Here is a 70709-nt window from a genome sequence, read left to right on the forward strand (position 1 = left end):
GGTTATTCAGACTCTGTCCACCACCCCTCGGCCCTCGAGCTGGTGCTTGCGTCCGGAACCAACTCGTACCAGCGAGGTGCTTCCTGCTAGCATGGGCGGCGGCCGCGCGAGGGTCTCGCGGCTAGAGGGCAAGCGCGCGGTCCCCCGCCCGCCCCGCCCCCACATTCAGGCCCCGCCCCGCAACGCGCTCCCCAGCCTGTCGGCCCCGCCTTACTCCGCCCTCTTGCCTCAGGCCACGCCCTTCTCTCCTCCCCGTCAGGCCTCAGGTCCAGTCTCCGCCGAAATGCTTCTTAGGCTCGCGGCTACGCCCTTATTCCTCAGACTCCGCCCTTATCCCCCCAATCGGACCTCAGGCTGGGTCCCTGCCGGTGTGCTCCTCCGGCTCGCGGCGGCGCCCTTAGCATCAGGCCCCGCCCCCAGTCCCGCCCCCACTTAGGCCCCGCCCTTCTCCGGTCCCCGTCAGACCAGCCTCAGGCCGGGTTCCCCCATCTACTCAGACTGCGGGCCTTGCCCCCGCCCACCCCCGGCCTCAGACTCCGCCCCTCCCACTAGGCCCCGCCCCTCCTGCCCCGCCCCCGCCCCCGCCGCTGCGCTCCTCTGGCCGCCGGCCCCCCTCCCGCCTCATGTGGCCCGGCCCGCGGCGGCCGGCGGCTGAAAGCGGCGAGGCGGCGGCGCGCGAAGCCCGGAAGGCGGCGGCCGAGGCCCAGGCGGCGGACCGGAGCGGCGGGAGCGGGGCCCGGGCCGGCCCTCGAGCGGCCGCCGGCTCAGCATGCGCGCCCGCCGGGGGCTGCTGCGGCTGCCGCGCCGCTCGCTGCTCGCCGCGCTCTTCTTCTTCTCGCTGTCGTCTTCGCTGCTCTACTTCGTCTATGTGGCGCCCGGCATAGGTAGGAAGGAGACCCCGCGGCCACCCCACGCCCCTTCCCGCCGCGGCCCGCGCCGCCGCCCCGGCCGGCCCCGCGCTCCGTGACTCGCCGTTTCCTGCCGCGCCGCCCCGCAGCTCGCCCGCACGCGCGGCCTCCTCCCTGACGCAGCCGCCCGCGCCCCCCGCGGCCGCGCGTTGCCGCTGCCCAGACCCGGCGGGGCTGCGGGCTGCGCGCCCCTTTCCCCTCCCCCCCCCTCCTTCCCCCTAGCCCGCTGTTCGCCCGCGGCTCCTCGTAGCGGACCGGACCTGCTCTGGGAACCGATGGGAAGTTTGAATTGGCCCTGGAGGAGGTGCTGTGACAGGGGCCTTGGTGAAACGGTGCCAGGTGGAAGGGAGGGGGCGCTCAGAGAAGAGACGGAATGGGTAGCGATTCTCCTCCAAGGCCCGCCCTTTAGAGGGGGAGACGGCCGGGGGAGCAAACGAGCCTTTCCCGGAACAGAAGGGAGGCTGATGAGAAGGCAAAGGCTGCGTGAGGGTTAAGGGCAGAGGACACTGAGGTCAGATGTCCTGTATGACCTTGGGCCCTCAGCTTCTCTCCTCTGTAAATTGGGGACGCGAATCCCAGCCTCATCGGGTTCTAAGAAATGGAGAGCCATAAGTGCCCCTTTAAAGCTTTTTATCTCCACAGCGGGCGCCCAGAGTCTTTGAAATAAATAAATAAAATCTGTTACAGGTAGTTTGGGGGACAGAAGGAAAAAGATTTAAGGGAAGCGACTTGTCTGCCTTAGCGTGGTCTTGGAGTTCTAGAGAAAACTTCACCCCACGGTGAAAAATAAGAAGATGCTGTTGGGGGTGGGGCCGATTCTGGATGGTTGGGTTGGGTGCCGCTGTGGGGAAGTGCCTTTGCGATAGGAGTAGTAAATGCTGCTGTGCCCTGTTGACCTGGCAACTCTGAACTGGCAGAGAAATTTCCAGAGAGACAGTGGAAGGTTCTCCCCTGATTAGTTTTTAAAGCTGGGTTCACTTGGCGTTTAGATGTTGGTGTTTTTTACTGTCAGCCTCATCTGGGAAGATGGAAGAGCCAACATGAGATTGCCCTGACTGACTTGGTGAGCGGCAGCCCACTAGGGATGTCTAATTTTTGTGGCTTGTTAGGCTTACTAAGTAAAAGGACAGGAATTCTGGCTGAACAAGAATAGATAACTAATTAGTGGAATTAATTGAGAAGAGAGCTCATTAGCGAATAGGATATTAGATTCTCGGAAAATGGGTGTGAATTGATGGGTTTAAACCTAGAGGCATCATCCAGTCAAATCCTCTTTTTTTGTCCTTTTGCGAAAGTGTCTATATAGTCTGTGTCTATATATGGTCTGTGTCTATATAGCCCCTGTATCTCCAAGGTGATCACTCTTTTGATAAGAAAGAATAGAAGCCAGACTCTCCAACAGAAATTCAACTTACTGACTTCAGATTCCTCAATGGTCGATTTCAGGTCAGTAGACCCCCTGTGCCACTGCCACCACACTTAGAATTCCAAATCCTATGTCACTGCAAGAGGAAACTTTTGGTATTTCATTAGTAGCTTCTTCGAAGTATGCGAGAGAGCAGATCTATTGTGGATTCAAGTGTGTTGGTACAGAATAGGAATAGCAGGGCTGGGGTGTGGTTGGGTGGTAGAGTGGCACCTTGCATTGTGCAAGGTCCCCATTTGATGCCTAGCACTGGAGACGGGAGGAAGGGGTGGAGAGAATCAGTAAAAAGGAGGAGTCTTAGGATCCGTATAACCACAGTTATTAGCTATTTGGCTGTTTTATTTATCTTGCCTTTTAGAAAAAGATTTTTATTTTGTATGTTTGGATGTCTTGCCTGCATGTATGCCTGTGTACCACATGAATGCAATGCTTATGAAGAACAGAAGAGGGCATTGGATCTCCTGGAACTGGAGTTACAGATTGTTATGAGTCCCCATGTTGACGCTAGGAACCAAGCCTAGTTCTCCCCCCAAAGCAGCAAGTGTTGTTCTTTGCTGAGCCATCTCACCAGCCCCTTCCACCCCTTCCCTATTAATGAACTTAGTTTTCCAAATGTCTAGTTTTCAACTGTGCTATGGTAAAGCTTTCTCAAAGGTTGAGGCAGTCTAGAGAATGTAAGGGTTTATATGTCTTCAGATATAAAAACCGTATTTGAGATGGTTATAAAAATGAGCTTAAGATGTGTATTGTGGTACATGCCTTTAATCCCAGCACTTAGGGGGCTGAAACAAGAGGATCTCAGTGAGTTTGAGCTCAGTCTGGTCTATATAGTGAGACAATGGTGAGTTCCAGGACAGCCAGGACTACATAGACCCTGTCTCAAAAACTTAAAAAGAGCTTAGAGGGTTGGAGAGATAGCTTAGTGGTTAAGAGCACTGGTTGCTCCAGAGGCCTTGTGTTCAATTTCCAGCAGGTACATGGTAGCTCACAACCATCTGTAACTGGTTCTACATCCATCGCCCTCTTCTGATTGCTGAATGTACCAGGTATGCACGTGCATGGCCCACAGACATGCACATAGACAAAGCACCTATACATATACAAAAATTTTTATTTTTTTCTTATTTTGAGACTGGGTTTTTATGTAGGCCAGGCTGTCCCAGAACTCACAGAGATCTGAAGGTGAGTGTCACTATATCAATCCACATAAAGAACATAAAGTTGAACCAAATGAAATTGTATCTTGTAGGGGCTGGAGAGATGGCTCAGTGGTTAGGAGCATTGACTATTCTTCAGAGGACTGGGATTCAATTCCCAGCACCCATATGACAGCTCACAACTGCCTGTAATTCCAGTTCTGAGGGATCTAGCACTCAAGGCGTCAATGCAAATAAAAATAAATAAATTTAAATAATTGTATCTTGTAGGCTGTGTATCAACCGTAGTTCAGTCTAGTATATTTCCAAATGGTGACTGGTCTCTTTTTCTGGTACAGTGGAAAGTGGCAGACCTGACCTTTCTCCCAGAAACCCCTCTCCCCCTGCACCTTCTTAGTCCTTGCTTTTGACTCCATTTGTAGCCCTTATGACCATGTGCCCTAGGACTAAGAGACATCATCCCTCCCAGAGTATATCACAACTTAGTGAGACCCTGTGTCCCAAAACAAACTTGAAACTGGAGAGATGGCTCAGCAGTTAGAACATTTGCTGTTCTTCCAGAGGACCTGATTTTGACTCCTAGCACCCACCTACATGGGGAGGCTCACAACTGCCTCTAACACTCTTTAAGGGATCTCAAGTCCTCTTCTGGACTTCTTAGGTACCTTCACACCTATAGCACATGCACACACACACACACACACACACACACACACACTCACAAATACACATTCTACACATAAATAAAAAGAATAAACTTTTTTAAAAAAACATGGGGCTATAATTCAGCGTTAGAGTTCTCATCCAGTATGTGTGAGGCCCTGGTTTCAATCCTTACTTTTAGGGGCTAAGAATTGAAAAAAAAGAGGAAGGGGAGAAGGTATTTGGAACATGATGTATCCTTCCTTGAAGCCCTTCTCCACAGCCTGAGGAATGTTTCTTATCACTTTTACCTGCAGTGTTGACATACCCTCTCTTCTGGAGAAAACTTTGATCTTATTTATGACCCTCTGACTAGAGGAATTTCAGAGCTTAGAGGACTTCCAGGCTGACCAGGTCCATTAAAGGAAAATGGGCTTGAGCTGCTCACAGATGCAGGTATAAAGTACCATCTGATGGTCCCTTCGTTTGGCAAGATGTGCAAGGCTGCTGACCTCCACCAGTTGTTACAACAGGAACCCTTGGAGAGTGGCGCTGCACACAGGCGGTCAGGGCTAACAGCACGCTACTGATATTTTACTATTTGAAGTTCTGTTTTGCCATTTCAACCAATTTTTCTCTGCTTATTTGACAGTTGAAGAAAGGAAGTGGGGAATGGTTTTCCTGTTTTGGTCTGCTTACTCCCAAGGAAAGTTTGGTTTGTGGCCAGTGTTTGGAAGACAAGAAAGAACCAGTTGTTCAGACCCCTCCTGATTTGACCAAATAATTTTGTGGAAGTATTTGGATTTCCTCATTTTTGTGTGTGTGTGTGTGTGTGTGTGTGAGAGAGAGAGAGAGAGAGAGAGAGAGAGAGAGAGAGAGAGAGAGAGAGAGAGAGAGAGAGAGAGACAGAGACAGAGAGACAGAGACAGAGAGAAAATTGAGGGCTCAGTGAGTAAAACTCATGACCTGAGTTTGATTCTATGTGGAGGAAGGAGCTCTGACTTTTATAATCTCCCTATGGCATACCATAAATAAACAAATAAATAAATGTAATAAAAAGTAGGGAGATCGAGACAGGTCAGGGTTTTACTCACTCTAGCTTGGAGGCAAATCTTGAACTTTCAGTTCTCTTGCCTATACTCTTTCAGTATCTGGGATTGCAGGCCTTTCTTTGTGTTAAAAAAAGATGTACCTTGCTAGGTAGTGGTGGCACATGCTTTTAGTCCCAGCACTCAGGAGTCAGAGGCAGGCAGATCTCTGTGAATTTGAGTCCAGCCTGGTCTACAAATCGAATTCTAGAACAGCCAGGACTACACAGAAAAACCCTGTCTCCCAAAACAAAATAAACAAAAGAAATTATACCTCAGTCAGGCTAATGAATGATTTAGTATATGGAATGCTGCTAGTTTGTTGACATTCTAAAAAAAAGAAATGAAGATTATACAGAAAGCACATGTTTTACGTATTCAAATAGATGTTTTTTCCCCTAATAAACATTGGAAATAAATGTTCAGATCTCTTACAATCTGTTATGGCAGGAAAAGCCTTTTGTTGTTACTGTCTTCAAAATGCCTTCTGAATGTCTCCATTACTTAACCCATGGGATTTTCTGGAGGAAACACAGTGAGGTATATGGATTATTCTGCTCTAGAAGGTTAAATACCTTCTGTTAAGACATCCCCCCCCCGCCCCCAGTGTTCCTTTCCCAACTCAGGTTCACAGATTGTGTTCTGTTGGGACATGGTCTCATGTAGCCTAGGCTGGTCTCAGACTTGATCTGTGTGGCTAAGGATGAACTGAACTTCTAATCTTTCTTCCTCCAGCTCCCAAATTCTGGACAGATGTCTTTGCATACAGCCCCCTGCCTCCCTTCTTTGGAGGGATCTGTATTTGGAGGTAGGCTGGATTATAGAAGGAATAGTTCACCTGCTGTCAGGGTGTGGGCCATGTCTTTGGTTCTCCCTGCAGAGTTCTTGCTTTCTATAAAGAAGGTGTTAGATTTGGAGTGAGCTGGTCTTTGGTTGTTTGAAAAGTGGGTCTGCTTCTGTCTGACTGGTCAGGATCATGACAGCCAGGAGTGGGAGGGGCTCTCTTGCCATGTCTTTCTAGAGTTCTTTAGGAGAGTGACAATCGAAAACCACAATGGCCAAGATGCTGCTGACTCACCTGGACCCCTTGATTTGGCTTTTGAGACTGTTAAAGGGGAGGGACATGTCACCATTCAAAGGAAACCAGTAAGGCTTGGAAAGCTGCTGAGGTCTGTCAGGAACAGCAGAAAAGGTGAGGCTAAGTAGATAAGGGCTAATCAGAAGCCAGCAGAGTAGGCGCGGGCAGAGAGGCCTCCAGTCAGTCAAGAGCTATCAGGGAAGTCACAATCATTCCTCAGGTCCCAGGACCTGCCTTTGATGTTTTGTTTTTTTGTAGATCATTGAGACAAAAAGAATTAAGAAAATGGCTCAGTAAGTTGGCGTATGCATGCCTGTCTTGTTCCCAGATGTGGTCAGTTCTGACTGCAGCTTCATTTCAAAGATGGCGAATCGGCCAGACTGAGCCATTCCTTTGCCCACAGTTAAGAATTATAATGCCTCAGGGACACACATATCATACAGATGATGGCAAGATCAGTTGCAAGAAACACATAGAAGCCGGGTGGTGGTGGTGCATGCCTTAAGTCACAGTACTCTGGAGGTAGAGGCAGGCCTATGAGTTTGAGGCCATCCAGAGCTAGTTCCAGCACAGCTAGGGCTGTTACGTAGAGAAACCCTGTCTCAAAAACCAAAAAAAGAAACACATAGAAATGGAAGACAGTATGTCCTGAAGGGCCAAGTCAGTCAGTCATCAGCAGACCTAGGTACAGAGACCTAGGTAGGTAGAGAGGCTTCATTCATTTAGTCAACAGGTCATTTTGTAGCATCCCTCTTGTGCACTTTCATTGTGGGATAGCTTAGAAGTGGGGAGGGCAGAGTATTTCTACCCCTGTGCTCCCTTCTAGGGGAAGGTTTTGTGTTTTATTCTGATGGAGATAGATTCATGCAAGAGAATTTCAAGATCTTGGGGTCAACCAGAGAGCCTGGTTGAAAGCTGAATGTGATACTGTCAGTTATCAGTCTGTGGGTGGCGGCTGTGGTGCTGGAGGACCAGGACATGTAGGGGCCCTGGAGCAGGAAATAGTAAGGGACTAGCAGGAGATGAGTGGGACCTGCATGCTCAGCTTTGGAGGACTGGGCCGTAGTTGAGGTGGCAGCTATACCTCTGTTCCAGTCAGCCCTGACTTCGAGAGCACTTCGTTCTCCCTTCCCCTACCTGTCTACGGAGGAGACTGCTTCTCTATGTGCTTGTCATAATTAAATTGGGATGTGGGCATAAAATGGCTTGGCATAGAGCTGGGCCCAAAGCCTCTTACATTTGTTGCTGTTCCTGACTCAGATGGCCAAATGCTCTAAACTGCACTGGGACTGAACACCATTCACACTTAGATGAAAACTTGCTGAGTCTTTTCCCCTGTGAACTGAAGAAACTGTACTGTAGAATAGAGTCACTTTCTGACCTCAGGTTGCATGAACTAGACCCTTTTGCCCTTTTCTGTGGTGCTGCGGAGATATAGCCTAGGCAAGCTCTCTACAAGAGAGCTCCACCCTAGCCCCAAGAACTAGCAGAGCCTGGGAAAGCTCTGCTGCTGTAAGTTTGGGGAAGGATTTGTATGTGGTTCCCTGCCTTTTGAGGTGCTGCTGCTTGAGGACATTGGCCTGGCATCCAAGACTTGGAATCTACACTGATGTCTGTCTTGTAAAAGAAAAGAATGCCAAGGATGGTCTGGGTGTCCCTGGGATGTTATCTATCTTGGTTTCATCCTTTGCCCTGGGGTCATCTTTAAATTTTAATATGCAAAGAGAAGTCTTGCTTTTTTCCAGTTCCAGCCCCTCACCTCATCCTACTTTTCAGCAGCAAACAGGGACCATTGCACTTTCCCTCCGGTCCCAGCTTAGTGGATATGAAGTGAAAAGAACAGTGCCTTGTGACTCACGGCTTTGTATATGGTGCCTTTGTGTGAGGAGCATTCAAATGGGATCCTCCCACGAATTCAGTTTCCCCCAGCATGGGTGGCACCTTAAATAATTTAGAGAGTTGGCCCTTCTCAGATTTCCCACTTTCCCCCTTCTCTTTGTTAGGTTGGGTAAGCAGTTGGTTGCCCTAGGGCATTGTTCCTCTTCGGTGACACTGACACTGTCTATGGAAGGAGCCTGGATGCTGTTCCCAGGTGCATCAGTTAGCAATGACTCTTTGAGGTAGGGAGTGGCCTAATTATGGAGATGAGCTGTGCAGTGGAGTAGCCACTGTGGAGTGGTCAGAAAGCGAACACAGAATTGGGCTGTAAATTAATCTCTGTATGCTAGTGGGCACAATTCTTTTCTTATTTTCAATAAAAAGTCAAAACCATTGTAATAAATACCAAGTGTTCTGAACACCGTAATTTATAGGCGTTTAAACCTATTGCTTAATTCTGAGTCTAGTAAAGTGGGGACTTGGAAAGATGAGAAAAGAGAAAATGTGTTTTCATCTCATAGAACTGCTGATTGTGAAGGTTCTGTTTTTCATTTTTTATATTTTTGAGAAAGTGCTATGTAGACCAGGATGGCCTAGAGCTGAGAGGTCCACTTGGCATCTGCCTCCTGAATGCTGGGATTAATGATGGTGTCACTCTGCTGAGCCTAGAAGATATGCTGAAAAAACTTTTTTTTTTTTTTTTGACAATTTCATGTGGCTCAAGTTGGCCTCAAGTTTGTTGTATTGGGAGAGTATAACCTTGGCCTCCCATCCTCCTGCCTGTTCCTCCTCAGCAGGCCTGTGCCACCATGGCCGGCCCAGAACTTTGTATGTGCTACACAAGCACTGCACCAATGAGCGACAGTAACCACTCGCATTTGTCTGCTTTTTAGATGTGGTCTCTCTGTGTTGATCAGGCCAGCCTTGAACCCAAGATCCTGTCTCTGCAGGGATTTCAGCTATGAGCCAATGTATCCAGCTTCATGCAGGAGCTGATTCTCTTAGGCCTCTGTGGATCATGAACTAGTCATGGAGCACTGGGGACCCTCCCTTGAATGGGCATTACTCAGGACCTGTGACCTCGTTCCTGTTTCTGCACCTGATATTCTGCTCAAAAATGACCAGTATCAGTAAAGATGACTTCAGTCTCCCACTGATTACCACCATAAAAACTGTAAAAGCCCACTGGGCAGGGCAGCCGGACAGTATTCCTCCTTCAGAGCCCTTCCCATGCTTGGGAATTCTTTCTCACGTTTCCTTAATAAAACTGCCATTCATTCTGCTCGCTCCATGTTGCAGTTTCCTTATTCTTGGACATGAGACAACAAACTTGGAAACTATATCCTAGCTCCCCAAGTTAAGCCCACCAAGAGAAAGACTCCATTTTATGAAAACAGCTGGATCAAGCTGAGGAGTTCTACTTTTATGCTTTTATATACAAAGCCTAAAGTGTTCATGCTCAGTTTATCTTTTGGACCAGTGGACCATTTGTGATGCTCAGAAAATAATATTTTTCTACATAACACTGCTGTCGTATTTGTGTTAGCCAAACCTTTATTGTCATTCAGAAGAATGACAAAATTGTTGATTGTAGGGAGACTGACTTGTTTTGCAATCCTGGGAGGGTCCCTAATTTTGCACATGTGTAGGGTTCTGCCATCCCATTATATGGAAAATTCTGAAATAAAGTATTTGGATGGAAGAAATTTTTTTTGGAATTTTTTTTTTTTTTTTGGTTTTTCGAGACAGGGTTTCCCTGTAGTTTCTAGAGCCTGTCCTGGAACTAGCTCTTGTAGACCAGGCTGGCCTCGAACTCAGAGATCCGCCTGCCTCTGCCTCCCGAGTGCTGGGATTAAAGGCGTGCGCCACCACCGCCCGGCTTTTTTTTTTTTTTTTTTTTTAGATAGCGTTTCTCTGTAACTTTGGAGCCTGTCCTGGAACTAGCTCTTGTAGACCAGGCTGGCCTCGAACTCATAGGGATCCGCCTGCCTCTGCTTCCCTAGTGCTGGGATTAAAGGTGCGCTCCACTACCACCTGGCTGGATGGAAGAATTTTTAAGGTATTTATTTGTATGTATGTATGTATGTATGTATGTATGTATGTATGTATGTTGTGTGTGAGAGAGTGTCCAGGCAGGTCAAGTCAGGCATTCATGAGTCACCTGGTGTGGCTGCTGGGAACCCAACTCCAGTCCTCTCATAGGGCAGCAAGTGCTCTTAACTACTGAGCAATCTCTTCAGTTCCTGGATCAGGATTTTGCTTTTATGTTTTACCTAGAGGAGTTCTGCGTCTTTAAGAAAAAGAAAACTTGATTTACTAAAAGTTACTATTTGAGGAAGTCAAATCAGACAGACCAGAAAGGACAGGCTTAACACCCTAACACCCCCCACCCCCCCAGGGTCTCACCAGGCAGCATACTCCTTTAATCCCAGCACTTAGGAGGCAGAGGCAGGCGGATCTCAGTGAGTTTGAGGCCAACCAGGTCGACAAAACAAGTTCCAGGACAGCCAGGGCTACATAGAGAAATCCTGTCTGAGGGGAAAAAAATCCAGGGCCTCGGTGGTTAGCCCAGTGCTGAGCCACACTGCTCATAGCCACAGAATCACTGAACAAGTCACAGTGTGCTGCTTATATATTTGTTTCTTTTTGACTCAAGACTGGCCTCCAAGTTTTGATGGAGGCTAGCCTTGAACTCCTTATCCTATTGCTTCTACCTCTTGAGTGTGGGGAGGAGCCACCACATCTGTGCTGTGTGAATTGTATGTAAAAGCATTTGGTCTCTAAAATAAACATTCATTTTTCTCTGTATCCTCACAGTAGTGATAGGGGCATTTTCATCTGGATGGGCAGCAAACACTGTGTACGCTTCTCTGATTAATGAGGGAAGAAGAAACACATTAAGTGCCTGTGTGATAGTGTATGCCTGCAATTCAAGCACTCGCTACACAAGAGGCAGGTGGATCTCTGTGAGATTGGTCTACAGAGTGAGTTCTAAGTCAGCTGGGTTTGTCAGTGAGGCCCCAGGTAGCTAATGGTGATCCTTTTTTTTTCTTTTGCCCTTTCCTCCCAGGTGAGGTATGATAGACTTGGGTTACCATGTCTGGTTTCAAGCAGTGCTGAGGATTGAACCCAGAACTTTATGCATGGTGGACAAATACTTACCAAGTGGCTACATCCCCAGCACCAGGTTTTTTTGTTTTGTTTGTTTGTTGTTGTTTTCATAGGCAGGGTCTTTCTATGTATCCCTGGCTGGCCTGGAACTCGATTTGTAGACCAAGGTGACCTGGAATTCACAGATCTGCCTGCTTCTGCCTCCTGTGTTCTGTAATTAAAACTGTTTGCTGTTGGGTAGTGGTGATGCACACCTTTAATTCTAGCACTCAGGAGGCAGAGGCAGGCGAATCTCCGTGAATTTGAAGCCAGCCTGGTCTACAGAGTGAGTTCCAGCAGGGATAGCCAAGGCTACATAGAGAAATGTTGCCTTGAAAATGAACAGGGGGGAGGGGGAGGGAAGGAGAGGGAGAGAGGGAGAGAGAATTGTTAGGTGTGGTGGGACACTGGGAAGGCAGAAGCATCAGAAGTTCAAGGCCAAGGGCACACAGTAGGTGTAGAGCCAGCCTGGACTATAAGAAACCTGTCTTCGAAGAAAAGGCATGTGGTAGGAGTGAAATGGTATCTCATTCTGGTTTCAGTCTTCATTTCCTTGTTGGTACTTAACATTTTCTGTGTTGGTTGGCTACTGTGTAATACTTGGAATAATATTAAACCTTTATCAGATGTAATATGTATTTATGTATTAATATATTTACTTTTACTCTGTGGCTTGTCATTGTTATTTTCCTAATAGTGTGTTTTGAGGCACAAAAGATAAAATAACTTAGTTTTATTTTCAGTGCTAGGGCTTAAGTCTAGAGCCTACCTGTAAATGGTGGCTAACAGCGGTTGATCTCAGCACCCAAGGATGAGGCACAATTGCTTTAGTTCAAGACCAGAGTGGAAAAAAAACAAAAAAACAAAAAAAAACTGGGCTACAGAGTAAGATCCTTTTTCAAAAAAAAAAAAAAAGCTGTCTGAGTGAAACCCCCAAGTGCTTTCAGTGCTGACACCTCTGCCTTTTGCCTGAGGTCTGAGATTGCTAATGGGTTTTTGAAAGGATGGAGTGAAAGTTTCTTTCTCATGATCTATGTATACTTTTTTTTTTTTTTAAATTGAGACACTTCTCTGTGTAGCCCTGACTGTCCTGGAACTCTATAGACCAGACTGGCCTCGACCTCACAGAGATCCACCTGCCTCTCCCTCCCAAGTGCTGGGATTAAAGGCGTGTGCCACCACCCACCACCTGGCATATTCTTAGTTGTTTTAAGACCTGGTTTTATGTAGCCCATGCTTGCCTCAAACTGGTAGCAGTTCTCCTGCCTCAGTCTCTCTCAGTGCTGGGACTGCAGGCGTGCCCTCAGTGATTGCTGATTTCAGATTATTTTTAAGAGGTTCATCTGTTTGTCAAACCTGAAATATTCCATTCAATATTTTAAGTGTTGGAAGTATCCTGTGACCACTTCCGATGAACAGGTCCAAGCCATATTGTCCATGTTTCCCTTTTACTGATTATTTTGTTAAGAAGGGCTAAAATATAACTCAACATATTAACATTTTCTGCTTCTAAATGCTGGTCTCTAGTAATTCATGCAAGACAAGGCTACTACATTTTTATGTGAGACAATACAGTTTCAGGGTTAAACAAACAGTGAGATTTGGAAAATGCAGCTCCATTATCTGTTTCCATCTGTATTTTCCAAACAAGAAGTTCTTTAACCCTCTGCCACCTCTCTATCCTTAAGATTTATTTATTTTTTTTTTTTTGTTTATGTGTATGTGTGTCTGAGTGTGTAAGTAGAGGTCAGAAGAGGAAGTCAGATTCCCCTGGAGCTGGAGCTACCAGCAGTTGTGAAGGCACCCCATATGGATGTTGGGAACTGAACTTGGGTCCTCTGGAGAAGCAGTGCACACTCGTACCATTGAGTCATCTTCCAGTTACTGAAGCATGTAAAGAGGGTCATGGCAGCGCACCCCTATAATCTCAGTATGTGGGAGGCAGAGACAGGAGGACTGAGGGTTCAAGGTCTTTCTAGAGCTACATAGTAAGACCATATCAGTGTGACACTTAGTAGGTGCTCAGAAAGCATTTGTCTTGCATCATGAACCTGCTTCCTGTCCCTCCAGCACTTCTCCAGCAGACTGGCTAATGACTGTTTTCACGCAGCAGCTCTGTGCTGCTGGCCCCAGGCCTCTCATTCAACAAGTTCATGGGCCTTGGTGCTCTTGGTCACCGCTGTAACCCTGGTTCTCATACTATCAGATGCTCAGGAAGGACTTGTTGATAAGTGTTGGGCAGTGAAGGTGGACAGATTTGAGATTCTGAGTGATCCCTGTTGCTGGAGCATGTTGACACTCTCACTACTAATAAACCTTCAAGACAAGGAACTCAGCTACGAACATTTTGGATTTGTAAAAATGCTGATTACGATCTAAAGTATGAATCAGTACAGTTTCAGAGTCACCATGCCCATTGAAGTCGGATGCTTGATGGCTATATGAGGGACAGGTCTGTTGTAGGGCCATATTTTCTACATGGTATGACAGCCAAGTTCTCGGGCCATGGTTAGTTTTCAAGGCAGTTACTATCCTGCCAGACCGCCTGTGGCTACCTAACAAAAAGCTCAGGGTGGACTACTCCTTCTCTTTTGTTATTATGTAGATCGCCTGGGAAGAGGTGTGGATTCCAAGCTGGTGACCGAGTTGCAGGTGTGACTGTACTCCCATATCCTGGAAAGAGAATATTAATGAGCTTCCACCTTGGTTTACCTGGGGGGGGGGGGGAATAAAGGTGTTTGAAGATCACGCGGGTGATCTTCAGACTCCCTTCCTATATTGCTGTATGAACTGTGTCTCATTTTTTTTTCCCCCGCGCCTCCGCACCGGTCCAGTTAGAGAAAAGTAGTTTTATGTTGGGGCATTGGACCCCGACAGTCTGTGAGCTGTTGACAAGTGGGAGGTTCTCCCCCGACCCCCAATTTAGGACTCAAGATAGGTTTTAACCATGCTTTCAAGTCACAGTAAATCTCAGAGTATATACAGTGTGGTGCTGTACACCAGAGGTGTGTATATGGTGTGTGAAGGCTGTGGTGCTGGACACCAGAGGTGTATATATGGTGTGTGAAGGCTGTGTGTGGTGCTGGACACCACAAGTGAGTGCAGCATTGCTTTTTTTAATCCTTAGCCTGGAGTCTTTAAGGTAAAATAATCAATAAACATAAGGACACAGTCCGCCCTGACTTAGAATATAAGCTGCTGTGATGTTGTGGGTGTTGTTTCTAGTTTTAATTAGAGGAATAATAAGCTCCATGGTTCCCATGGTTCCATGTTTTCATGCTTTGTCTTTGGGATTCACACTTGCTGCCTGCCATCCTTCTGACTTTTTTTAGTCAAGGTTCACTATGGTTTAAACTGGCCTGGAACTCATGGTAGTCCTCCTGCCTTAGCTTCTGGAGTGTTGTGATTACAGATGTACTCACCCCTGCCCAGCCCAAAGTTTGCTTTAAGAGGCATTTTTTTGCTTAGGATCTGGAAATGTTGGTTCTTTGAAGGAGAGTGAAGAACCAAGCTGTTTATGAAATTGCCACCCATGTGAGAAGCCTGTTCCTCATGGGAGCTACTCTCCCATGCTCTGTATGAGCACAAGGTAGGAAGAGCTCCTTCCCATTGCAGCAAGGCCAGGGCACATCCTGGAGTCATCTGCAGGGCTGTTGGATTCCCCACTGTAAGGTTCTGGGCTGCCAGTCTGAGCCAGTGAGAAGCTGGAAGGGGGAAGAAGTCAGAAGTTGGTTTGGCACTCTTGATTTTGTTTTGCTGTTGACTTGGGAGGCTGGCTTCTTTTCACTCTGGTTTAAAGTATTAAGAATCTTAAGATTTGTAGGAATTAGAATGTTTAGATTTGTTCAGATTTCACTTGGCAGGCACTAGGGAAGATTAACTTGAATTTTAAGAGCTACTTTGGGTTGGCTTTAGGCTCATGCTAATTTGCTTCCTTAGTAATGACTTTATTTTAGAAAACCTAAGAGCTACAATAAAATGAATAGTATAGTGGACCTCCATAATGTGACTAGGGACTTACCATGAAACAAAGTGGAAGGGCCGGCTGGAAGAGCCTCTTCCTGCCCCAGCATAAAACAGAATGTAAGCCAGAGGTCTGCTAGTCTGTAACCTGGACCTTTGAAGGTTTGAGTGACTGGACTTCATTCCTTCAGAGGCCTGTGATCTCAGGTGCCATCCTGTGAAAAATGATGACAGACAGTGGGTAAGCCTGCAGGGACAGCAGGAGGATTGAAAGATCATATGCAGATGCTTGAAGTCCAGTACCAGTTCAGACAAATATCTCCTTACTGTCCCTGTGCCTTCACTACCGTGCTGGGTAGGTGAGTGGGAAGCTTCCTGTCTATAGATTAGAATCTATAGTGAATGGTAAATGCAAGGCCTGAAGCTCTTGGTCTCAGTGAAATTCCCAACCTTCACTCTTGAAATTCAGAACTTCTGCAGGGACCATGTCTTCCCAGGCTGTGGTAAACCTGGAGGGTGAAGGGGCCTATGTCCCAGAGGCTCTGCTTTCGAGTATAGCACCTGTGTGTTGCCATGCCCTTGGCCCTTCCTCTGAGAAGCTGTTGCTAATTTCTACTGTGCCTAATTTATACTAGCCCTGGGCAGAGCCAAGTCTGTACTTGCAAGGGAAAAGCCCTGCAGAAGCACCTGCCAGCCCGTCTCTGACTCTTGTGGTTTGTGTTCAAGATCATTGCCCAATAACTACCAGTTAAACACTACAGATCTAATTTTAGTGTTATTAGCCCTTCTAACTTATTAGTGCTAATTAAAACAGTAAAACAGATGGCACATTCAGAGCTGATGCTTCAGGTATATGTTATGTGTTGGAAAGCAGACTCTTCATTGGATTGTGCCGCTTGCCAGAAGACTGTTGTGAGCTATGTCATCAGACATGTACCTTCTGAGGTAAATCATGTTTGACTAGGTTTTTGGGGAGGGAGGGGTCGAGACAGGGTTTCTCTGCAACTTTGGAGCCTGTCCTAGAACTCGCTCTGTAGACCAGGCTGGCCTTGAACTCAAGAGATCCACCTGCCTCTGCCTTCCGAGTACTGGGATAAAAGGTGTGCACCACTGTCCCAGCCTTGACTAGGTTTTAACACATGTTGCCATTCTTGTTCTGTTGGAACAATATTTTTAAACCATTAAGTCAAGTTTAAGAGTGATAAAGGGAAACAACACTAATTTACTCCTGCACACTTCTGTCACCATGTTAATTTCTGTTTTCTTCAATGAACACAGACTCTTGAGGAGGCTGAGGTGAAGAACGTAATGGTTGAGTCAGGGCCGGACTTCTATAGAGTACTCTTTTAGCTCACTCTCTTTTCTTTCTGTCACCTTTTCTCTTTCCTTCTTTTATTTTGAGATGGTTTGAACTCTGGATTTCCAGGTTCTGCTCTCCAAATGGCCTCTGCTAGTTGTAGTCTTTTCAAGGATAGTTGTTTCTCTGTTGTAACTATAAATACAGTGTCTGGATATAAGATTATTTCTGGTAGGGGTTTTTGATATGGAAACCATAAAGAATGTTGTCTTTGGTATATAAAATATTTGATCCTTTGGTCTCAAATCTACTTAATTTCATTCCTAAATACTATTGAAAAAGTTAAGGAGAATCTCATATTCCAGCAAATGGTGTGACACTCCGTTAATTGAATGTGGAAGTTTAACGGTTTAATGGTTGGTTCAGTAAAGCAGAGAACCTGGCGATTGCTGTTATCATCTTTGGTTGATCTGAGCAGGGGCCCTTTTAGGGATTAGGAAGCTGTCTGGGGTTGAGTCACGCTGCTGCTTGGCTTGGTGTCTGTTGTTTTCAGCTGGAACCAAAGGGCCAGTGCTCTGTGCTGCCTGTGTTTCCTCTCTGGTCCTGCACTGCTGTGGGCCCGGTGGCCTGGCTTGTTCTGGTTCTTTGGCGGCAGGAGTAGAGCTTAGTTGGTATAGGCCTTCAAGGGTGGTGCCTTTCCCATTCTTTCAGTCACTCAGGATATCCCCATGCTTCTGAGTTATTGGAGATGACTGGCTTGAGGTTAGACAAGATGGTTTCTTTTTCTACCCTTTTAAAGAATATCTGTGTGTACCATGAGAATGCCATTGGTGGAGTGCACTTACTTGTCTATAAAGGTGATTATATTAATTTATTGTGTAGTTAATTTTGCCACAGCATGATGTAAATAGTCTTAGAATTCATGATACCATGTAAAGTTGTTTAATAAAAAATTGTAGCATTTACAAGGGGCAGAGTAGGCACAAGTTTCACTAATGACATATGTTAAGAGACTCCTAGTGCTAGTAAGGTGACTGACTTATGGGATAAAAATACCTGCCATCACGCCTGGTGGCTGCAGTTTAGTCACCAGGACTCAACACTAACCTAAAGAAGTTTGAAACGTGAAATGGTTAGGAAACACCATGAATGTATTTTCTGTAAACACCTTCAAGTTTACTCATGGAAATGGCATGCAAAGGGAGCTGTGCCTGGTTCTCCTGTGGCCAGAGTTTTCTGAAGCAGCAGGTGGGTACGCTTGGACTGGCATCCCTGCTGTGTGAGTGTGCATGTCGATGAGTCTGTTCAGCTGTTCCCTAGGGATGAAATTGCATTGGGGTACATGGAGTTCTGCTCATTGTTCCCAGAGATTTCAGTTATTTTAGAACAAACTTGCATTTTCAAAACAAACATTTTAGATGGATTGTAAGACAAAATGTGATATATTTGAGTAGTATGTGAAAATAATTTAAAATATTTATCTTATATGTATGTATATGTGCCTGCTTGAATTTATGTGCACCACATGCATGCAAAGACCGGAAGAGGGTGTCAGATCCCTGGAACTAGAGTTGCAGATGGTTGTGGGCTGCTCCATGTGGATTAATAAGTAAGTGCTCCTAACCACTGAGGCACCCCTGCAGCACCCAGCAGTTCTGTTATTGACACAAGGTTCTCTCTTCCTGCAGATTCTTCCAGAGTGTGTTTTTCAAACAAACAAATAAACAAGCAGATATGCAAAAGGAGACGTAACCATAATGATTAAGAAGTTAACAGGAATCTTGATTGACATCTAATCCTGAGATCCTTAAGGGGATAGGGGAGAGTTCTCAGGATCAAACCCAGTGCTTCCTGCTTGCTAGGCAAATGCTCTACCACTGACCTGTACCACCAGACCACTCTACCTCAACAGTGTCCCTTTGCTGTCACAGGATCTGAGTCATAGTCATTGTGTTTATTGTCCTGTTTCTTTGGCCCCCTGGAAAAGTTCCTCAGTTCTCAATTTTCAGGACTGTGACACTTTTGATCTTGGATGGCAGGCCATCTGCCTCTCACACCGAGTTTGTCTGATATTCCTCATAGTAGATTCGATCTGTGTCTTTGGCAGCAAGATTTCATGTGTGATGGCCTGTCTTGATACACCCTGTGTGATGATGTAGAACTCTAGTCTGTCCCTTTGTTAAGGAGGTTCATGTGGGCACAGTCTGCTGCGTGACCCTTTCCCTGTTTCAGTTTAGTCAAGACTCTGTGGTGCTCTCTGTCATGTTTACCTTACTACCAGTGTGAACTTAGGGTTCTATTTTATGTCTGTCTGCCTGTTTATCCAAGGGGCAGCGGATGGAACCCAGGGCCTTGTGCCTGCTAGGGCAAGTGGCCTACCACTGAGCTGTATCCCCAGCCTTTGTTATTATTTTTTATATTACATTTATTTATTGCGTGTGGGCTTGCATGTAGCAGTCAGAAGACAGCTTGTGGGAGTCATTTCTTTCTACCATGTGAGTTTCAGGAATCAGGCGTGAGCTGCTGAGCCATCTTGGTGAATGTAATGTGTATGTGCATGCATATGTATATACACACATGTATATATTGTGCATGTGTGCATGCACGTATATATATGTATATACATATGCACATGTGTGCATGTGCATGTGCACACACAGACACACACACACATGACCCTGCCAATTTTAATCTGTTATTTAGTTATTTGCATGCTCCACTGTGTTGATTGGGCTAATGACACCATTTTCACCTTGACATCCATCTGTCCCCATTCTTCCTGAACACTTTTCTTTCTGAATGACAAAGTGTTCCATAAACATTTTGTGTTTCCTGCCCAGATGGGAACCAGCTATTTCTCCACAAAACTTAATCTTCCTAGTTGGGCATGGGTTTGGGGAAGGAATTTCTTGTTGCTGGTGTGTACCTTGCTCTGGGGGAGCTGGTTCCTAGGTTTTGTCATTTAGCCCTTGTCATTTCATTGAGTTTCCTGTGGTGTGAGATGCCCATCTTGTTTGTCCACAGGCAGCATTGTGGCCTCTCTCTATGTTTCCTGGTCAGTCTCCCTCCCATGTCTGCTTGGCAGATGCAGGTATCTTAAACCTAGTAGCCCAGACTCCCAGAGCTTAAGAGAATTTTCCTCATCAGAATCACCTGGTTTGTTTTGGGTATAACTGCCACAGAACCCCATAGGTCTGTCCCCAGCAGAAATCTGAGGTCTCCATCGATGAGACTGAATCGGATGTTAACCCAGTATAGTACTTTCGTCACTGGGTTGAGCCTTTTGATTTAGAAAGTTGTAGTGGAAAAATAAAAGCAGATGCTGCAGTGTGTGGGAGCTTTGGCACTGGCTTGCTGTGCCCTCTAATAAGCCCTGGCTGCACTAGGGGCCCCTCTAGGCCCAGTGCTACCCATCCAAGCCTATTTCCTGTGCAGAGAAAGGGGCTTTGAAGTAAGGAGCAGAACTTCCTAACTTCTCTGGAAACAGCTGAAAGTGAGTCTTAAGCACACTCCCCTGGCTTACTGTATAAGAGCCCTGATAGCTGGAGGGCCCACATGGTGTCTCCAGCTCCATTGTCATTGCCTTATAACCACCATGTGGTTGTGAGGTATTTTCCAGGGGAAGGGTTGATTACTTTTGTGCCCTCTTCCCTTTCAGGAATTCCCCTTTTGGCAGTCCATGGTGAGGTGGCTGTCTAGGGGTTGAGGCTCTTCCTATGCAGATAGAGTGGTGTCTTCATGCAAAGCTGCTGCCTGAGCTGCCTCATCCTGACCTTGCTAACTGTTCGCAATACCCTCTAACTGTAAGTGCCTACCTCATGCCACAGGAGCTTAGTTTAGGTGCGGTACCACCAGCCACCCAGGCATTTGCGTATGTGTGTGCTAGGCCTGGCAAGCACTAAGCAGCTCCCCTCAGAGCTGTACCTCAAGCCAGGCTTTTTTTTTTTTTAAGTTTTGTGAGAGGGTTTTTCTGTGTAGCCCTGGCTATCCTGAAACTCGCTCTGTAGACCAGATTAGCCTTGAATTTAGAGATCAACCTGCCTCTGCCTCTGAAGTACTGGGACTAAAGATGTGCACCCCCATCACCAGGCTTCAGAGCCAGGCTTTCAGGTGAGAAAAGGAAGCCAGTCATTTAACAATGTCTAATCCAATCATGAGAATAATAAGGTCATTCTCAGACTCTAATGGCTGAGGTATAAAAAGTGGTCTAGCCCCACAGTTTACAGGCTGTAGGACACTTAGCAAGACAAAGAGAAACCCACACATCCCTGCCCTGACCTGCGAATCAGCCACCCTTTATGTTCCTGTTGTAGCTTGCATTTGACTGGCTTTGTGGCTTTGGGCAACTTTGAATCTCTGCTGTTGTCTCATGAGGAGAGGTAATAGTTTCTACCAACAGTGAAATGTTTAGTGAGGTCCTCAATGGTGGGTGTTTCTAGTAAATGCCACTGCCACTTAGATTCTGCCTAGTGGGCAGTTATGTTTTTAGACACAATTTCTGGTGGATTCATATACAGAGAGTAAGCCAGTGGATCTGAAGTCATGATGATCTGAAGTGGATAGCTCATTCAAGAGTACTGGGCCCACCTTGTATATTTTTGGGAAAACAGGGAAGTGGAATGTTGGAGATATTCATAGATTTACCCATCTTCCCAATCAGTGCTCCATAGAAAGCTTAGAGTGCTTTCTATAACAGTATAGTCATAGAATAGAAACAGCACAATGGACATAGCTGTTAATTACAGAATTCGGGCTTCAGTGAATAAGTATAAGAAAGCTTGGCAGGTGAGAATACTGAGGACAGAAAGTAAAACTGTAGGGTACAGCTTTAAGCAGACTAGCCACTGTCCAGCTCGTCAACAGGTGCAGTGCCTAGGAGTTTGTGTTGGGAGAGCCTGGTTGTACAAAGGTAAATTGGGGAGGAAGGACATGAACATACCTGTAAGGTGATGGTACTAAAATCATTCACATAGGGGTCATTTCAGGTCAACTAGTGACTGCAGCTTCTCCCTCCCTTCAGTAGCCATTAGTTATTTTGAATTAAAAAACAATATATTCGGGGCCAGCATGATGACTTAAAGATACTTGCCAACAATCCTGACAGTCTGAGTTTGGTCCTGGGACCCAACCATATTAATACATAGAAAATGACTCCCAAAAGTTGTCTTTTGATCTTCACACACTCACCGTGGTATGCATGTGCTCCCAACACGTATGACAAATAAAGATCATTTTTAAAATAAAAACCAGTGTATTTGCTGAAAAATTTTGGTGACAAAGCAAAGTTTAAACAAAACCCAGCCTGAATTCTGACCCTGAGTTAACATACATTAGCATTTTGGTGCTCTTTTTGGCCTTTTATTTTGGTATGCAATTTTTTTAATTAATTTATTTATTTATTGTGTATACAGTATTCTGTCTGTGTGTATGCCTGCAAGCCAGAAGAGGGCAGCAGACCCCATTACAGATAGCTGTGAGCCACCATGTGGTTGCCGGGAATTGAACTCAGGACCTTTGGAAGAGCAGGCAATGCTCTTAACCGCTGAGCCATCTCTCCAGCCCCTTGGTATGCAATTTTTAAAGAAGATTTATTTTTACTTAAAATTGTGTGTTGGAGGAAGGTTGTACATGTGTGTGGTACCTAAGGAGGCCAGAGAGAGGGCATCAGGTCTCCTGGAGCACTTGCAGGTGTTTGTGAGCTGCTTGTGGGTGCTCCAGTCCTCTGCAAGAGCAGTACTTGCTCTTAACCATCTCTTCAGCCTGTTATGCATAGTTCTTCCAAACCTTAGTTGTTACATTATATACACAGTTCTGTGTATGCAGTGGAAGTGCCGAAGTGTAGCTGGGGGCAGAGATTGCCAGACTGGTAGTGCTCTAAGCAAATGGGGTGATGCCATGAAGAGCAGCTCTGGTACGCGTATGCTTGTGAAGGGTTGTGGCGTGGAATAGAATATTTGTTTAACTGTGCAAATATGTGTTGCATTTGTTTGTGGTTACAGAATAATTGTTTAACTATGTAAAGATGTGTTGCTGTTTTACTTTGCCTTCCTAAGGCACCTGACTGGTCTAATAAAAAGCTGAACTGCTGAACTGGGTGGTGGTGGTGCACACCTTTAATCCCAACACTTGGGAGGCAGAGGGAGGCGGATCTCTGTGAGTTCTAGGCCAGCCTGGTCTACAAGAGTTAGTTCCAGGACAGGCTCCAAAAGCTACAGAGAAACCCTGTCTTGAAAATTCAAAAAAAAAAAAAAAAAAAAAAAAAAGGCTGAACTGCTAGTAGCTAGATAGAGGAGAGGAGGGATAGGTGGGACTGGCTGGCAGAGAGAAAAGAGGAGCCAGCCAGCCAGTGGGGGGTGGGGGGGCACCCAGCAGCCAGTGAACAACCAGGGTCTAGTTAGGTAGCAGTCAGCCTGCCAACCAGACATGAAGAAAGCAGGAAAATAGGATGGACAGTATGTAGATCAGGTAAATGAGCCTCAGGACAGCACATAGATGTATAGAAATGGGTTGATGTTAAGTTAAAAAAAAAAGCTAGCTAGAAACAAGCCTAAGCTAAGGCCAAGCATTCACAATTAATAATGTCTCCATTGTTATGATTGGGTGCTGGCTGTCCAAGAAAGCATACTACAAGAATAACAGCATTTCTTTTTAGGTTTTTTTGTTTTATTTTATAATAGGGTTCCACTTTTAGCTTAGACTGGCCTAGAATTCATTATGCAGCCCAGGTTGGCCACAAACTAATGATCTCCTGTCTGCTCTTCAGTTGATGGGATTAAGATGTGCATCACAAGCCTGGTTCCAGTATGACTGGCATATAATTGGCCTACCTGTTGCCTCCATCAGCTATTAATTTATGTTGGAAACATTAAAAATTATCTGTATTCTGAGATAGTTAACTGTTGTCTGCCATTATTACACCCATGGTTACAACACCATGTATGTGTGTACTTTTCCAGAGCTGTAATTAAACTTTTGTCCCATGTTGGCTGTGCTGCTACCAAGTTATTTTTCTCTCCGGCTTGTCAGCCATCCTGTCCAGCTCTCCATTTTGCATCTGGAGACCAGGAACCCATAGAGGTCAACTTCAGCTTCTCCATGTGACAGCATGGTAATGTCTCCTTTCTGTGACCATTGTTTTTATCGGAATGATTTGTGTTTCCTATCTATAGATTGTCTCAGGAGTGAAACGCATAATAAATTACCCAGTATTCAAGGAATTCCTGCCAGATAGCAAATCCTATAGATCCTTTCCAGCTTACATCTGCCATATATTATGTAAGAGTCCAAGTGCACAGACCCAATCTGCAGATTTATGTTAAATGAACTGATTGCAGTGACCGTCACAGCAGAGACAGTATTCCATTCTTTCCATCCAAGGATTCCATTTGGTGATTTAGAGAAAACTAGAGTCTTTCAACCTTGCTGCTTTGTTCCAGTGTTAGCAGTTAGTGCCTTCAAGATTGTAGGCTTGCAAGTGGGGTAAAGGCCATGGCCATGTTAGCTTCAGGGCTTTGAGGGTCCAGAGTGGGAACAGAGTAAGGAATTCCATTTGTCTCACAAACCGTGTCACAAGGGTTATTTCCCTGATGTCATACTGATGACCAAGGATCACAAATCCTCCAGACTGTAAAGCATTCATGGTCATCTCTGTGTGTAGCAAGAGAGGAGGAAAAGCTGTTTACTAAGACACTGGCTTGCCAAAGTCAGCCTTCTGTTTTTCTCCAAACTTCAGTCTGCATATTTGTCTTCTGGTTCAATAATTCATTCTTTTTCCCTATATAATCCAATATTAAGGTAAATCCTTCTAATTTCAGTTTGAAGTCTAGATTATTTTTAATTTTTTTGTGTGTGTATGTGACAGGATCTCATATATTCCAGACTGACCTCAATCTCACTATGTAGCCTTGAATAGCCTTTTATTTTATTATATATGTGTATCAAAGTGAATGTCATGTGTGCATGGGTACCCACAGAGGCCAGAAGAGGGTGTTCATTGGAGCTGAAGTTACAGGTGGTTTTGAGCCTCCTCATGTAGGTGCTGGAAACAAATACAGGTCCTCATAAGAGCAGCAATTACTCCTAAGTCCTGAGCCGTTACTTCAGCCAAGAGAATGACCTCTAAATCCTAGTCCTCCTGCTTCTACCTCCCTTTTGCTCCCACCAAGCCCAGTTTATTCAGTCCTGTAGATGAGAAGCCAGAGCCTCATAAGGATGCTAGTCAGGCACTCTGCCCACTAAGGTATATCCCTAGTGTCATGCTCCTTTAACTTTAATTTTTAATTAGTTTGTATGTACAGGCACAGACATGCCATGCCACAGTGCAGAGAACAGAGGACATTTGCTGGAGTGGGTTCTTTCCTACTATTGTATGCGTTCGGGGATTGGATTCAGGTTATTATGATGCCTTGGTAGCAAGGGTCTTTTCGTTACCAGCTGATTCATCTTACTGGCATTGTTTGTTGGTTTGTTTGAGGCAGTGACTTGGTACATAGACTGGTCTACAACATTCAACTTTCCTGCCTTAACTTCTTTTACAGATTAACCACTTTTTCTTTTTTATCACCCAATCATCTAAAGTACTTTGTTATAAGAATGGAAAGCTGAGAAGCTGAAGAGAAGGCTCAGTGGTTAAGAGCACTGACTGCTCTTCCAAAGGACCTGGGTTCAGTTCCCAGCACCCACATAGCAGCTCACAACTGCCTGTAACTCCAGTTCGAGGATATCTGACACCTTCACACTTATGCACATAAAATAAAGCTAAATAAATTAAAAAAAAGAGAGAGAGAGAGAGAGTGAAAAGCTGACTGACAGCAACTGAGCTGACCCCAGGGTGAGGTTAGTCAGGTTTCTTCTGTGCTGGTTTCCGGCACCCTTCTAGGTGATCCTCCAAGTACCAGCAGAGGACCTGTGTGGTTTCTTGGCCCTTTGCCTGGTACTCAGGTCATGCTCCTTAAGGGCTTCTGCTGAGCCTCCTGTCCTCTTGTCTCTTTGTTTCTTAGGACCTGAGATGTCATCACCAGGTCTCTGTTGTCATTAGTGGTTCCGGTTCTATGCCAGGCAGTGTGGCACTTCTTTAACCTTCTTACTGGCACCTGGAATTGGGCAAAGCCCCAAGGGGCAGAGCAGCTGCAGTGTGATGTATCACCTCTGGGATTCTCCTTAAGAATTTCATCTCCTGGAGTCCTGTTCACCTTGGCAGCTCTCCAAAGTCTGCAGGGTTTTTTTTTCCCCCTGGTTTTTCTTGCTTTCTGAGGATTTCTGGTCTTAGGTTCTCAGCCATCCCTGAAGCAGCAGCTGCTTTCAGCAAGTCTTTAGACTCTGAGGACCACCTGGAGCAAGCCTCCACAAGAGAAACAGCTCAGAGCCACAGCAGGAACTGCTTGAACCACTTGAGTAGAAAGGAAGCTGCTAGGTAGTCACTCTGTTTAAAGAAAAAAAAAAATCTTTTTTTTTTTTTTTTTTTTTTTTTTGGTTTTTCAAGACAGGGTTTCTCTATGTAGCCCTGACTGTTCTGAAACTCACTCTGTAGTCCATGCTGACCTCAAACTCAGAGATCCACCTGCTTCTGCCTCCCGAGTGCTGGGATTAAAGGCCTGTGCCACCACATTCAGCTAAATCAGTTTTAAAGTGGGTGCTGGAATCTAAACTTGGGTCCTCATGCTTGTGCAGCAAGCAGTCTTACCCACTGAGCCATCTTTCTAGCTCTAGTTTTTATTCACATATAAACTTAATTCATTGAATTTTTAATGAGAGAAGTGTGTCCTTATCCTCATTTTATGATTGAGGAAACATTCAGAATGGTTACTTTGCTCAGAGTCACTTGGCAACTTAGTACTTAACAGGGTTCTCTTCCAGAATTGACAATTTGAACCACTGGGACATTTACCTCGCAGTTTAAAGAGAATAATGTTAATTATTAATTCATTTTAAAAAGATAACGAAACCCAGAGACTGCTGGTAGACCAGATACAACAATGGTGTACAATTTGAAGCTTCTGAGCTGAACATGGGCTTAAGTACTTATGAAATTTTATGTTGGGGTCTAGTTTGACATTATGCCCATTTTGCCCAACTGCTTACCCTAGCACTAATGCCAAGTCTTTGTAGGGTAAACAAAACCATGATAGCCAGCCCAAGCCCAGTGTGATGGCTTGTAACTGTAGTCCTAGTACTTACTCAAGCAGATGGATTGCTGTGCAGATTTTTGGGAATTAAACTCAGGTCCTTTGGAAGAGCAGTGATCCTAATCACTGAGCCATCTCTCCAGTCCCAAGGTTTATTTATTTAGTTCACAGGGTTTTTTTTTTTTTTTTTTTTTTTTTTTTTTTTTTTTTTTTTTTTTTGGGGTTTTGGTGATGGTGCTTGGGTTTGAACCCAGGGCCTCTGCTATGGTAAGCACTCTGCTATGATCTCCTCAGCCTGACTGAGTGCTCTGCCACATCTCCTCAGTCTCCTGTTTGCTGTCTCTGGCAGCAGCATTATGCCTATGATATGAGCCATGGGAAACCTGACTCTGGGACTCAGGAGCCCAGTCTACCAAAGAAATGCTTGGTTGACCAGAAACAAGGGTACTATTTAGCCAACATTCAGCTTGTCATCAAGACCTGGAGGTATTAGACTAGCAGGACAGATGAAGGTTAATATTTAGTTTTATATGAGGACTAGCAGTTTCAAAAAAGGTCTGTTTAGTTTTTTAAAATGTGGAAAAGAAAGTTAGAGGTAGGAGAGTATTTTTTAAATTAATATTTATTTATTTATTCATTCATTCATTTATTTATTTATGCATATCAATTCCAGTTCCCCTTTCCTCCTCCTGCTTCCCCACATCACCCCCCATCAGCTTCTCAGAGGTAAGGCCTCCCATGGGAAGTCAACTAAGACTGCCTTGTTGAGGCAGAACCAAGGCTCTCCCCACCCTGTGTGCCCCTACCCCATGCCTAGACTGAGCAAGGTATCTCTCCATAGAGAAGGGGTTCTACAAAGTCAGTTCATACAGTAGCATTTAGATTTGGTCCCACTGCCAGTAGCCCAATATACTGTCCAAACCACACCATTATCACCAGCGTTTTGCGGGGTCAGTCCTATGCCGGTTCCCCGGTTGTCAGTCAAGAGTCAGTGATCTCCCACTAGCTTGGGTCAGCTGATTTCTGTGGGTTTCCCCATCATGGTCTTTACCCCTTTGTTCATATTATTGCTTCTCACTCACTTTGATTGTACTCCAGGAGCTTGGTCTAGTGGTTAGTTGTGGATTGAAAGAGAGTATTTTTAAAAATGAAGCTGGGTTAAGCCATACATCTTTAATTCCAGCACTGCAGAGGCAGGCAGTTCTCTAAATTTGAGGCTAGCCTGGTCTACATAGTTCTAGGATAGCTGAGACTGCATAGTGAGACCCTGTCTCCCCCCCCCATACATACAAATGGAGCTGAACTTAGGGTACTGTCCAAGAGACCATTCTGGTCATTTCCCATAATCCACTTAATTATCCCAGCAGTCCTGAACAGGCAGCTATAGAAAGGGACAAGGAAGATGAGGTATCCTTTGTTCTATTGTTGTCACTACCTTTACCTTGTTTTTTGTGCGGGAGGCATGAAATGAGATTAGTCTGTCCAGAAGGCTGTAGGGACTCTGTTTTGGGCTTCCAGAACTCTTTTTGCAACCAGCGTCACAGCACTGACAGTGCTCACAGTGAAGTGGACAGGTAGGTAGGTGGTCAGGGCTCTCCAAGTCTTAGCAGGCTCTTGGCCAGATAAAGCTGGCTCTTGACCTGTTTCTGTAAAATAGGGATTATTATAGTAAAGCCTCTTTTAGCAAAGATTCTGAAGTTTTAAGTTTCTTCTTTAATAAGGTGTGTGTAGAGCCCTGCTGCACCCCAAGCTGGCTCCTGGGCTTGGTGATGCTGTGTGTCATTGAGCATGGGCCAGTTGGCTTCTTAAATCTCTTAGCTTGTTATAAGGCTTGGTCTTCAGACAGCTCCCATGCTTTAGGGTATACCCACTTAAGCTGTGGTGAGTACTTGTTTTATAGCCACAGTTGGATAGTTACTGTGCACTTGGGATAGTAGAGGAACACAGGGATGGGCCTCCACTTTTTGCCAGCTGGACTGTTTTATGTCCTCTGGTCTGTGACATTGCTTCTCTGTTCTGAGCTATGGCTTGTTTTTTCTGCTTTCTTGCTTAACCTATGCTGGCTCTGGGGGCAGTCATTACTAAGCTGACCTCCATCTCTTCCTTTTTGTGGTTTTGGAATTGAACCCAGAGCTTTATACATAAGAAATAGGTACTTTGCCACTGAGCTACACTCCCAGTTCTGGCTTTTATCTTTAAGTTAGTCCATGATCCTGGGTGTGTTAGAAAAGGTGAAATAGATTGACAAGACTATCTGGAGCTGAACCATTTGCCCTCTGTTTTGGGGCAAGGTTAGCACAGTCCTCAGTCAATAGCCTGACTTTATCTCCACTTATATTGCTGCTCCCAGCATCAGTTATTAGGCCAAAATGCAGGCACATTTTCATCCCTACACAGAGCATTGGTGTCCTGCTGGGAACATCATTTTCTTGAGTGTGTTTGTTCTAACTGCAAATTAACAAGACACTTCCGGAGAGCCTGTTTAGAGGGGTAGGATGTTGTAATTGAAACACAAGCACAAATTACTGTTTTTGTTGAGACAGAGTTCTACTGTATAACCCAGGCTGGTCTTTAGCTTTCAGTTCTCCTGCATCAGCCCTTGAATGCTGGGATTAAGACGTGCTGTCACATCGGATTCTATATACTCTCTAAGGCCTTGTCTTGCTCTTCAGTAGACAGAGCCATTCTATGGGAGGACTCCAGAAGCTACAGCATAGTAAACATTGACTCTTAAAGATTCTATCAGGGCTTGTATGCTTTTGAATTCAGGAATGATTTTTGGGGTAGCCCCAGGATACAACCCCCTACTCTAAAAAATAAGGTTACCCAATCTTTAGTGATCTTCCATACCATAGAGTGAAGCCCACAGCTGCAAACTCCTGACCATAAGCTAAGATGCTCAGCTGGTCCTGGCGATTCTGAATGTTGGGGTTCAGCTGGCCTTCTTGCCTGTCTGCCTGCCTCCTTCCTTCTGTGTGGGTATTTTGTGTGCATGTATGTCTGTACATGTGTGTATATGATACCCAAAGATCAGAAGAGGTTGTTGGATCCCTTTTAGCTGGAGTTACAGATGGTTGTTAGCCTCCTTGTGGGTGCTGGCAACCAACCCCAGACCTCTGGAATAGTAGCAAATATTCTGAACTGCTGACACATCTCTCCAGACCTGACCCACTTTGACTAACTTTAAAGATGAGTCAGGAGGGAAAGACAAGGCAAGAGAAGAAACTAAACATTAAGTAACCTGTGTGTATGCATGCATGTATGTATATGTGCTTGAATATGTATCAAGGTCAAAGGTCAGCTTCGGTTCCTCAGTCACCATCCACCTTGTTTTATTTATTTATTATTTTTATTTTTGGTTTTTCAAGACAAGGTTTCTCTGTAGCTTTGGAGCCTGTCCTGGAACTAGCTCTTGGGGTCTCTCCCTGGCCTGGAGCTTCCCAAGTAGGCTCAGTTGACTGCCTGTTGAGCCAGGGGTCTGCTGTCTCTGCCTCCCCAGCTCTAGATTATAGGTGCACACAGCTTTTTAATGTGGGTACTGGGCACTGAAGTCATAGTTTTCATGCTTCCCTAACCTCTTAGCCCTTTGTCTTCTATTATCTTAATTTCTGGAGAGTTTTTACAGTACTTAGTAATTTATTTATACGAGTATGTGTGGTGTGTGTATGTGTGTGTGTGCCATGATGTACTTGTGGAAGTCAGAGGACAACTTGCAGAAATTGATTCTCTCCTACTGTATGGATTCTGGGACTCAAACTCAGGTTCTTAGACTTGGTGGCGAGTTCCTTTACCTACTGAGTCGTCTTGCCGGCCTCTTTGGTGTTTTGATACAGAGTTTCATGTAGCCCAGGCTGGCCTTGAGGCTCACCACTAACTCCTGATCTTCCTGTGTCAGCCTGCCATGTAATGAGATTATCAGCATGAACTACCACACTTAGTTTACCATTTGGGGTTTTAATCTTCAGACAGCAAAAGAAACTAAACAAAGCAAGATAGGTTTGCTTGGTTAGCTTGCATGCTTAGCCCTGGTGCACTGATCCACAGAGGCTTCTGACAAAGACTGAGCTGCAAATCCAGAATCCCAAGAGGCCCTGAGCACCCAGAGAGATTGTTGTCAGGCAAGATGGGGATGCTAATTGGCCTCCTAGAGAGCAGGGCTGCTTCTGAGCTCCATCCCTTGGTAAACGTACTCCCTCTGGCAGTCTTGTTAATATTTAAAAATAAAGTGCCAAATCTATTACAGCCACTGTAATTTAATTTTTGCTGCAGTTCAGAGCTATATGGTTACCAGCATGGCATCAGTGTGGGCTGAGTTTTAACTGCTAACCTATTTACTTATATGTTTATTTTTAATAGTTATATGGGATGCCTTGGATAAGAGCAACAGTAATATTAACTTGAGAATAAGTAATTTGTGTTTAGGTATACCTCCAAATGTGACTTTGGTTTTCTTTCCTCCCAGTCCCTGTCTTTTTTCCCCAGAGTGCATGCTCTGCTGTGGTGAACTGTTGTTTTCTGAAATTTTTGTTTGGGGTCTTTCAGTCCAAGATACATAGAAGGGGCATTGTGTGGGGTCATGGTTGGCCCTACAGAACTGCTCAAAAGACTGTTTTGACAGGTATTAGAGTGGCAAGAATGAAAATGTCCAAGTCACACCCCTGCCCCCACACCTCTACCCCTGCCAGGTCTGTGTGTGGTATGTGTATTGTGAGACAAGGTCTCAAGGGCTGGGCTTAAAAATCTTGCTGCAAGCCGGGCGGTGGTGGCACATGCCTTTAATCCCAGCACTCGGGAGGCAGAGGCAGGCGAATCTCTGAGTTCGAGGCCAGCCTGGTCTACAAGAGCTAGTTCCAGGACAGACTCTAGAAACTACAGGGAAACCCTGTCTCGAAAAAACCAAACCAAAAAAAAAAAAAACAAAAAAACAAAACAAAAACAATCTTGCTGCAAAGCTAAGGATGGTCTTGAGCCCTCAGTCTTCCTGCCTTCACTTGCTGAATTCCAAACTTGCAGGTGTGCACCACGGTACCTACAGGCTTTGTGCTTTCTTTTCTAACTCATGCCAAATACTAAAAATTTGGTCCTAGGATTAATTTTACTTTTAATCGTGTATATATGTGTATGTATGCCACGCGTGTGTGGGTGCCCTTGAAGGCCAGAGGTGTCAGATTCTCTGGAGCTAGAGTTATAGTTATTTGAAAGTCACCTGAAGTGCTTGCTGGGAATTGAGCTCATGTCCTTCTGGAAGACTAATACATACTCTGAACCCCTGAACCATCTCTCTAGCCCAATAAATGATATTCTTGATCCTGTAAACCAACTAATGGCTTGGGGGGACTCCAGATCGCTACCAGGTGCTTTAACTTCATACATAGTATCCTTGAATTATGATCCTTGATTCATTTATAGGATTCTTAGTTTTAATATATTTTGACTTAGGTTTAGTTGGCAATTTAGATATATCCAAAACCAAACTTGACACAGACTTTTACTATGCAGCCCTGGCTGGCCTAGAATTCACAGAGATCCACATGGCTCTGCCTCCCAAGTGCTGGGATTAAAAGCACCACTATACCCAGCTACTCTCAGCTTTGTTAGTCATTCATTCTTCTGTGAGAGACCAATTGGCTCCTGCTTTTGTGGACTTGGTTCATCAGAACTGGCTCTACTAACCATACATCACAAGGCCAAAGGGGAAAGTTAATGGCGGAACATTCTGGGTCAAGTATAGAACAACAACACAGCAGAGGGAGAAGAGGATGAGCCATCTTCTTGTCTGCATTCACTACAGGCAGGGTGTAGCTGCAGCCTGGTGCCTGGACTGGCCTGAGGCCTCCACCCTTAGGCTGCTCTGGAAAACCTTGCTTTACTTGCTGTATATGCCTCGGGGTGGGCAGTTTCTAGTGCTTTCTCTAGATCTTTGACTATTTTGATGAAAGATTGGCTATTACCGCAAATGTTTGGCAAGTTGGGTGTTAATGTGAACTAGAATGATGCCTTTGTAGAAACTGAAAATCACAAAGAATGGAAACCCTATTAATCTGCTAGGATCCTCCAGGCTAACAGTAATGTGAGTACAGTTTCACCCTCACTAGACACAAAGAGAGATGGCCTTCCAAAAGAGACTGCATCTAAGATGTTTGGAATCTTGGTGGGAGGCTGAGGTGGAAGGATGCAAGTTCAAGGCCGGCCTGAGTTTCTGTGTAATGTATTATCTAAGAAAAAGAAGACCTTTGATTTGGACTGTATGCCAGAAAGCAGAAAATTGGTGAAGTTTGACACAGCACCCCTTTATCATACAGCAACTTTCTCATAGGGTTGGGGGAAATGGTTTATTGCAACAAAGAAAATAAAGTTTTGTTTTGTCTTTTGAGACAGGATCTCATGTAGTCCAGGCTAGCCTGAAACTTGGTGTGTAGCCTTGACTTTCTGGTCCTCCCATCTAATCATTCCAAGTGCCAAGGTTATAGTTGTGCTCAAGCCACCACACAAAGCCAGAGGAAGATTCTTACCCCAGTCAATGTCTGCCATTTGTGTGGTATAAATGCAGCTCTCAGGAGAGGAGTGCTGGAGCCTTTGTCGGTACCTCAGTTCTTGGTTTCTTTATGTAGTTCTTGTTCTGGGAATCTCTTCTGGGCTTCAAGATAAGGAATGTTTGAGAATGTGGCATCCCTTGCTGGCCTTTGTAAAGCAGAGGTCATTCAAGTACAGCAGCCACAAGTGACCATAGCAGTGTTCTGTGTGCCAGCCTGCATGCAACTCACATAGGACAAGGTACCTCTTCATTAAGCAGACATGGCCATGCGTAGTAGGTGTGTCAACTGGAAAGACCAGAGATAGGAGTAGACAGTACCAGTCCTGCAATGGAGGGGCATTGGGAAAGTTAAGAACTCATGAGCAAGTAGTGTCAGCTGCAGTGGAACCTGATACCGTAGGATAGACCAAGGCCACAGTTGGAGAGAGGGAATCATGACAAGGGACCAGAGAGACAGAGCCTGCAGGTGGCTGAATCTCTCACAGCATCTTTTCTCCCGCATTACCCAGTCCAGCATATAGTGGGTGCTAGAAAACATATGTGTGATACAGACAGTCTCCGAAGGCTTATGTGTTGTTGTTTCTTCTGGTCTAGGGTTCCTTTGGGCATGTGGTGTAAGATTTGGGCATCTTTGCTGAACACTCTGTGGGGTATGTACCTGGTATAGGTACTTGTAAGGATTGGTCAGTGTCATACTGTTCAGAATTAAGAATTCTTAGTTGCAATTAGAATTTATATTCCTGCCTATATAAATATGCAATAAACTTGCATTCTTATAAACAAAGACAGTGAGAGTGGAAGCTGTGGCTTACCTGCCTGTTGTGAGCTGCCCAATGAACTTTGTTTAAATATGTATTCATATCTGATCATGGGCCATTTAATAATCAAGATTTTAAAAAGACTGGCAGGTTTCTAGGTTTGCTTTCAAGACACTGCATGGCTGTTGATTTTTACCACTTTTTTAAAAAAGATTTAATTATTTATTATGTATACAGTATTCTCAGTGTTCTGCCTGCATGTGTGCCTGCATGCCAGAAGAGGGCACCAGATCTCATTACAGATGGTTGTGAGCCACCATGCAGTTGCCGGGAATTGAACTCAGGACCTTTGAAAGAGCAGGCAGTGCTCTTAACCACTGAGCCATCTCTCCAGCCCCACTTTTTAAAAAAATACTTAGAAATAAGTTGACACAACCTGTGATGGACTGAATGACTTTTGTGCTAGAGATGGGAAGGCCTTTGAGAGCAAGGCAGTTTCTTCCCGGAGTCAGCCTGAAATGAAAGCTTTTGCTCTTTGTCCTTTGTATGAGTCCACTTCCAGTTTCCTTAAACACTTTCTGCTGCTCCAAAGCATTTAAAAGGATGTGAAAATGTGTGTGTGTGCAAATTTTGCAGCCAAAAATTCTTCCTGCGTTTTAGAGAAAAGAAATGCAGCTCTTTTTTTAGATTTGTATGTAAATGTCCATGCGTATTTTAGAATTTTCTTCCTTTTCTTTTTTTTCTGAGACAGGGTCTCACTATGTTTTTGGCTGTCCTGGAACTTGCTCTGTAGATCCTCCTGAGTGCCGGGATTGAATGCATGTGTACATGTATGTGCAGACGTGTGTATGTGTGTCAGATGACACCAAGTGTCCCCATCTGTCACTTTCTTCCTATGCCTTTGAAGCAGGTTTTTTCCAGGGACCTAGGGCTGGAGTTTCCTCAGCTAGCCTCAAAGCCAGCAAGCTCCAGGGATCCCTCTGTCTCCGCCCTTAGAGCTGGAATGCCAGGTTCATTACATGGGTGCTGGGATCTAAATTCTGGCTCATGATTGTTCAGTAAGCGTTCACCTTTTTAAGATAATTTGTTTATTTTTATTTTTATGTGCATTAGTGTTTTGCCTGTATACATGCCTGTGTGAGGGTGTTAGATCTTAGAGTTACAGATAGTTGTGAGCTGCCATGTGGGTGCTGGGAATTGAACCCAGTCAGTGCTCTTAACTGCCAAGCCATCTTCTAAGTCCCCTTAGTACACGTTCTTAATTGCTGAGCCATCTTTTTAGCTTAATAGCTTTTTTTTATTTTTTAAAGAAAATTTGTGTGTTGCTGTGTGCTATAACCCACTGTCTCCCAGCATATGCAGTGAGTAGATTTGAAATGTATAAGTCAGTGACTCTCATTCCAGCATCAACTTTTTAAAACCTTATAAATGGTGTGTTGTATTGGTGCTCAGCACTGAAATCTGGGAATCAGTTGTGCGTGTGACCCTGACAGTAAAAAGATCACATCAAAGAAAGAAATGAGGGTGGCTTTGGGCACTTTGGGAGACCTGGACTCCAGAGTCCAAGCCCTGTTGTAAAATCTGACTTTACAGGGTCAGATGACTTAGGCAGACCTCTGTTCCTGCTTCTGTGACTCAGAGGCAACAACCTGCATGTCAATGACCTCAGTGGTCATACACACAGACATTAGGAAACACACTAGTGCAGCAGGATGCAGGAAGCATGTTAACTCCATAGGAAGCCATAACAGATGCAGAGTTAGTGGCTTCATTCTTCATGGAGAACCTTCCTGAAAGCTGGAACTCTGATCTCTAGTGGTTTAGGGTGGGGTTCAGCTATTCATAAACTTAGCAGATGTTGATCGTGCGGCTTCACAGGTATTTCAACACACTGGGAGTCACCAGTCCTTCTGTCACAAGTGCTTTGAATCTCCATTTTCACCTCTGTGGTAGAGACATCACCCCTGGTGCCCTCTACAGTATAGGTCTTGGAGGTCAAACTCAGGTTGTCAGGTTTGGTTTTTACCCATTTCCCCGACTCATAAACCAAGACTGAGTTTTGCTGCTGTGCAGACCAGGCTGGCCTTGAACAGGGAACTGTCTTCCTGCTTCTGCTTCCCACATGCAGGCATTATAGGCCTGTGTTGCTGCAGTTTATGTACAATAGAGGCAGAATCTCGCTTTATTGCCAATGGTGGCTCAAAACTCACTGTGTAGACCAGGCTGGCTTCTTCCTGCCTCAGCTTTCCAAGTAAAACTTACTGGATCAAGTCCCTAGGCTTGGCTTTGGAACATTCGTGTTTGGATGGGGGGATTTCCTTGTTTTCAGCATTTCCTATGGTCTCTCTTGACATCCAGTGTAGCAAGGAGCTCGGCGGGCAGGCTCCCGGCTGCCGGCTAGCTTATGCCCCAAAATAATTACATGGAAACTGTATTCTTTTAAACACTGCCTGGCCCATTATTTTCAGCCTCTTACTCACATCTTGATTAACCCATATCTAATAATCTGTGTAGCACCACGAAGTGGTACCTTACCGTTTAGTTTCTAGCATACGTCCATCTTGGGCTGGAGCTTCATCGCATCTGTCTCAGAGGAGAGGCACGGCAGTCTGCCTCAGAGAGGAGAGCCGTAGCATCTGACTGAGCCATCTACCTCACTTCCTTCTTCCTGTTCTGTCTACTCCGCCCACCTAAGGACTGGCCAATCAAATGGGCCAGGCAGTTTCTTTATTAGCCAATGGGAGGCCTCCATCAGTCCAGTTCTGCATCCTTTCTTCACTGTCCTGTCTTTCAGAGTGGGATCCTAGCACAGAAACCCCTATGATCATGCTCCTTCTCCAACTCCCTGCTGTGTTCTGCTCTGCTTCCTAGCCACTCTAGCTTTCTAGGCACACATGAGTACAAAGGTCTCCAGCACTTCGGCGCATTTGCCCTTGAGCCCTCTTCCTTGTGGGTTCATTGCATCACATTATTTTACTTCTAATCTGGTAGTGTTGTGGGGGATTTTTCTGTGTCATAGTCTTACTAGTGTATGTTCAAGAGAAAGCTGCAGGTTGAACCCAGGAGGAGAGAAGAGATGCCAGCTCTGTGCCTGGAGGCATTCCAGGGAAGCTGTGGCTACAAGGAAAGCTTATTTATCTTATCTTTGTCATGGTTATAAGAGATTTCTCAATCTAGACATGGGGCTGGGTAATAATTACAGGCTGATTTGTGCTAAGTGTTGCTCTAGCAGCCCGCACACTGGGGTAGCATTTCTGAGCTGGTGCCTGTAGGGGCCTGCTGCTTCTCAGAAGAGAAGTCTAAAATCTGTGCAGAGGCACTTGCTGACACCTGGAGTACTTCTCAACTGGATGCTAAGATAAAATTGGCTTTTCACTGCAGTTCAGCCAGTGTTGATCCCATGGTGCTGGAAAGTACTGCTTGTCAATACAATGTTCCAGAACGCCTGGGCTTTAATACGTAAGGTTTTTGGGTTTTTTTTTGTTGTTGTTGTTTTTGTTTTTTGACTTCACTAACCACATTACCATGGACCAATGCCCTGGAGGTAATTTGAAACAAAAAGTGTTAATACTCATGGAAAAATGGTCAAGATGGCATCTACCTTACAAAGATGCAATTCTTTATGAATGAGTGTTGAGACTGGAAGTCATGTGTCTGCTCGGACACTAGCTAGGTTTAGTAATGTGTGGCTAGGTTTAGTAACGACTTTCTAGAGACGTTCATACATTCCTATATACAGTTCTTCTCTGTGACCCTTGGTTACTTGCACATGAAACAGAAGGGTGGGAGGGACACTTGTAAGGTCCTACAGAGTCTGCTACGTGTACACGTAACAGAAGGGCACTTAGCAATAAGATTAAGGTATTTTGCCTCCAGCAAGCTTAGTAAGTGACTGCTGTTTACTAACATTCATCAGATATACAGTGACTCTACCCAAGGGATAGTAGGTTTATTACCAGAAATATCCTCAAACAGAATTTCCCACAGCCAGTTCTACAGAGAACCTGTAAATATTGCTGGCGAACTGTCAGGGCCAGGTGCCTGTTTGGGGAGTAGGAGGGGTCTTGAGCTGTCTGTTGTGAACCCCTCTGAAGGGGGCTCAAGTTGGTAGTTTTGGGTTAGTAGATGAGCAGCTGTATGTACCTGGACCTCTCTGTGAGTGTAGGTACCAGCTACCACCGTGGACAGCTGGCTCTGTCTGTAGCCAACCGTGGAGGAGTACACATGGAAGTGGGGTTGAATAAGAAATAGTATTGAGTCGAGTGGTGGTGGCATATACCTTTAATCCCAGCGCTCAGAGGCAGGCAGATCTCTGTGGGTTCGAGGCCATCTTGGGCTACAAGAGCTAGTTCCAGGACAGGCTCCAAAGCTACAGAGAAACCCTGTCTTGAAAAACCAGGAAGGAAGGAAGGAAGGAAGGAAGGAAGGAAGGAAGGAAGGAAGGAAGGAAGGAAGGAAGGAAGGAAGAAAGGAAGGAAGGAAGGAAAAGAAAGAAAGAAAGGGTATTGAATAGCCAGGGAGTGTTGCACACACCTTTAATCCCAGCACTTGGGTGGCAGAGGTAGGTGGATCTCTGTGAATTCAAGGCTAGCCTGATCTACAGAGCTAGTTCCAGGACAGAAAAACCCTGTCCCGAAAAAAAAAAAAAACCAAAAAAGAAAAGAAAAGAAAGAAATAGTGTTGAACGTCACTGGGGGACAGTTTGAACCCAGTCCAAAGGAGAATTTTCTTTACAGATGGTAGTGTCTTACAGATTGCCTGTGTTCTTGGAAACCATTGTTTCTGGACAGTGTTAGATGGTACTGATCCCAGGCAGGCTGATTCTGAATCTGTGTCAGTTTCTTTTTGTTTGACAACATTTGCCTTCTTGGTCTTTTATGTTTTCCAGGGTTGAGCATGTTCCTGTGGTTAAACAGAAAATCTTTACTGGTGTTTGCCTGTGTGAATTCCTTCCTTCCTTCCTTCCTTCCTTCCTTCCTTCCTTCCTTCCCTCCTTCCCTTTCCTTTCCTTTTCTTTCCTTTTTTTTTTAAGTTTTTTTTTTTTTTAAATTTGTTTTATGTTTAAGTGTTCTTTCCGCATGTACTCCTTTATTCCAGAAGAGGGCATCAGATCCCTCTATAGATGGTTGGTGAATATTGAACTCAGGTCCTCTGAAAGGAAGAACAGCCAGTGCTCTTAACCGTTGAGCCATCTCTCCAGCCCCCATGTAAATTTCTTAGTAAAATGACAAGACTCATTCAGGAGACAGTATTCACAAACTATTAATAAAACAGATTGCAAACCAATTTATCTATCTATCTATCTATCTATCTATCTATCTATCTATCTATCTATCTATCTATTTTTGATTTTTCAAGACAGGGTTTCTCTGTAGCTTTGGAGCCCGTCCTGGAACTAGCTCTGTAAACCAGGTTGGCCTCGAACTCACAGAGATCCACCCACCTCTGCCCCCTGAGTGCTGGGATTAAAGGCGTACGCCCCCACTGCCCAGCCAATTTAAATTTTTAATTAGAATTTATTTACTGCTGGATGGTGGCGGTGCACACCTTCAATCCCAGAACTTTGGGGGCAGAGGTGAGTGGATCTCTGTGAGTTTGAAACCAGCCTGACCTAGAGAGTGGGTTCTAGGACAGCCAGGGCTATACAAAGAAACCCTGTAAAAAAATTAATTTACTTATGGGATATGACAGTTTTCAAGAGCCAGGTCTTGACAGTGGTCAAGATTGGCCAGAAGGACCTTCATCCAGTGAGTCATCTTGACCCCAAAGCCAAGCTTAAAGGTGTACCCTGAACTGCAGAAGAGTCAAAGCAAGCTGAATCCTAACAAACACACACATATTTACATCTCTCTGTTCTAGCTGCTTCACACTTTAAGACTGCCTCAAACTAATGGGCTACAAGCTGGAATTGTAAGCCAAGCAAAGCCTTTCTGCTCTAGGTTGTTTGTCAGGATGTTTTTTGTTTGTTTGTTTGTTGCTTTGTTTTTTTAAAATTTTTTGTTCCATCAGCAGAAACAACTGGGACAGAAAGGGAAGGCTAGCATTGAAGGCTCCCTTCAGAACTGTGTTGACCCAGGTTTGAAGGTTTATTGAGATTTTATATGTCAAAAAAAAAAAAAAAAAAAAAAAAAAAAACCAGAACACTGTGTATCAGTAGCAGCCCCAGCAGAGCAGGAGATTTGTGTGGCTAAGCCTAGAAAGGTCCATCTGACAGTTTTCTGCAGGAGAAAAATATTGCCGGTTTCATCTAGCGTCATCCTAGTAACCACTGTATTTAAGTACATGGCCCCTCTGTGACTTCACAATGGAACAGGATGCTAAAACTTAGTTGTAAGAGAAAAATAAATAGCTGTAGCTGGGGAAAGTGGCACATACATATAGTCCCTTGTGAGCTCAAGGCCAGTCTGAACTACATAGCCAGTTTAAGGTTGACCTGGGTTTTATAGGGAGACCCTGTCTCAAAAGAACCAGAGCAGGGCTGGGGAGATGTCTCATTGGGTAAAGTACTCTGTGTGTAAGCACGAGGACCCCAGTTCAGCACCCACATTAAAGGCTGGGTGTGAAGTTGGTTGTGGTAGCGCACACCTTTAATTCCAGAGGGAGGCAGAGGCAGGTGGATCTGTGAGTTTGAGGACAGACAGGGCTACACAGAGAAACCCCGTCTTAAAACAGAACAAAAGGCTGGGTGCGGTTAGTGTGCACCTGCAATCCCAGCAGTGAACAGGTAGAGACAGGAATCGATTCCCCAGACCTCACTGGCTGGTCAGCTTATATAGTTGGTGAGGGTTTAGCTGTAGACCCTGTCTTTAAAAATAAGGTAGAGAGAGATGGTAGGTGAACACATGTTGCTGACCTCTGGCCAAGTTACTTCTCATCCCCCACAAATCCAAACCAAACCAAAAGCCCTTAGTGGTAGAGCCAGGGTACAGTGGTTTCTCCTACCTCATCAATGACTGCTAAAGGTGCTTAGAGGTCACTGCTGTGTAGATAGATTCTTACCTCTTTGGTTCCTTAGGGAGAGTAAGAGAGATAAAGAATTAATACACAGTTCTCAGGCGGCTGATGCTCCTTGTAGCAGTGTGTTTCCAGGTGTACCCTTGAGCTAGCAGCATTGGTGTCACCTGTGAGCTTGTTACAACTTATATATAGGTTCAGCCCTGGCTGCCCTAGTTCACGTGCCTGGGGGCAGATGCAGGAAACTGGCTTTCTGAACTCTCTTTGGGGAAAGAGCAAGGAAGAATGACATGGCTATGCCAATGGAGCCCCTCTGCTAGCATTACCTTTTCAGAACATGGGGTGGGTTTGTCTGCAGTACCTAAGTACTTTGAATTCTTCCATAAACATTTGTCTGGGGACAGAGATGGTTCAGTTGGTAAAGTACTTCCAAAGGTCCTAATTTCCATCTGTAGCATTCACGTGAAAATGCCAGGTATGCCTTGTGCCTGTGATCTGAGCACCGGAGCACTGGAGATATGAGAGTCCCTGTTACTCACTGGCCATGCAGTCTTGCTTAATTGGTAAGCTTCAGGCCAAAAAGAAGCCCTTTTTCAAAGGAGATGGATGGCATTTTTGAAGATAACAGCCTCTAGCCTTCACTCACGTACGCCCACCAGCACCCATTGAAAGAAGAGCAGCTTGTTTTTAAGGTGATTTCTGACATTTGATGTGGAAGTGGAGGAAAACAAGGTTATGGGAACATGGAACAATGCCACAGAAGCAAGCAAGAGATCTGATAGGAAGTTTAAACTCTCCCTTTTAATGGATGAACTGTAGGCAGCTCTCCTGATGTGACCCTGCACTGCACTGCACTGCACTGCAAGTTGGAAATAGAAAATGTCTTGTGCACAAGCTTCTCAGAGCTATGTCTTAAAGATTCTGAAGTTCAAGCTAGTGATGGTGGTGGACACCTTTAATCCCAGCACTTGGGAAGCAGAGGCAGGTGAGTCTCTGTGAATTTGAGGCCAGTCCAGGAGGCCAGTCCACAGACTGAGTCCAGGACAGCCAGGGCTCTACATAGAGAGACAGTCTCGAAAAACTAAGACTTGAAGTTCTCTAGCCCCTTGGAGAACGAACCCTATGTTTATTCTGTTCTTGGAGGGTGGAGTGGGCAGCACAGAGCATTAACTAGATACTGCCAGCTCCATTCCGAAGGTGCTAGGTGCCTGGGATTTCCACACTACACACTGAGCTGTCCTACTGCTTTGTCCCTACTCACGGTGTAGCATCAGACTCTGACTGGAATGGAGTGAACTGCAGTATCCCTTCAGTTGTTACTGCCCGATGTGTGTCACCAAGATACAGCTTGTTGAGCCAGAATTGCTAGCCCAAGGCCATGTGTGCTGAGCCCAGAGGAGTGCCAAGACAGACAGCAAGCCTTGTACTACAGCCTGAGGCCACATTAGAGGCCAGCCAGGCATTGAAGATTCCACCTCAGACCCTAGCAGGGAGGGCTTGTAAATGCCACCCCCCATCCCGGGTCAGGCAGTCCTCCCTTTGAGAGGGAGTGGTGAGTCTTTGAGTGGGCTGCCAGGAAAGGAGGATTATGACTTCTGGGGTGTGACTCCCTCCTGGAGCAGCCACAGGAGCACAGGGTAACAGTGGCTTGCCCATCCACTGCTCACAGTACACTTTAGTTTACTCACATTACCTGAAGAACACTCAGCTGTGCTTGCCTTACTGTCTTGGGTGGTGGCAGACTGGGCAGGGCACCTTCCACTGTTCTTCAGTTTTTTGAAGGGACGCAGAGCTTTTAGTGCCTGGGGAGCAGAGTGGCCTGTGGCTTCTTTCTGAGTGACACCAAGTGTAAAGTGGGTGTGCTGAGAACAGAGATCTTTGCAGGTGTTTCCACTGGTCTGTAAAGGTCTTTCTGATTGTCATGGTGCTAGAGGGCACTGTGAAGGCTTGCCCACCAAGTGGAACATAACTGTACTTTATGCTTATCTACGACTTGGGATTGGCTGAAATTCCCCTGAGCCCTACTGGTCACCAAGAACTGTGAGTGTCCTGAATCCAGGGTGGAAAGCTTTAGAGCTGAAGGAGGTTAAGTTGTGTAATAGATACTTTCACCCCTGCTTTTTACTCACTTCTTCTCTATCCTCTTTTCCACAGTGAATACCTACCTCTTCATGGTGCAGGCTCAAGGCATCCTGCTTCGGGACAATGTGAGGACCATTGGTGCCCAGGTGTATGAGCAGGTGGTCCGAAGCGCCTATGCCAAGAGGAACAGTAGCCTGAACGACTCAGGTAAGCTCTAGTGAAGAGAGCCTTATGGAATGTCTGAGAGAGGCAGGGAGACTGAGTCATTCATCCCCAAAAGAGTGTTGAGAGAGGGATTGGCTGGGAGTCATCGCTCCTGCTCAGGGCGGCTAGAAGGCTGCATTTTCATTCTGAACTCAAGGTTGTGTTTCAGAACATGGCTTCTTGCTTTGCTTTTGAGACAGTGTCTCCCTGTGTAGCCCTAGCTGGCCTCAAACTCTGAGTTACACCTGCCTCTGCTTCTCAAGTGCTGGGATTAAAGGTGCTCACCATTACATACAGCCTTAATTTTTTTTTAATTTATTTTTGTTGGGGCATGAATATGCCATGGAGTAAGTACAGAAGTTGGTTCTCTCCTTCCACCAAGTAAGTCCTAGGAGTCGAACTCAGATAATCAGACCTGGTGGCAAAAGTCCATTTACTCACTAAATCATCTTACTTGTCTTGATTTCTTACCTTCTTTCAAATTACGTGTGTGTGTGTGTGTGAGAGAGAGAGAGAGAGAGAGAGAGAAAGAGAGAGAGAGAGAGAGAGAGCGCTTCAGCACGTGTGTAGGTGGTGCACACAAAGGCCAGAAGAGAGTATTGGATCCCTTTAAGCTGAAGTTCTAAGTGGGTATGAGCCGGCCTTCCACCCTCCTTAAGGAACCCATTGGAGAACCCGAGAAGAGGAAACTAGAACTTTCAAAAATGAGGTTCAGTCCTACATAAAGTGTGAAAGTCATCCAGTGGCGCCAGTGAAAGACCTGGGGGATGAGGCACTGTCACAGCAAGGAGGTGCCTCCTCTTCTCTGAGAGGTGGTGCAGAGGGAGGACACAGTGCTGAGTCAGAAGCAATTCCATGTGAAACCGAGGGAGTAGATGAGAACGACTCCAAAAAACATCATCACCTTTCACACTCCTCAGCTATGACTGATGTTTATGGCATCTTCAGATTAACACCAAACATTGCTCTAAATCCAGTTATGCCAAGTAATTGGGAGACTGTAGGACAAGAAGAGGCAAGGCATGCAGGCCGTAGAAAGGAAGTGCAGTGGCCTTCCTCATCTAGAGTAAATGCATAGAAGCAGGTTAGCAGGATTAGCTGCTTGGCTGTGAACAGTGCAGATGCCAAGGAAGCTGGTCAGAGGTTCAAGGCGCTGGTAAAATAGGAGGTGTGTGTGTGGAGGGGGGGTCTTCTGTGCTGTTTAGACTTCCTTCTGGTTCCCACTGGCTATAAACTGAGTATCAGAAACCCACAGTGCTGATGCACGTGGGAAGGGAGCCATTACAGCAGTCCCCTCCTGTGAGTGGCTTCATATTTATAGCTGCAGCACTGCACCACCTGCTCCCACCAAGCTACAAAAGCTTCTGAGGAGCTGAAGGAGTCAGCATACTAGTGCCTTGCTGAGCCGCCTTTCTCTTCTCTTCCTAGATTATCATCTGGACTTGAACCACAGTGAAGCCTTCCCCCCAACCACGACATTTCTTCCTGAAGATTTCACCTACTTTGCCAACCACCCTTGCCCAGAGAGGCTCCCTTCCATGAGTAAGTAGATCCGGCTTGCCTCAATGCTTCAGGCAACTAACTAGTTACTTAACTTCTGGTTAACTAATGCGGAAGGGAGAATGTGACCAGCTGGCTTCTCTGACTTTGGATAGTGACAGGCTTCCTGCCCTGCAGGAATTCCTTGTACCTCAGCTTCTCTTCAGCCGAACCTGCTGCTGTTGACCCACATAATCAATGGTGCTGTGTTCTGCCCTTTGTGATGGCCTTCATGAGGTGTGCTGGAGAAAGAGCCGGCCATGACTTTGTCATTTAGTGTAAATTGCCCACTGCTTATAACTGGTTTGATACAATAAACCCCTTTACCCACCTTCTTCTTCTGTGTTATGCTTTGTTCCCATGTGTGCCCCCCCCCCCGCCCTCCCCATACTTCTTGTCCATCCCACTCTGGCTAGTTGCTAAAGGTTATTTTCTTTTTGTTGTTTTTATTTTGTTTTTCGAGGTAGGGTCCTGGAACTCCCTTTGTAGACGAGTCTGGTTTCGAACTCACAGAGATCCACCTGCCTCTGCCTCCTTTGTGTTGGGATTAAAGGTGTATGCCACCACATCCCAGCAAAAGTTATTTTCCTAACAAAATGCTGGTTTAAAAAAATTAAAGCCATTCATCAGTATGGCTATAGGATCTGGCCATTTCTGGCTCCCTCTCCTCAGCTGCCCAAGGAACTAGCTGGGGGCGTCTTCCTGGACACCTGGGAACCCCTCTAGAGTCAAGTCTCTGCCAACCCTAGAATGGCTCCCTTAATTAAGATATATATTTCTCTGTTCCCACATCCACCCTTCCTATATCCCAACCATCCTATTCCCCAAGCTCTTCCCATCCTCCACACTTTTCTCTCCCCATCTCCCCTTACCCCCATCCCACCCCACCCCCAAGTTCCCAATTTTTGCCCGGCAATCTTGTCTACTTCGGCGGACATTGAGGGCAGCTGAGAAGCCAAGGACAATGGCACTGGATTTTGATCCTACTACATATACTGGCTTTGGGGAGGCCTAGCCTGTTTGGATGCTCATCTGCCTAGACCTGGATGGAGGGGGGAGGACCTTGGACTTCCCACAGGGCAAGGAACCCTTACTGTTCTTCGGACAGGAGAGTGAGGCGGAGTAGAGGTGGGGAGGGGGAGGTAAATGGGAGGTGGGGAGGAGGCAGAAATTTAAAAAAATAAAATAAATAAATAAACTTCAGCTAGTCAAAAAAAAAAAAATCAAGCCATGCATGGTGGCCACACCTTTAATTCCAGCATTAGTACTCCTAGCTGTTCTGGGACTCACTCTGTAGACTAGGTTAGCCTGGAACTCACAAAGATAGGTCCTCCTGCCGCTGCAGCCCTGGGGACTAGAATCAAAGGCCTGTGCCCTATTCCTGGCTTCCCTGGCACTTACAGTTGCCATGGTTTGTGCTCTGAGTTTGGGCACTATTACTCAGAACCCCTACTCACTGGTGGCTGGGGTGAGACAGGCAGCTGGCCTGAATGAGCTGCCAAGCCTGTGGAAGGGCGAACAGTGAGTGTATTGAGTGAAATGGAGTTCCCTGTGGCGGGGGGGGGGGGGGGGGGGAGGGCTTGAAAAGAGCTGCCTCCCCTTGACTTCAGGGTCACTGTTCCTTCCCCACCTTGGCAGGAGCCAACCTCTAAGGTATTGTCCCTTTATTACACTTCTTTGTCAGATGGCAGTGACACCCTAAAGGGCAGAGAGATGGGAAACAGCACGGCCAGGGCTCAGCCTGGGAAAGTTTTAATTGTTTTTTCTCTCTGCGTGTCCAGAGGGCCCGATAGATATAAACATGAGTGAGATCAGAATGGACGATATTCACGAGCTCTTCTCCAGAGACCCAGCCATCAAGCTTGGAGGTCACTGGAAGCCTTCGGACTGTGTGCCTCGATGGAAGGTGGGCTGTGAGTCAGACCGCAGGTGTTAAGAACACATCTGGGGTTCAAGAACTGTGACATCTGGGAACTTGCACTCTGCCTCTCATTTTCAAGAAATGAGTTTCCCCAAGCACTTTCCTGCAGCCAGAGAGATTGACAGCACCCTGTTGGTGTGTGGCAGCACTGAACCCCTTTTGTTCCCAGGCAGGATTATTTGTGGGAGAGAGGGTCAGTAAGTCAGCTGACATATTTGTGGACTGTGTCTTTGCAGAGCCAGTGCTTCCTGTCTGGTCTCCCAAGTTACTGGAAGATAACCTGACTGTAGTGCAGTTCTCCAGCTGAACCCTTGGGTCTTTGTAGGGTGACTGTAGTCAGGAGAGGAGGCGGAAGCTAAAGGCCATTCTTTGACAAGTGCTTGATAAAGTGCTTGGATGTTGCTGATGCTGTGAGGGGCAGACCATGACACAAGCCACTGGATAAGCTGAGTGTACAGCAGCAAGTGTGCACAGATAACCATTGTAGAATGAGCTCTATGCAGCATTGAGGAGCTTCACTCACTTTGTGTTGGCATACTTCGAGAGAGACCTTTGTGCTGGGTCACCTTGGGTCTATCTGCCACCTAGAGCTACAGTCTAGATAGGATCCAGGTAGTTCCATGGTGCCATTGCTCGCATAGGCCAGCATTAGAGAATGTCGGGGGGGGGGGGTCTCAGCACTCCCTAAGGGTTGCTTATCTAGGGGTTTCCAACTGTGTAGCAATGTAGAGAACTAACTGGGCAGCTAGACCAACAGCTAACTGGTGGCTCCCTGTTCTGTGATTCACTGCAGGTGGCCATCCTCATCCCCTTCCGGAACCGCCATGAGCACCTCCCAGTCCTCCTGCGACACCTGCTCCCAATGCTTCAGCGCCAGCGCCTGCAGTTTGCCTTCTATGTGGTTGAGCAAGTGAGTGACATTTAGTTTCCTTCTCTCTCTTCTGAGCCCACAATCTGGAAAGCAGCAAGTGACACTGTTCTTCAGTATAAAGAGTCCAGGGTGGCACTGTCCCCATGAGCTTGGCCCTCCCACATCAATTGTTAATTAAAAAAATGCTCCATAGACTTGCCTACAGGCCAGTCTTAGGGAGTTATTTTCTTAATTAAGGGTCCCTCTTTGTTGGGTTTGAGCACCCACCTTTAATCCCAGCACTCGGGAGGCAGAGGCTGGCAGATCTCTGTGAGTTCAAGGCCAGCCTGGTATACAGAGTGCATTCCAGGACAGCCAGGGAGGGCCGTTACACAGAGAAACCTGTCTCAAAAAACAAAACAAAAAAGTCTGTATTCCTACATATGTGTGTCAAGTTGACAAACATCAAAACCATCCAGCACCTCCCTTGCCCCTGTCCTGAATGTATGTTTTGGTATTAGCCTGGGTAAGAAGGTTAACATGTAGTTAAGTAGGCCATAACTGGTGTGAACTGGTTTCTACCTGCCACAGCATTTGTAATCCTCAGATAGTCATCCCTGGAGATTTCAATGACTATTGTAGTGGGACCTTCAAAATAAAGAGCTGAGATGTGTGAGCAGCATAGATTGAGACTTGTTAGTGCCCGGCCTGTTTTCTGTATATCCCATGGCTGTAGGCCTCCGTCTTCAGCCTCGGCTTGTGTCAGTGCAGCGCTCTCTGAAGAAACAAGACAGAATCCAGTGGACTCCCTGGGTGACTGTGGGCTGAGTAGTGCTGCAGTCCCTGTGGGCTCAGTGGTCTGTCCATTTGGCTCCTAGGAGCCCTTTGGTGTGCAGCAAAGGCAGTAGGTCTTTGCTTCAAGATCCTTTTTTTTTTTTTTTAGGTTGGTACCCAGCCCTTTAACCGAGCCATGCTTTTCAATGTCGGCTTTCAAGAAGCCATGAAGGACTTGGATTGGGACTGCCTGATCTTCCATGATGTGGATCACATACCCGAGAGCGACCGCAACTACTATGGCTGTGGACAAATGCCCAGGCACTTTGCAACCAAACTGGACAAATACATGTACCTGTGAGTGTCTCCTGCTCCCAAAGGCCAGTCACAGAAATGAGATGCAGCTGGCTGTGACAGCTGTGTCAGCTGATAGGTGACTTGTAAAGTGTAGTGCTGTGTGCAGGAGCTCAGCAGTGAGCAGGCATGAGGTGGAAAGTGGGTTAGTAGTGTGACTGGGGATCAGGGGCAAAATGTTTGAGTGGTGGTGACCAGTGTGGAGTGACCGAACGCTGAAGATGGCCATGGTTGCACAACTCCATTCATGCTGAGTAAATTCTGTGCTCTGTCACTCACTGCACAATAAAGTTGTTGCAGACCAGTTGGGAGCTTGGAGTAGTGTTCAGTTTTCTTGCCTGGCTGTGTGAGCCTCCAGGTTCCATCCCTGCAGTGCAGGAAAACAAAGACAAAGTCATCAGGAAATTCAACTCTAGATCTTCTAACGTGACTGTCCTTCCTTCAGGCTTCCCTACGCAGAGTTTTTTGGTGGAGTGAGCGGCCTGACTGTAGAACAGTTTCGGAAAATCAATGGCTTTCCTAATGCCTTCTGGGGCTGGGGTGGAGAAGATGACGATCTGTGGAACAGGTATTCACCCCCGTCCTACCTCACCCTGCCACAGTGTCCACCAGGAGCTATATGTGTCACCCAGTGTCCTTGAGGCCACATTGGAAAGAACCATATACACAGTAACATGTCAGCCAGCTGTCGGTGTGAGGCTGGTGGGTGTTTCCCGTGTGCCCCCACCACATTACACAGCAGCTCCACCCAGCCCTCTGATGGGATTCTTGGAGTGACTGTCTTATTTTCTTTCATGATGGAGATGAATAGTTGTGACTATTTGGAGTTTGTTTTAAAAATTATAGTTATAACATTAAATAACAAAAGAAAAACCCTTCTAACCAAACTAAAAATATATCACTACTTTCTATGAAGGCAACTATTCTCAATTTCTCCTTTGATATATAAAAATAAGCAAATGACAGATTAATAATCTTTTTATAATGACATGTATGAGGGCTGGAGAAATGACTCAATGACTCAGCAGTTAAGAGCACCTATTGTTCTTCCAGAGCACCTAAGTTTGGTTCCCAGCACACACATTGGGCAACTCAGAGCTGTCTGTAACTCTAGCTCCAGAGGACCCAGTGCCCTCCTCTGTAGGCACCTGTACTCACTGGCACATACCCACACACAGACATAGAAACACACGCACATAATTAAAACGTAAGATTAATTTGGGGCTGGAGAGATGGCTTGCTGATTTAGAACACTTGGTGCTCTTGCCAAGGTCCTGGGTTCAATTCTAGCACTGACATGGCAGCTCACAACTCTCTATTATAACTCCAATTCCAATGGATCTGATGCCCTCTTCTGACCTCCAACAGTACCAAGCTTGCACAAGGTGCTTATACATAAAGAAAAAAAAGTGTTCAATACTTTGTTAGAAAGAAAGAGAGTAATAGTAGGGTGTGGTGTATCCCAGCACTTGGGAGGCTGTGGAGACGAGAGTTCTCTGACTTCAAAGCCAGACTACCTAGTAAGACATAGAACAGGGGAGGGAAGAAGTTTGTGCATCGTAAAATTCATATGCAAATAAAAATAAATTGCCCCAGTCTATGCACCCCAGAACAACTTTGTTGCCATTTCAGTTTGTCTTTAAAACATGGTGAGTGAACCACATCAGATCTGTGTCAGTTTATCAGACCCATAAATGTCAGTCACCACAGTCTCAGGGTAAGTGTCACTGCTTGGGGCTGGGTGATGTAAGTGTTAGAAACACACAGTGTCTTGTGTGGGATGCCGTCTGAAGCTTACACAGCTTCCTGCTGGCATGTTTAGCCTTCAGTGTTCCCATGCATGCAGGTGGTAATTTAATAGATTGTCTCATTCCCACTGGTATTTAGGAAAAGGTCTTTGAAATAAATTTGGTCTGAATGTGATGTGTTAGGGCTCTTGAGCCATGCTATAGCAATGTTCCCATGTTCCCTGTGGTTCTCTGTGCACTCTATGCCCATGTTAGTGGAACCTCCCAAAGCAGAGGGGTGGAGTGCCTGGTGACCTGTTCACAGATGTGTCCCTGTGGTCTGTAGCTGCATGCAGGTGAAGACTTGAGGTGGGTGTTGGGGTCATCCTCAGTGGCTCTCCACCTTGTGTTTTCAGACAGGGTCCTTCATTGAAGCTGGAGTTTGTCAGTTCAGCTAGGCTGACTAGCCCTGAACTTGAGTCAGCTGTCCATTTCCCTCTCCCCTTTCCAGTGCTGGGATTATAGACACACAACACTGCTCAGCTCTTCCGTGGGTTCCTGTAGATCCAAACTCAAGTTCTTATGCTTGCATGGTTGGCGCTTTATCAGCTGAGCCATCTCCCTAGTCCCTTATACCATTGTTTTCAATAGCAGTTACATGGTCTTGCCACAGACAGAAATCCTAGTTAGTCTTTTGCTGGTGGGCATTTGATGGGAGTATGCCATCCTTTGTTCACATGTGGAGGCATCGCTCCAGATTAATGAAATGCCTAGTGTGACTACACAGTCAAGAAACACATTGTGACAGCTGCTGGGGTATGGCTCAGGGATGGAGCACTTTCCTAGCATGCGCACACACACACACACACACACACACACGCACACGTACACAGAGAAAGAGCTGGGGAGATAGCTCAGTTGTTAAAGTGCTGAGTTTGATCTCTGAAACCATGTATTTTTTGCTTTTTTTGAAAGCTGGGTCTGGTGGCTGCATTAATTATTTTTCTGCTGCTGTGAAAAGCACCATGACCAAGGCAACTCATAGAAGAAAGTTGATTTGGGCTTATGGTTCCAGAGGGGTGAGTGTCCATCATGGCAGGGAGGCAGCAGGCATGGTGACCAGAGCAGGCTGCTGAGAGCACACATCCTCAGCCTCAAGCATGAAACAGAGAGAGCAAACTGGAAATGGTTTAAACCAAAGCCTGCTCCCAGTGGCTGACTTCTTCCAGAAAGGCCACACCTTTTAAGCCTCCCCAAACTGTACCATCATCTGAGGACCAAGAGTTCAAATACTGAAACCTAGGGGGACATTTCTCATTCAAACCACCATAATAGCATATGCCTTTGATCCCAGCCCTGGAGAGGTAGAGGCTGGAGGATCTCTGAGTTCCAGGTCAGGCTGGTCTATATAGGGAGTTTCAGGCTAGTCAGAGCTACAGTGAGATCTTGTCTCAGAAAAGGTTGTTGATCTCTGTAGCACATGCCTATAATCTCAGCAGTGGGAAAGTGGAGCCAACAGATCCCCTGGGCTAGCCAGCCACAGCCTAGCCCATGTGGTGAGCTTCAAGACAGTAGGGGACCTTATTTCCAAAAAGAAAAATGTCATAGTGCCTGAGGAATGACATGCAAGGTTGTCATCTGACCTCTCCAAGCACATGCATGTAAAGACACACACACACACACACACGAAATGTTAGCATGTTAAAATAAATGTCAAATCAGTTATATGAGTGAGAAGGTACTTGGACATTGTTGGAGAAACTGTGAGGTCTTTAGAGTTTGCTAATCTCTGGGTCTTCAACATCTCACTGCTGTCTCTTTGGTTTTGGGCAGGGTACAGAATGCGGGCTATTCTGTGAGCCGGCCAGAAGGGGACACAGGAAAATACAAGTCCATTCCTCACCACCATCGAGGAGAAGTCCAGTTTCTTGGAAGGTTGGTATTGTTTATCTGGTTGTACCACCCCTCTGCCCCTGCAGTGTGACTAGGTGTCACAGGTGTCTGTTCTGATTAGCCGAGGTAGACATTTTGCATGACCATTGGTGAGATTTAGATATTTGGGTCTCCTATGCAACCTGAGAGAGTTGGTGTCACCTCCTGCTAAGCCCTGCCCTGTGAAAGTGTCTCCAGGGGAGTATCAGGGCTCTCTAACTTGGCTGTTTTTTGTCCCCTCCTCTGTTTGAAATCTCTTTCTGGGGCTTTTCCACTCTGATCTTGGGTCAGTCTCTTGAGCCTCTGTTTCCTTTGGCCTGAGGCGTTAGATGAGATGCTGTAAAGCTGGTGAGGCAGCTGTCCTGACTGTGTGGGGCTGGGATGCTGGCTCTGAGTCCCTCTCTGTCCTTGGCTTTCCAGGTATGCTCTGCTGAGGAAGTCAAAGGAGCGGCAAGGGCTAGACGGCCTCAACAACCTGAACTACTTTGCAAACATCACATACGACGCCTTGTATAAAAACATAACTGTGAACTTGACACCCGAGCTGGCTCAGGTGACTGAGTACTGAGATGTGGAGAGAAGTCGTGTCCACCTACCCACCACCCCTCAGAAGCGCTATGATGCGCCGTCCTGGGGGTCAACACAGGACGAGGACAGAGAGAGTGGTGTGCAGGACCATAGGGTTCCAGAAAACTGTCACAGAGCACACGCACAAAGGCCTTCGCTGTAGGCCCAAACAGGGACAGGCGGCTTGGGGACACCTCTCATCAGCACTGGCTTCATTCTACAAGACAGATGCCTGCCCTGCTGCTCTCTTCTGTCCCCACCCCAGGGCCAGGCTAGGTGCCCCTCCGATAGATGGATGGCCAGACCCAGAGGCCACCATGGCCAGCCACCCCTGGCTTGAAGCAAGAGGACTGCCACACCGTTCTCTGCATCTCTGGTGTTCTCTTTGGTTCTCATTTTGTTTGATTTTGGGGAGAATTTTTTCTTTCTTTTCTCTTTCTCTTTTTTTCTTTTCTATCCTTTTTTCTTTCTTTCTTTCTTTTTTTTTTTTTTTTTTTTTTTTTAAGAAAATTAGCTGCATTGGGTGGGAACTAAGGGCGGAGGGGAGGGACCTGGGGTGATAGGCACATAACAGTCACTTCTTGAAGAAGTGTAGTTGTAAATAAGCCATGTAAAATGCCTTTTTAAAATTTAATTTTATAGCTGGCTCCACTTCAGAGTGAGGGCTTCGTATATTAGATCACCTTGGGTGGCAAACATAACTGAGTTAACCACATAGTTGGAGAGTGTCATCGCCCAAATCCCTGTCATTTCGGAAGGGGCAGAGCAAAGAACCTGTCACTACAGCCCCTTCACTCCTCCCTCCCCTCCAGAGACTTAACAGCTAAGCAGGGACTGCTCTTAGGGCCACAGTGCTCTCTGCTCTTCCAGACCCCTCAGTGCCAGGGTATGTGGCAGCTGGGCGAGGCAGGGTGCAGGGCTATCACTCCAGTGTGAAAGGCAGGAGCTGATGAACAGGAAGTTTGAGGCCGTTGGGGGATACATAGCAAGTTCCAGGCCAACCTGAGCTGTGTAGCAGGATCCGCGCCTCCCTCCCACCCCCCCAGGAGGGGGTAGCACTGTGCGGACCCAGATCTCTGGACTTTGTTTTTTCCTTCAACATCTCAGAGTGCCTGTTGGGTGATGCTCCTCTTTCTTTTGAACTTGGCCAGTTTCTCAGAGCTGTGCCTGCATGACCAGCTGGCTTCAGTGGTTGCTCTGTTTTCCTTTTTTGGTTTCTGGGAAGATGCTGTGTTGTACTAACAAGCAATTGATTGGGAAGGGCTTGGTCAAGGAGTAGGTGGCACTGGGGTGCTGTGTGTCAGCTAGGATCCAGGTGAGATCTCACCAGAGCTTTGACAGGCAGCCAGCAGAGGTCGCCCCTGCTTCCTGATGGCAGTTCCTAAACTGCAGTCAAAAGGGTTCTTCCTTCCTGAGCCAAAGCCCCTTCCTGTGTCTGCCTTTGCTGTGGCCCTCTCCCTACAGCAGGGATCTGTGTGTGGTGAGGAGTGCTCTCTTTAGACCTCCAACTTCTGTTCTTTGCCTTTTTTGCCTTCAGCGCCCTCGATGTTCATGGTTTACATAAGTGGGTGTGGGGTGTGTAAATATGTGGGGTTGGGGTTTTGCATCGCACAAAGTTGGTTCTGTGGACATATGATCCCCACAGACTGTGGGAGTGATTGGCCAGGCCTTGTTTTTTTTCTTTCTTGTTTTTGTTCTTTTTGTAGAATAGAGTGGTATCTAGGGAACAGATGGCATTGCAGAATGCTTCCCGCTCGTATGAGAGAGCAGGTGCCTGCCCTTGAGAGCGCTGGTGAGCTGCGTCATCTGTTTGCACTGGGCAAGGAGCTGCACGGCTGCGTTGACTTGCCTTTGTCGTCTTACGGTACACAGCAATAAAGATTGTGTTGGTCCCCAGTCCAGACCCTCTGCCCTTCTCGTTAGTTTTGAAGTGCTGGGCATGAAACTCATGGCTTCGGCATGCTAGTGAGTGCTCTGCCACTGAGCCATGGGCCCAGCCCTCGCTCCCCTCATTCTCCTGTTTCTGCACTGAAGGCCAGGAACTGCTTTCACTGTGGCAGAGCCATGGTCCTTTGGAGGGGCTTCCAGAGAGGGACAGTGGTGCATGCCGCATGTGTCCCAATTGAAGCTCTGCCTTCTCACACTTGCCACAGGGTACTGCTTTGGGCCAAAGGCTGATACTTGATTTAAGAAAGAAACACCTATTTGGGGACAAAAGAAAAGGTCTTTTTACCGCTCAAAGTAGGGTCACTTATATTCTTTTGCAATCATGTCCAAGTTTGTTTTTAGTGTGGGCTCTTAGCGGGCACTGTCGATCATTGTCCACTAAGTCACATGCTGAGTGGGAACTGTCACAGTCAAAACCATACCACCAGGCCACATGTTAGTTAGGTCACGGGATGCTTAAAGGAAATGACAGCAAGGAGCGAGTATGACCTTGATGTATTGGCAGCTGAGATTATTCAGTGCTACAGATGAGTGACCCTCAAACCAGCCTTGCCCTTGACTGCCTTGTGTGTGGAAGGTTCCCCTTCACACAGGGTTTCTTTCGAGGGAGAGGGGTTTGCAAACCTTTGATTTTGCTGAAACAGGGACTCTTGTCAGCACCTCCCTTCCTCAGAGGCCAGTAGCATGTACCGACTGTACCCACATACCACTGATAAGGCATTGAACGCAGCTAGCTTATTCCATTGTTACTTCTGTTTGTTTTGAGCTTGCTCTCTGTTTAAAAGGTGCCAGGGGTACATTTTTGCACTGAAATCTAAAGATGTTTTAAAAACACTTTTCACAGAAGCAGTCCTTTGTCATTACATTGTTCACTCATGTGTTTGTACATTTTTGTATGTTAATTTATGAATGATTTTTTCAGTAAAAATACATATTCAAGAACCAAACTTCCATGGTTGTCTCTCTCTCTCTCTATAACTGCCTTTCAGGGAGGTTCCCTCTCCTCTGTAGAACACCACACATGGGTGACAGTTTGGTTCTAGAACATTCCCTGTGGCCAGTTCTGGGTTGCTTTCTACCTGATTCTACTCACAGATTATGTGTATGTGTGTCTGTGGGTGTGGTTTTGCCTTGTTTTCCAGTTTCCGATAGCCGAGAAGGAAACTCGATAGGCTGGTCACGAACCTGTTCCATATAGGTACTTGAAGGTGACCTTGAACTTCTGATAGGTGTGCACCACCAGGTTTGTGTGGTGCTGGGGAAAGAACTCAAATTTAGTGCATGCTCGCCCAGCTCTTTCCCAGTGGAGCCCCAAGCCAGTCTTTCTTGCTATTTTACTTTATGAGTGCAGATGTTTGCCTAAATGAGGCCTGAAGAGGGCATTGGCTCACCTGGAACTGGAGTTAGAGATGGTCATGAGCCACCATATAGCTGGTGGGAACTGAACCCAGGTTCTTTGCAAGAAACTCTATGTACTTAGCCATTGAGCCATCTGTCCAGTGCCCCCATCCCCAGTATTTCCTTTTTTTTTTTTTTTAAACAATGGAGGACACAGCCCTGCACTTAGGCACTGGGAACAAGATAGATAAAATAAGAGACCTCTCAGAGCAAGCTGTCTGAGGTTCCAGGAAGCCGCGCCCAGTCCACAGGATGTGTTGGGAAGAAGGCCTGGCTGGTACTTGGCCGAGGAGGAAGCCTAGTGAAGTAGAGTTGGAGCTGGGTGACCTAAGCTGCATGTCCACAGCAGCAGAAAGCAGCAAAGCTGGTCAGGTCCTGTGGGTCAGGGAAGGAGGCTGGGCACATCCCAGGAGGAATGGAGTCAGGGCTGTGTACGGTAGAATCCCACAGCAGGTTCTAGGGATGTTAGCAGCCGAGGACTAGAAAAAAGCAAAGGCTGGTGCAGGTGTGATGGGGGAAGGAGGCTGGGCCAGGATCAGGGCTGGCCAGGCCTGGAGGATGGAAGAGTCCTTAGGAGCTGCCAGCTTCCCCACTTGCATGATACCATTTTCTGTATTGTGTTTTAAGGGGTTGGAGACCACAAAGCACAATAAGTGGACAGCTGTATGCTCTGGTGAGGGCATCAGGGAAGGGGCCATTGAGGCCTGGTGGGTCAGTCCCTCAGATGAATGGAGAGTTGGGACGGGGGAGGGGGGCTGAGAACCAAATTCATGGGGGATGGGGGCCACAGAGAACAAGAAGTGTGGTTGGGGTGGGGATGTGGGGCTGCCAACAGGAAGCATGGAGCTTTGGTGCACCCCTGGAGAGGTTTGGCAGGAGGGTCACAGGAGAGGGTAAGTCACAAAAGCGACAGGGGATGAAGGCTGGAACATGACAAATTGGTGGTGGGAAAGCCAGGTACTGTCCTCCATCCAAGGAAAGTAGCAGAAAGATCCAAGGGTGCTGGCCCTGAGGAGCTGGCTCAGTGCAGCAGAGGTCTCAACATCAATGGGAGGGGAGCCATTTTACTGGCAGATGTGACATCATGGGACAGGCTCCATCCAGTGAGCAGAACTGTAGCACGAGTATTAAAAACCCAGAGACGGGTGAAAGCTGAAGATCAGAGAAGCAGAGCAGTAAGCTGCTAGAGAGACCTTTTCCCTCTACCAATGCTCAGACCAAAGGGGCAATCCTCAGACTGCCCAGACTGAGCTGTGTCTCCACACTCCAATGAGTTCTCCTCCTCCCCCTCCCTCCCTCCCTTCCCCCTACCCCCTCCCTCCCTCCCTTCCCCCTACCTCCCTCCCTCCCTCCCTCCCTCCCACTCTCTCTCTCTCTCTCTCTCTCTGCTTTTTGAGACAGGGTTTCTCTGTCCTGGAAGTAGCTCTTGTAGACCAGGCTGGCCTCGAATCCACAAGGATCCACCTGCCTCTGCCTCCTGAGTGCTGGGATTAAAGGCATGCGCCACCACCGCCCGGCCTCCTGTCTCGTTTTTATATTTCTCTCTCCACTCAGCCATATCTCCACCTCTTTAGTACTGGGATTAAAGGTGTCTGACTCCCAAACAATGGGATTAAAGATGTGAGCTACCACCACCTGGATCTGTTTCTGTATCAGTCTTGTGTAGCCAAGGGTAGCTTTGAACTCAGAGAGATCTGTCTGCCACTGTCTCATGAGTCCTGGGACTAAAGGTGTGTATCACCACCTCCTGGCTTAGTTTTGCACTCTGATCTTCAGGCAAGCTTTATTTATTAAAGTACAAATTAAAAAATAAAAAGAATACAGATAAAATACCATTTGAATACTGTAGAAGGAACGGCGGGCTGCGTCCCGCCACCCGGCTAGCTTTACCCAAAATAATTACACGGAAACTGTATTCTTTTAAACACTGCCTGGCCCATAGTTTCAGCCTCTTATTGGTTAATTCTCACATCTTCCTTTAAACCCATATTTAGTAATCCGTGTAGCACCACGAGGTGTGGCTTACCAGGAGAGATCTTAACCTGCATCCATCTCAGAGAGGAGAATCATGGTGACTCACTATGGCGACTGCCTGAAGCGTCTCCCCAACTCTGCTTCCTTTTTCCCACAATTCTGTTCTGTCTACTCCGCCTACCTAATTTTCTGTCTCTTAAAGGGCCAAGGCAGTATCTTTATTAATAATGAAAGTAACACATAGACACTCCTCCATCATTATACATTCTGAATCTGTCAGAATGCATTGCCACCACTTCTGGCAGAATGGCGTCCACATGCAAATGTACACCAATGAGAACCATGTCCTGCGAATCCTGTCTCACACTTGGCTTCACCTGACTCCTGTGGGGTGGGGCAGTGGGCTTCATCAAAGGGTGCTCTGCAGCTTCTGCCTCTAAGCACCAACCAAAACTGTCTCCAGACTTCAGATTATGGGGGCCAAAAACCTATGACATAGAACATCTCACTGTGCTATTGAGGGACCAGGGTAAGGGGGAACCAGCAGTCTCAGGACCTGGCTTATAGCAGTGACATTATGACAGGCTATATATAGAAGGGGCCTTTGGTCCCCTTGCTATAACTTTAATAACTCCCCGGCCACCTTGGGTAAACACAGCCTCAGAAATGAGGAAGTGTTGGGTGGCCTCTAGACAAACCTGTGTTTCCTACCTTTGACCAAATGACTGCCCCCCCCCCCTTCTATAGAGACTCACTATTCACTAAAACTGCCTTACAGACCGGAAACAAATTCTGAGACAGAGGAACACAGTGTGTCTTAGCAGGAAGATAGTAACTATAGGTTCGCTGACTCTTCCAAGCCAATTACACTTAGTACTTTCTTACAGTTAGGAATAGTGATCAGGGGACTCCAAATTCTTCAGGTGACAGGCTCTAACATCACCATGGAAACATGTTGTGAGTGAGCGTCTAGACTGGGGTAGTTGAGAAGGAAGACCCACCCTGTATGTGAACTCCACTATCTTGTGGCTGGGGTACTATGAGGAATCAAAATGAGAAAGCGAGCACCAAGGTCCATTTTCTCCCTGACTGGATACAGCGTGATCAGCTACCTCAAGCCCCTGCTGCCACACCTTCCTTGCCTTGACTGACCGCACCCTCAGACTGAACAAAAACAAATCCTTAAACTGCTTGTATTAGGCACTTTGTCCAAGCAACGAGGCTAGTAATGACTTTTAAAATGCTTATTTAGCTGGGTGCTGGCGCACACCTTTAATCCCAGAGGCAGAAACAGGTGGATCTTTTTGAGTTTGAGGGTTTGAGGCTACACTGGTCTACAGAGTGAGTTCTAAGACAGCCATAGCTACACAGAGAAACCCTGTCTTTTAAAAAAAAGGCAGTGGTGGTGCACACCTTTAATCCTAGTACTCCGGAGGCAGAGGCAGATGGATCTTGGAGTTCAAGGTCAGCCTAGTCTACAGAGTAAGTTCCAGGACAGCCAGGACTGTAACATAGAGAAAACTGTCTCGAACCCCATCCCCCCCAAAACAAAACAAAAGAAAACAAAATGTTTATTTAAAGCTGGGTGTGGTGGCACATGTGTATTTGGGAAATAGAGGCAGGTGTATTTCTGACTTCAAGACCAGCCTGGTTTACAGAGCGAGTTCCAGGACAGCAAGGATATACAGAGAAACCCTGTCTCTAAAATCCAGAACCCACACAAAGAAACAAAAACGAGAGAGAGAGAGAGAGAGAGAGAGAGAGAGAGAGAGAGGTTTAGATCAACTTCAGCTAAATAACAAATTGTGAGGCCCTGCCTCAAAAAACAAAATGACAAACCAAAGAAGCATTAAAGATGAGAGATGGAGAGGGAAAGAAAGAGGGAGGGAGGGAGGGAGGGAGGGAGGGAGGGAGGGAGGGAGGGAGGGAGGGAAGAAAAGGAACTGGACTAGGTGAAACCCAGTGTTTGAGCCTTTACCTCATTTGCAGCAAGTTTCATCCAAACACTGGAAAAAAAGGAAGGAGAGAGAAGGAAGGATGGCAGGAGAATTTTCCACAACCCTCGCTAAGGAAAAACCAAGAAGAGCAGGACTGGGGAAGTCAGGATATATAATCCCAGATGCTTCTCTGAATGCATGAAACACCCACCGTGAGCACTTGCTTAAGAGCTGCAAAGAGCGCAACAAATGCCGGGAAGCCTGCCCTCCCGGGCTCATTCTCCAGGGAGAAGACAAAGTGAAGCTGGGCAGCGATAGGAAAGCAGTGTGGACAGCCCGTGAGGTCACTCGCTACGGGAGGCCTGACGTGGGCAGAGGCAACTCTGGGAAGTTCTCACAGGCACAGCCCCATATCCCAGATACTTGGGAGACTGGAGCTGGAGGATTGATGCTTCAAGGCTTGAATAGGTCACTGAATGAATTCCAAAGACGTCTGGGGATTTAGTTCAGTGGTCAAGTTGGCCAGGCAAGTGTGAGGCACTAGGTTGAAGCCATATGCTGTAAATAAAATAAAACGAGGTCTGTAAGAAATAAGGACAGCAAACAGGTGCCAAGGAACAGAGGCAGACCAGAGCCACAGAGAGGGAAGGGAGGAGTCAGAAGGAGACAGCACTTAGGGGGTGGGGGCTCTGGCAGAACCACATGGACTAAGGGAGAAGCCCGACCTCGCTGCATGTCTTGTCTGGAGAGGCTACCGGCAGTGGAGAAGTGTCAGTGACTCCCAGCACCTGCTCTAGAACAACCCTGAAGCTTTACTGGGGCTGTGGGAAAGGAGCCAGCGTGGACCTGGACCCTAGGGAGCCAGTAGCCCTGTCCAGGTGGGAGGTGATGGGTGATGGAGGTGTGGGAGCAAAGGGCAACCACATAGAGGAGCCCCCAGCTCTCTGTGGGTGTATCTTCAAGACAGAAACCCCTGGAGCTGCCAGGGAGGGAAGCTGGTGCCAGCCTGAGAATGTGGCCTTGTCTGAGACGCCACGTCTGCCTTGAGTGACTAACCAACCAGTCGCTCCACATGTCTGCCTTGAGGTCTCTAGAGGACATCCCCTTCCGCGTGGGACAGCTCAGAAGGGACACACTGTCCTTCCCAGTGCACTCACTCTGTTTAGGTCTTCTGCTCTTCACCCTTGCCAGGGGCCAGCCCCTGCATGCCAGTCAGCCCCTCTGTGTCACCTGCTGTACCCAGATGCTGACGGATAGCAGAGCCACACCGACGACAGCTGGGCTTTGGGGGCCCTGGGTTCCAGGTCATATTCCACTTACCTTCCACTATAGACAGGCCAAAGACAACTGCAAGGCAGGATGGTTGGACAAAGGTCTAAACCTCCCACAAACTGAGCCCTGGTGTGGCCCCGGGATTCACTCAGACCACCCTCCTGCAGACACCCGCCACTGGTCACTGTTGCCACCCTGACCTGTGCAGTGACCAAGGCAGAAGTGTTACTCGATGGAGCGGGGCATTGTCCCTGGCCTGTATTCTGCTCTTCACCAGAGGTGTGCCTCTCAACTCACAGTCATGGATTTTTACACACTCACATACCCATCCACCCACACTCCGTATTCACACGCACACGCACACACACACTCCATCAGTGATCACTGGTGTGGCTGAGCAGGGGTCAAATGCTGAGTCTTATGAGTCATGCTCACAGGGATGCTGGGAGGAAGATGGCTGCCTGATCGCTTTCCTTACCTAAGTTGGCTCCCTCCTTCCATTGTAACGTTCTAAGACATTGAACTCAGGTCCTTGAGCTTGGTGCCTTTACCCACTATGATGGCTAAATTTTATATCAACTTGACACAAGGTAGAGTCACTTATGGGAAGGAACCTTAATTGGGAAAATGCCTCCATGAGACTGGCCTGTGGGGAAGCGGTGTGGGGGGGGGGCGGCGGCATTGTTTTGAATAATGAACAATAGCCCACTGTGGACAGTGCCACCCTTGGGGCAGGTGGTCCGGAGGTGCATAAGTCGACTGAGTGAGCCTTGAGTAACAAACCAGCGATTAGCATGCTCTGTGGCCTCTGCCTCAGTTCCTGCCTCCAGCTCCCTGCTTGAGCTCCTGCCCTGACTTCCTGTGAGGATGCTGAGACCTGTGCAGTGAGATACACTCTTTCTTCCTCTGCTTTTGTCACAGGGTTTGATAACCAAGGAGGAAAGGAAGCAAACCAAGACACCCACTCGGCCATTTCGCCACCTATGGCTGCTTTTCTAATACTCCTGCATGAATTACTTGCTTATCTTCTAGGAGTACAGTGATCACCCATCTTGGGAACAGTTGGGTTTGTTCAAAACAGAAAAAGTTTTGAATGTCCCCAAACCGAGTTTGTTGTCTTTTCTATAGACCAGTGGGAGCCAGAGAAGATTCTTGAGGGAGAGAGTTGATCATTAAAGCTGTAACTGAGACTCCTATGTATGGTTGTTTTCTCCATCTGCCCATTAAAATTTTATTGAGCATCTGCTTCATCCAGGTCTTCTGTTGTACACCTGGCTCCCATCTCAAGCAGTGAATAAAACTGGTATAAATCTCTATTGTGGGCCCAGTGTTCTGGGAAGGTTGAAATCCGGAACCTGAATCACCACCACCACAAAGAGTCTTTATTTGTGAGTTAACTCGGATCCCTCTTTCTCTCCCTCTCTGGGTCATCCCCCCTCCCCCAGCCCTCCTCTCCCCTCAATAAATTCCAAACCCAAATTATGTCTGCATGGTTCTGACACCCACTGTGGTTTGGGCCAAAACTGCTATGGGATGCCATAGTCCTCACTGGTGTTATGTGTTAACAGTGGTGCCCGTGACACTCGGCAGGCTCTTCTGTCACCTCCCCCTGCCTGGCTCTTTCAGGAGCTACAGAACCCTGTAATCTTCTATCCCACCACCCATCCTGAACCTTTGGGGTGCTGGAGTTCAGTCTCTTGGATGTTTTCTTTTCTACCTCTCAATTGGAAACTGTGCTGCCCCCTTCAACAATCAAACCACATAGCTGCTTATAGGCTGCCAGTGATTCAGCAGTTGGAAATGTGGCCTCTGCTCCTGTTCCTTCTCTCTCTGTTTGTCTGTCGTTCCTGCCTCTCGTTCCTGGTGGTCCAGCCATGCTAAAGTCTGTCCTGCCAGGCAGCCTCTTACCACCTCCCACCGTGGTTAAGCCTGTCTGGGGCGGGAAGCTTCGTCCCCCTGGAAACGTTCTGCTTTGCTCTCCTGTTCAAAATGTCTCTCTCTTCTATCTATCTGTCCTATCCCCACTGCTCATGGGGCTCTGCCTCTGCCACCGCTGCCGCTGAGCCATCCAGCACAGAGGGTGGGTGCCTCTTTCTTGCCCGACTGTAGTCTGGCACCATATGGTAGGGAGGTTTCCTGCCTACTTCATGTATGAAAGAGTGTATGGATGGTGTGACCACACAGATGTGATTCTGATTGTTTTAAATGTTTGTTTTACATGGTCTGCGTGTCTGCCTTGTTATTTGGGTCCATTTCAAACTTGAACAACTGCTCTATGAGACACATGCAATTCTCAGTGCCTTGCAAAACATGGCAGACATCATTGTGGCTAAGGGCAGGTCAGATAATCTCACCACCATCTTTGCTGTGGTCAACCACTTGACCGCCACCATCTTGACTAAGGGCAAAAAAGGCAGGTCAGATGACCAAACCTCCATCTTTGCCATAGGTGACCACGGGACCAGCTGCCAACATGCCACTCAGCCCCAGGTGGCAAGTGGGACTGAGACAGAGAGGAGCTGCATTTCCCGCAGTTCTGCCCCTAACCAAGCAGAACAGAAGTGTACCTGCACACAGGAAACCCACACGCCTGGAACAGCCCCCTCACACCTGTAATGAATCTCTGCTTTTAATTCAGGGCCGGCAGCTGGGTCTGCAACGTGGGAATCAGAAATGTAAAATATTCAGGCTCTTCATTCTCACTATTCATATGATGCTTATTCTCTCTCTCTCTCTCTCTCTCTCTCTCTCTCTCTCTCTCTCTCTCTCTCTCTTTCTCTCTCTTTCTCTCTCTCTCTCTCCCCTCTCTGTACACAGCTTAAACTCAGCTGCCCTTTGGGTACATTCACCAACAATTTAGAAAAATGCTTTAAACAGTCACAATGCTTTCTTAATCCCAATGAGCTCTGTTCATTGTATCTCCTTCTAGAATAAGGAAGCAATAAGTCTCAAACTGTTAAATTGGTATGTATTTTAAATGATGATATATATATATATATACATATATATGGTTACATTTATTACAATATACTCTACGTGACTCAACCCTACTTTAACATATATTCTATATGATGATTAAAATTTAACGTTATAAACATTTACGGATGAACAAAAGCTAACCTAGTGGTTTACTGGAAGCTGTTTTTCACTATTGCCAATTTTTGCTGTTAAGGTTCTCTTGCTAATTTTTTTTCTATGTCCTTCTCAAGTAGAAGTCATACCTGCTAAGAGAAAACCAGTTACAGTCAAGCTGGAGGACTCTGGGTAAAGCATTGCTCCACAACTTCTCAGCCAGCTCTCCAGGCTGATCCCACACTGTAGTCACACTCACATGGACCCCAACAGACAGCCCTCAGATGCTCAGAGATCTGGAGAATGTGGTATTTAAATGTTTGATTAAAAGGTTTTTCATAACAGAGAGACAGGTTAGCTCCTAGCAGCAACCACTACTTCCTTCAAAGAAGATGAACGGGCACAGAACTTCCATCTGTAACACACATCATCAAGTGAAAGCGCTAGCCACTGAGCCAAACTGCCTTTCATCTAAACTGCTGCCAAGACCTCTTCAGACCGTGCTCAACAGGACACTGAGAAGTGGACTGGCTCGTTGCCAGGGCCACGTAGGCTGGTCCTCCTACAAACTCCTAATCCACAGCATCTTCTGAAGCTGTCAGGCCCTTCGGTACCAGCCTTAAGACAGATGCTGCCCTAAGACCTGCCCTCAATGGCCATGGAGGACCCCGGGGTGGCTGTCTAGGTAGCCAATCAAGTAAGTCCTCTGTCATTTTTAAATCAACAACTCAGGTAAAATGTTATCCTTCTCAAGAACTCTGGTGCAGTTTGAAGGCTGGCAGGTTTGCCAGTTCAAAAGGGACAACCTCCCAAAACAGATGTCAGCATAACTTCTTACCGTGTTTTAATAAAAGGTGTTTTAGGATGGAAAACTCAAGAAGCAAGGATCTAGGACTGTTTGAGGGTCTAAGAAGGTGTCTTACGGTATGCAAATGGCCATTAATAAGGCGTGCACATGCGAGTTATGCCAGTCAGGATAAAGAGCTGGCTCAGTGACAAAGGGACGTGGTTTGAGACGTTTGAAAGAATAAAACATGTTCTAGATTTCTCTCTTTTGTTATGCTGCTGTGGTTATCTTGGGACTCCAAGGGTCCGTAGCCTTAACATGAATCAACACAATTCTGAGAAGTTATCGATCTAACTCTGGCTCAGTACAACCATTAGCATAACTGCAAAATCCAGAGTTTAAATTCTCTCTATTTGTTTTCTGTAGAGGAAAAATCCTGACTGGTCCGGTGGCCCAATTATTAATGGAACTAATAAGTTTCCAAAGCCACCCAGGCAGGAAGTAGAGGCTGGCCAATGAGAACAGGGCCATGTGCCCTATCCTTTATAGCTGAATATGTAAACATTATCATAGGCTGGTTGGTCCCAAAGACATGCACAGAGGCTTACTCAGTGATGCATTCTCATCTCGCTTCCTCAGCTTCTGGTAGGTGACTGCCTCTCTCTGCCTTTCCTCTTTCCAGAATTCTCCTTGTCTGGCTGCCCTGCCAATACATAATTTCTGCCTGCCAACTGGCCAAGCAGTGTTTTAATAAACTGAGGTGACTAAAATCCCTTTGCAGAGTACAGCACCGATTTTCTAACTATACACCAAAATTATACTTTTCATTGCACAACAAAACATCATTCACCGACATTGGTACCAAAAGCCCCTCTTTAATAGAACCATGGAGGCTTAAATACCCTGCAGTCAATGGCCAACAGGTGAAAATCCCATCCTCTGATCCTCTAAGCTAGGCACAGCTTCCAGTAACTTCAATTAGAAGGTTCTAGCAGGGAAGAGCAGCTGAAGGCCAGGACTCATTAGTCCCAACAGCACAATTTTTTTTGGTTTTGGTAGAGCAGAAGGCCGTGCTGTTTGGGAGCCGCCAGCAAGGAGAGGAGGTTAGCTAGATATTACTCAACCTCTCTGAGCTAGCAGGTTTTCACCCCAGCCTTGAATCTTGAGTCTTATTTATAAATAGAACAATAGAGATTTAGTTAAAGCTACTTTTAGTGGCAGCAACAGAGTCAGTGCCTGTGGAACAGAATTCCCACCAGGTTGTGGCCTGAGTGGCCAGGTCTCTTCCAGAGAAGCAGGCTGGTAACTGCAGAGTTGCAATTGCTGGCTGAAACAGCAGTAGATCAAGGCTTAGCCACTGTGCCAAAGTTAAAACGACAGAGTTAATTATCACCAGAAAACTTTCCCCCCAATATTGTGCTGTATTTAAATATGCCTAAAATAGTTGCCAGAGTTAGACTTTAGAAGTCTGAACCAACATTGGCTACTGGGTCATGCTGAATGGGACTTATTTCTTGCCTCGACACTGCTGGCCTTGGTGGTTACACACACACACACACACACACGGGGGGGGGGTTGTCTTAGTTTACCTTCTGTTTCTGTGATAGAAACCAAGACCAAAAGCAACTTGGAGAGGAAAGTGTTTGTTTCAGCTTACAGTTAATAATCCATTTTTTTCTTAATCGTGTGTTTTCTTTTTTGATTTTTTATTGAGCTCTACATTTTTCTCTGCTCCCCTCCCTGCCTCTCCCCTCCCACCTTCAACCCTCCTCCAAGGTCCCCATGCTTCCAATTTATTCAGGAGATCTTGTACTTCCCATGTAGATTAGATCTATGTAAGTCTCTCCTAGGGTCCTCATTGCTGTCTAAGCTCTCTGGGATTGTGGTTTGTAGCCTGGCTTTCTTTGCTTTAAGTTTAAAAACCACCTATGAGTGAATACATGTGATAATTGTCTTTCTGTGTCTGGGTTACCTCACTCAAAATAATGTTTTCTAGCTCCATCCATTTTCCTGCAAAATTCAAGCTGTCATTATTTTTTTCTGCTGTGTAGTACTCCATTGTGTAAATGTACCACATTTTCCTTATCCATTCTTCAGCTGTGAGGGGCATTTAGGTTGTTTCCAGGTTCTGGCTATGACAAACAAAGCTGCTATGAACATAGTTGAGCACATGTCCTTGTGGTACGATTGTGCATCCTTTGGATATATACCCAAAAGTGGTATTACTGGGTCTTGAGGAAGGTTGTTTTCTAATTTTCTGAGAAATCACCACACTGACATCCAAAGGGGTTGTACCAGCTTGCATTCCCGCCAGCAATGCAGAAGTATTCCCCTTTCCCCACAACCTCTCCAGCATAAGTTGTTATCAGTGTTTTTGATCTTGGCCATTCTTATAGATATAAGATAGAATCTCAGAGTTGTTTTCATTTGCATTTCTCTGATGTATTGTTCATCCTGAAGGGAAGTCACAGCAGGAACCTGGAGGCAGAAACTGAAACAAAAGCCATGAAGGGGGGCTGCTTGTTGACATGCTCATTGTGGCTTGCTCAGCCTGCTTTCTTTGAGAACCGAGGACCACCAGCCCAGGGATGGTACTACAGTGGCTGGACTTCCTGCATCAGTCATCAATCAAGAAAATGTACCACAGGCTTGCTCACAGGCCAGCCTGATAGGGCTGTTTTCTCAAGTGAGGTTTCCTTTCCTCAGATTCTAGCTTGTGTCAGGCTGATAAGAACCAACCAGGACAAGGTTAATTTAACCCCTGGGAAGAGGAGCTTCTGGAGCCTGGGCCTATTGTGCACAGAACTATATTCTAGAGAATGGCAAACAGGCCTCACAGAACCATTTGCTGAGGGGATGGCTTGTACAGTCTTTGACTGACATACCGTTGACATGGGTTCCCTTTGTATGCTGTGAATACCATTGGTTAATAAAGAAGCTGGCTTGGCCTGATAGGGCAGAGTAGAGCTAGGTGGGGAGAACTAAACTGAATGCTGGGAGAAAGAAGGCAGAGTCAAGAGAAGCCATGAAGCTGCTGCCAGAGACAGACATACCAAAACTTTGTGGGTAAGCCACAGCCACATGATGATACATAGATTAATGGAGATGGGTTAGTTTAGGATATAAGAGTTAGTTAGAAATATATTTAAGCTATTGGCCAAACAGTATTGCAAATAATATAGTTTCTGCATGGTTATTTCAGATCTGAGCAGCCGGGAACAAACAAGTGGCCTCCTACAACACACTATGAGTCAGGGCCATCAGGTGACCATGGCCACTTCTGCTATGATCCTGTTGACACACATAGTGCTTGAGCTAGAAGCTAGTGTAATGGGACCCTCAGGCCCAGGACGGCCCTTCAGGTGCAGCAATGTCTCCTGCAGCCACCAGGTGGCGCTAGCCACAGCTGCAGGACTGGCCTCAATCTAACCTGGGCAATTGAAGGTTCATGAGTGGCTCTGCCATTGGGCAGGTCTGTCAGTTCAGGCCTGCCCTATGCTTCTTAAAGCCACTAGCTGGCCCACAGGCTTCTGGGCGTCCTGTCTGTCTCCCACATCCCCACGGTAGATGCTCTGGGATTCACAGCCAAGTCACTGCATTCTGGGACCACACTCACATGGTCAGGCTAGCATGGCGAGCACTTTTATCTGCTGAGCCATCTCACCAACCCAACCCAAAGCCTCTCACCTCGACCAGGAACTCAGGTTAGACTAAGCTGTGTGGCCAGTGCACTCTTGGGAGGCTCTTTTATTTTATTTATTTATTTTGATTTTATGTGCATTGGTGTTTTGCCATGGGCATCTGGTCCCATGGAACTGGAGTTAAAGACAGTTACGAGGGCTGGAGAGATGGCTCAGAGGTTAAGAGCACTGGCTGCTCTTCCAGAGGTCCTGAGTTCAATTCATAGCAACCACATGGTGGCTCACAGCCATCTATAATGAGACCTGGGGCTCCCTTCTGGCATGCAGGCACACATGGAAGGAATGCTGTACACATAATAAATAAATAAATCTTAAAAAAAAAGACAGTTATGAGCTGACGCGTGGGTGTTAGGAATTGAACCTGGGTCCCCGGGAAGAGCAGTAGTTACTCTTAACCACTGAGCCATATTTCCAGCCCCCCCCCCCCGGAGCCTCTTGTAGTACTCGGGTGCACACCACCATACTCGGCTTTTTATGTGGGTGCCAGGAATCAAGCTCGGGCTTTTGTGCTTACGTTGCCAGCTGCTTTACTGACTAAGCCATCTCCCCAGCTCCCTCTTCCTTGAGACAGTGCACCTGTTTCCGACACATTTTTGTACCCTAGGTCACTTCCAATTCCCTTTATAGTTAAGGCTGGCTTTGAATGCTCTATCCTCCTGCCTTGCCTCATGAGTGCTGGGTTCACAGGTGTGTGTCACACCTTGCCCTGGCCTCTACCTTGCTTTATAGTGGGATCATCAAGTGCCACATACTCCTTCAACCATCTCCTCTTGAGGACACTGCTGACCCTGTTATTGCTGGTGGCGCCTCAGAGAGCACACAGGACAGTGCCGGCCACACTGTCAGAGTCCATCAAACGTTTGCTCTGTACCTGGGTGGATGACAGTGCAGTCTCAGTGGGGAGTTGCTGAGCGATCAGAGCCCACCTTACACTGTGCTTCCCAGTCCCACCCCTACCACCTGCAGGTTAAAATCTCTCTGGGCCTCAGCTGTAAGAATAGTCCCCATCGTGACTGGAGAGGCGGCTCAGTGGTTTTAAGAGCACTTGCTGAGCTAGGGGCTGGTGGCACATGCCTTTGATCCCAGCACTTGGAAGACAAGAGGCAGGCAGATCTCTGTGAGTTCAAGGCCAGCCTGGTCTACAGAGGGAATTCAAGGATGGCCAGGGCTACACAAAGAAACCCTGTCACAAACAGACAAGCAACAACACACACACACACACACAACGAGGGGGGCACCTGCTGCTCTTCCAGAGGACCTGAGTTTGGTCCAGCACCCACATTGAGCTCAGTAGCTCTAGGTGATCCAAAGCTTTCTTCTTACCTCCAAGGATGCCTTCACATGTGTGGCTGGCGCGCGCGCGCGCACACACACACACGAAAACAAATATTTAAAAACTGTTCCCAGCTCAAGGTCTGTGAGTCCTCAGTATATAGTAGCCCGTGTGTACGCCCAGCTAAGCCCAGGCCCAGCACATAGTGGGTTCTCAGCAAATGTGTACAGTGCGCCAGGCACCAGGACCGAGTTTCTGACTTCTCTAGAACAGAAAATAGGTGCTTAATAAGGCCAGTATCTTACTTCAGTCACCATGCCCAGCTTCCTTCTTCTCCACCTCTAGTCCCTTCAGGGGAGAGCTGTGTTCAGTCTGGTCACCCCTCCCCTGAACACAGTAGGTGTCCAGTAAGTGCTGGTGTTGAAGCTGTGCTGCCTAGC

The 70709-nt window shown here is 46.5% G+C and overlaps 1 protein-coding gene and 1 long non-coding RNA gene across 5 annotated transcripts; one reads left to right on the forward strand and one right to left on the reverse strand.

Moving 5' to 3' along the window:
* Positions 1-743: 743 nt before the first annotated feature.
* Positions 744-53357, forward strand: B4galt5 (beta-1,4-galactosyltransferase 5). Of its 4 annotated transcripts, none has more exons than XM_038332111.2 (9): positions 744-884; positions 43113-43247; positions 44673-44786; positions 46565-46689; positions 47498-47614; positions 48498-48685; positions 49128-49250; positions 52243-52344; positions 52762-53357. In XM_038332111.2, exons 1-9 carry the CDS (start codon positions 770-772, stop codon positions 52907-52909), a joined length of 1167 nt encoding a protein of 388 aa, XP_038188039.1. In that variant the 5' UTR covers positions 744-769; the 3' UTR covers positions 52910-53357. The 4 variants fall into 4 exon arrangements, with proteins under 4 accessions (XP_038188039.1, XP_038188042.1, XP_038188041.1 ...); XM_038332114.2 differs by lacking the exon at positions 744-884 and adding an exon at positions 6008-6029; XM_038332113.2 differs by lacking the exon at positions 744-884 and adding an exon at positions 20369-20390.
* LOC119815816 lies at positions 27674-36600 on the reverse strand. The gene is made up of 3 exons (XR_005285581.1): positions 36540-36600; positions 33224-33569; positions 27674-28357 (listed from the first exon to the last, which is right to left on the reverse strand). It is a non-coding gene; the product is annotated as an uncharacterized LOC119815816 (long non-coding RNA).
* Positions 53358-70709: the final 17352 nt, after the last annotated feature.

Source organism: Arvicola amphibius, chromosome 5 (assembly GCF_903992535.2).
Source record: "Arvicola amphibius chromosome 5, mArvAmp1.2, whole genome shotgun sequence".
In the NCBI taxonomy this organism is placed as follows: domain Eukaryota; kingdom Metazoa; phylum Chordata; class Mammalia; order Rodentia; family Cricetidae; genus Arvicola; species Arvicola amphibius.

Excerpts from the sequence above, each read along its gene's own strand:
- B4galt5 (XM_038332111.2), top strand. The coding sequence starts at position 770 with ATGCGCGCCCGCCGGGGGCTGCTGCGGCTGCCGCGCCGCTCGCTGCTC. Across the intron at positions 43,248-44,672 it reads CAGTAGCCTGAACGACTCAG|ATTATCATCTGGACTTGAAC; the intron begins GTAAGCTCTAGT and ends TTCTCTTCCTAG. Across the intron at positions 52,345-52,761 it reads GAAGTCCAGTTTCTTGGAAG|GTATGCTCTGCTGAGGAAGT; the intron begins GTTGGTATTGTT and ends TTGGCTTTCCAG.